The sequence below is a fragment of the Engystomops pustulosus genome, chromosome 1, assembly GCF_040894005.1.
Source record: "Engystomops pustulosus chromosome 1, aEngPut4.maternal, whole genome shotgun sequence".
Classification (NCBI taxonomy): Eukaryota; Metazoa; Chordata; class Amphibia; order Anura; family Leptodactylidae; genus Engystomops; species Engystomops pustulosus.
In genome coordinates this window covers 242484750-242556838 of record NC_092411.1, presented here as the reverse complement: position 1 = coordinate 242556838, position 72089 = coordinate 242484750, and the positions used below count along the sequence as shown (strand labels likewise).

Genomic DNA, 72089 nt, shown 5'->3' with positions numbered 1-72089 from the left:
GCTTCTTGAAGCCTACAGTAGCGTTCTATATATTTGATTTCTGGTTGATCTGCTGGTGACTGTAGTTTCTGCAGTGCATGTACTTGCCAATTCTGAGCAATTTGTAGTGGGACTTGCGACCGCTGTGTTCTGCGCTTAGTGGCGCACATATCCATAGCAAAGGCCGAAGTGGCAAAATTCAGTAGGGGTTGGATTTCTATTAGGCAATAACTCAGTGTCATCTCATCTGGCATAGTACTGTGCTTCCTTTGATACTTGGCTAGAAAATAGCCATAGGAGAATACAAACAGCTTCTTGAAGCCTACAGTAGCGTTCTATATATTTGATTTCTGGTTGATCTGCTGGTGACTGTAGTTTCTGCAGTGCATGTACTTGCCAATTCTGAGCAATTTGTAGTGGGACTTGCGACCGCTGTGTTCTGCGCTTAGTGGCGCACATATCCATAGCAAAGGCTGAAGTGGCAAAATTCAGTAGGGGTTGGATTTCTATAAGGCAATAACTCAGTGTCATCTCATCTGGCATAGTACTGTGCTTCCTTTGATACTTGGCTAGAAAATAGCCATAGGAGAATACAAACAGCTTCTTGAAGCCTACAGTAGCGTTCTATATATTTGATTTCTGGTTGATCTGCTGGTGACTGTAGTTTCTGCAGTGCATGTACTTGCCAATTCTGAGCAATTTGTAGTGGGACTTGCGACCGCTGTGTTCTGCGCTTAGTGGCGCACATATCCATAGCAAAGGCCGAAGTGGCAAAATTCAGTAGGGGTTGGATTTCTATTAGGCAATAACTCAGTGTCATCTCATCTGGCATAGTACTGTGCTTCCTTTGATACTTGGCTAGAAAATAGCCATAGGAGAATACAAACAGCTTCTTGAAGCCTACAGTAGCGTTCTATATATTTGATTTCTGGTTGATCTGCTGGTGACTGTAGTTTCTGCAGTGCATGTACTTGCCAATTCTGAGCAATTTGTAGTGAGACTTGCGACCGCTGTGTTCTGCGCTTAGTGGCGCACATATCCATAGCAAAGGCTGAAGTGGCAAAATTCAGTAGGGGTTGGATTTCTATTAGGCAATAACTCAGTGTCATCTCATCTGGCATAGTACTGTGCTTCCTTTGATACTTGGCTAGAAAATAGCCATAGGAGAATACAAACAGCTTCTTGAAGCCTACAGTAGCGTTCTATATATTTGATTTCTGGTTGATCTGCTGGTGACTGTAGTTTCTGCAGTGCATGTACTTGCCAATTCTGAGCAATTTGTAGTGGGACTTGCGACCGCTGTGTTCTGCGCTTAGTGGCGCACATATCCATAGCAAAGGCCGAAGTGGCAAAATTCAGTAGGGGTTGGATTTCTATTAGGCAATAACTCAGTGTCATCTCATCTGGCATAGTACTGTGCTTCCTTTGATACTTGGCTAGAAAATAGCCATAGGAGAATACAAACAGCTTCTTGAAGCCTGCAGTAGCGTTCTATATATTTGATTTCTGGTTGATCTGCTGGTGACTGTAGTTTCTGCAGTGCATGTACTTGCCAATTCTGAGCAATTTGTAGTGAGACTTGCGACCGCTGTGTTCTGCGCTTAGTGGCGCACATATCCATAGCAAAGGCTGAAGTGGCAAAATTCAGTAGGGGTTGGATTTCTATTAGGCAATAACTCAGTGTCATCTCATCTGGCATAGTACTGTGCTTCCTTTGATACTTGGCTAGAAAATAGCCATAGGAGAATACAAACAGCTTCTTGAAGCCTACAGTAGCGTTCTATATATTTGATTTCTGGTTGATCTGCTGGTGACTGTAGTTTCTGCAGTGCATGTACTTGCCAATTCTGAGCAATTTGTAGTGGGACTTGCGACCGCTGTGTTCTGCGCTTAGTGGCGCACATATCCATAGCAAAGGCCGAAGTGGCAAAATTCAGTAGGGGTTGGATTTCTATTAGGCAATAACTCAGTGTCATCTCATCTGGCATAGTACTGTGCTTCCTTTGATACTTGGCTAGAAAATAGCCATAGGAGAATACAAACAGCTTCTTGAAGCCTACAGTAGCGTTCTATATATTTGATTTCTGGTTGATCTGCTGGTGACTGTAGTTTCTGCAGTGCATGTACTTGCCAATTCTGAGCAATTTGTAGTGGGACTTGCGACCGCTGTGTTCTGCGCTTAGTGGCGCACATATCCATAGCAAAGGCCGAAGTGGCAAAATTCAGTAGGGGTTGGATTTCTATTAGGCAATAACTCAGTGTCATCTCATCTGGCATAGTACTGTGCTTCCTTTGATACTTGGCTAGAAAATAGCCATAGGAGAATACAAACAGCTTCTTGAAGCCTACAGTAGCGTTCTATATATTTGATTTCTGGTTGATCTGCTGGTGACTGTAGTTTCTGCAGTGCATGTACTTGCCAATTCTGAGCAATTTGTAGTGGGACTTGCGACCGCTGTGTTCTGCGCTTAGTGGCGCACATATCCATAGCAAAGGCTGAAGTGGCAAAATTCAGTAGGGGTTGGATTTCTATTAGGCAATAACTCAGTGTCATCTCATCTGGCATAGTACTGTGCTTCCTTTGATACTTGGCTAGAAAATAGCCATAGCAATAGGATAGCATTGTTTGGTTTTAAAAACTCAAAAAAAACCAAAAAACACAAAAAAAAAAAAAAAAACACAAAAAAAAACAAAAAAAAGTAAAAAAAAAAATAAAGTTATAACTCTCATTTTAAAAATGTTTAACCCGAGGGCTAGGGGTAGAGGACGAGGGCGGGGACGTGGGCGTCCAACTACTGCAGGGGTCAGAGGCCGTGGTCCTGGGCGGGGTGAGACACCACCTGCTGATGAGGGAGCAGGGGAACGCCGCAGAGCTACACTCCCTAGGTTCATGTCTGAAGTTACTGGGACTCGTGGTAGAGCACTGTTGAGGCCAGAACAGTGCGAACAGGTGATGTCGTGGATTGCTGACAATGCTTCGAGCAATTTGTCCACCACCAGTCAGTCTTCCACGCAGTCCACCCATGTCACCGAAATCGCCACTCCTCCAGCTCCTGCACCTCAGCCTCCTCCCCCCCAGTCTGCCCCCTCCCAGGAAAATTTGGCATTTGAACCGGCATACTCTGAGGAACTGTTTTCTGGACCCTTCCCACAGTCACAAACCACTTGTCCGGTTGCTGCTGAGCAATTTTCCGATGCCCAGGTTTTCCACCAGTCACAGTCTGTGGGTGATGATGACCTTCTTGACGTAGTGGAAGTGTGTAAAGAGGTGTCCGACGATGAGGAGACACGGTTGTCAGACAGTGGGGAAGTTGTTGTCAGGGCAGGAAGTCCGAGGGGGGAGCAGACTGAGGGATCGGAGGATGATGAGGTGACAGACCCAAGCTGGGTTGAGAGGCCGGGTGAACACAGTGCTTCTGAGACGGAGGAGAGTCCTCGACCTGAACAGGTTGGAAGAGGCAGTGGTGGGGCCAGACGGAGAGGCAGGGCCAGAGCTGGTGCATCAGTGCCACTGTCAACTAGTGAAGCTCCCGTGGTGAGGGCTCTTGCGGCGAGGGCTAGATCTTCAGAAGTGTGGAGGTTCTTTAAGGAAACACCGGATGACCGACGGACTGTGGTGTGCAACATTTGCCAAACCAGGCTCAGCAGGGGTTCCACCACTACTAGCTTAACTACCACCAGTATGCGCAGGCATATGAATGCTAAGCACCCCACTCAGTGGCAACAAGCCCGTTCACCTCCGGCCGTGCACACCACTGCTCCTTCCCCTGTGTCAGCTGCTAGTCAGCCCCCTGCCCAGGACCCTGGCACAAAAACCCCATCGTCGCCTCCACGATCCTCCACAGCATCCACCAGCGTTCAGCTCTCCATACCCCAGACGCTGGAGCGGAAACGCAAATATAGTGCAACCCACCCGCACGCCCAAGCCCTTAATGTGCACATCTCCAGATTGCTTAGCCTGGAGATGCTGCCCTATAGGCTAGTAGAGACCGAGGCCTTTCGCAACCTCATGGCGGCGGCCGCCCCTCGGTATTCGGTCCCCAGCCGCCACTACTTTTCCCGATGTGCCGTCCCAGCCCTGCACCAGCACGTGTCAGACAACATCATCCGTGCCCTGACCAACGCCGTTTCTGACAAGGTCCACCTGACCACGGACACGTGGACGAGTGCTGCCGGGCAGGGCCACTATATATCGCTGACGGCACATTGGGTTAACTTGGTGGAGGCTGGGACCGAGTCTGACCCTGGGGCTGCTCATATACTGCCGACGCCGAGGATTGCGGGGCCTACCTCGGTCCAGGTGTTTCAGGCCTACTATGCCTCCTCCTCCTCCCACCCCTCCTCCACCTCCTCCTCCGAACTACCATCCGTGGGCACGGCGCCATCAGTCGGTAGCTCTAGGCACAGCAGCAGTGCCGTCGCTAAGCGACAGCAGGCGGTGCTCAAACTGCTGAGCCTAGGCGACAAAAGGCACACCGCCCAAGAGCTATTACAGGGCATCACGGCGCAGACTGATCTGTGGCTGGCACCGCTGAACCTCAAGCCGGGAATGGTTGTGTGTGACAACGGCCGTAACCTGGTGGCGGCTCTGCAACTCGGCAGACTGACACATGTGCCATGCCTGGCCCATGTGTTAAATCTGATAGTGCAGCGTTTCCTCAAGACATACCCCAATCTGTCTGATTTGCTCACGAAGGTGCGCCGCATCTGTGCGCATTTCAGGAAGTCCAGCCCAGATGCTGCCACTCTCAGGGCAGCGCAGCGCCGCCTCCAACTGCCCGCTCACCGACTGTTGTGCGACGTGCCCACGAGGTGGAATTCAACACTGACCATGTTATCCAGAGTTTACCAGCAGCGCAGAGCGATTGTAGACTGCCAGATGTCAACTTCCACCAGAACTGGTAGTCAGGTCAGTCAGCTTCCTCAAGTCTACAATGAGGAGTGGACGTGGATGTCTGATATCTGTCAGGTGCTGAGTAACTTTGAGGAGTCAACACAGATGGTCAGTGGCGATGCCGCCATCATCAGCCTCACCATCCCGCTGCTTGGCCTGTTGAAAAACTCTCTGGTCAGCATGAAGTCGGAAGCTTTGCGCTCGTCACAAGAGACGGGGGAAGAATATTCCCTTGTTGATAGCCAAAGCACCCTGAGGTCTGTTTCTCAGCGCATATCGGAGGAGGTGGAGGTGGAGGAGGATGAGGAGGAAGAGGAGGAGAATGTTGGCGAGACACAAGAGGGGACCATTGTTGAGTCCTTCACTGTTCAGCGTGTATGGGCAGAAGAAGAGGAGTTGGAGGAGTTGGAGGAGGAGGAAATGGACAGTCAGGCCAGTGAGGGGAGTGAATTCTTACGCGTTGGTACTCTGGCGCATATGGCAGATTTCATGCTATGCTGCCTATCCCGTGACCCTCGCGTTCAAAGAATTTATTCCAGCACCGATTACTGGGTGTTCACTCTCCTGGACCCACGGTACAAGCAAAATCTTCCCACTCTCATCCCTGGAGAGGAAAGGAGTGTGAGAATGCATGAATACCAGCAGGCCCTGGTGCACAAGCTGAAACAGTATTTCCCTTCTGACAGCGCTAGCGGCAGAGTGCGTAGTTCTGCGGGACAAGTAGCGAGGGAGAGTAGGCGAGCAGGCAGCTTGTCCAGCACTGGCAAGGGTACGCTTTACAAGGCTTTTGCCAGCTTTATGTCACCCCAGCAAGACACTGTCACCTGTCCCCAGTCTCGGCAGAGTAGGGCTGATCTTTACAGAAAGATGGTGAGGGAGTACGTAGCTGACCATACCATCGTCCTAAATGATCACACAGCTCCCTACAACTACTGGGTTTCAAAGCTGGACATGTGGCACGAACTGGCGCTGTACGCCTTGGAGGTTCTTGCCTGCCCTGCCGCTAGCGTCTTGTCCGAGCGGGTTTTCAGTGCAGCTGGTGGCATCATCACCGATAAGCGTACACGCCTGTCGACTGACAGCGCTGACAGGCTGACGCTTATTAAAATGAATAAAGGCTGGATTTCTCAGAATTTCCAATCTCCACCAGGTGAAGGAAGCTCAACCTGAATAATTGATCCACTCCTCCTCCTCCTCCTCATTTTCCTCCTTCTCCTCCTCTTTGTACAGTAAAGCAGAGGAAAATGGCTATTTTTTGACAGGGCCCACTGGCTCTTGCTATAGTACTTCATGCATTTAATTTTTCTGGAGGGCCACCTACCCGGTCCTCTGTTTGAAACAATTTTTGTGAGTGCCACATACAGGCACTCAATCTATTCCATTTTTCTGGAGGGCCACCTACCCGGTCCTCTGTTTTAAAAAATTTTTGGGACTGCCACATACAGGCACTCAATCTATTCCATTTTACTGGAGGGCCACCTACCTGCTCCTCTGGTTTGAAACATTTTTGGGACTGCCACATACAGGCACTCAATCTATTCCATTTTACTGCAGGGCCACCTACCTGCTCCTCTGGTTTGAAACATTTTTGGGACTGCCACATACAGGCACTCAATCTATTCCATTTTACTGGAGGGCCACCTACCTGCTCCTCTGGTTTGAAACATTTTTGGGACTGCCACATACAGGCACTCAATCTATTCCATTTTACTGCAGGGCCACCTACCTGCTCCTCTGGTTTGAACAATTTTTGGGACTGCCACATACAGGCACTCAATCTATTCCATTTTACTGCAGGGCCACCTACCTGCTCCTCTGGTTTGAACAATTTTTGGGACTGCCACATACAGGCACTCAATCTATTCCATTTTACTGCAGGGCCACCTACCTGCTCCTCTGGTTTGAAAAATGTTTGGGACTGCCACATACAGGCACTATCCAAATTAAATTGTCTCCATAGCAGCCTCCACACGTTGTCTCCATTGCTACCTCCAAAAGTCGTCCATATAGCTGCCTCCATACATCGTCCCTTTATCAAACGAGGTGTGTCAGGCAGAAATTTGGGTTGTTTTCATGGATTCCACATCAAAGTTGTTAACTTTGTCGCCACCCTGCTGTGTAATCCCCAAAATATACTGGCAAACTTTTACCATTTAGGGATATTATTTCAGCGCTTCTTGCGCATCTGTTTACATTCCCCTCACCCGGCATATCCTAAACTTATAAGAACGCTACTACACTTGATTTTATACAAAAGGTTCTTAGAAGTGCTGTTTGGGGAGTAGCCTAGAGACAGGGGCTTGGATTGGCGAAAGCTCGCCTGGCAGCGGAACGCCAGCTCCATGCGCATCATGCGCTTCTTGCGCATCTGTTTACATTCCCCTCACCCGCCATATCCCAAACTTATGAGAACGCTACTACACTTAACTTGGTGCAGGCTGGGACCGAGTCTGACCCTGGGGCTGGTCATATACTGCCGACGCAGAGAATTGCGGGGCCTACCTCGGTCCAGGTCTCAAAGGCCTACTATACCTCCTCCCACCCCTCCTCCACCTCCTCCTCCTCCGAATTACCATCCGTGGGCATGGCGCCATCAGTCGGTAGCTCTAGGCACAGCAGCAGTGCCGTTGCTAAGCGACAGCAGGCGGTGCTGAAACTGCTGAGCCTAGGCGATAAAAGGCACACCGCCCAAGAGCTATTACAGGGCATTCCACATCAAAGTTGTTAACTTTGTCGCCACCCTGCTGTGTAATCCCCAAAATATACTTGCAAACTTTTACCATTTAGGGATATTATTTCAGCGCTTCTTGCGCATCTGTTTACATTCCCCTCACCCGGCATATCCTAAACTTATAAGAACGCTACTACACTTGATCTTATACAAAAGGTTCTTAGAAGTGCTGTTTGGGGAGTAGCCTAGAGACAGGGGCTTGAATTGGCGAAAGCTCGCCTGGCAGCGGAGCGCCAGCTCCATGCGCATCATGCGCTTCTTGCGCATCTGTTTACATTCCCCTCACCCGGCATATCCTAAACTTATAAGAACGCTACTACACTTGATCTTATACAAAAGGTTCTTAGAAGTGCTGTTTGGGGAGTAGCCTAGAGACAGGGGCTTGAATTGGCGAAAGCTCGCCTGGCAGCGGAGCGCCAGCTCCATGCGCATCATGCGCTTCTTGCGCATCTGTTTACATTCCCCTCACCCGGCATATCCTAAACTTATAAGAACGCTACTACACTTGATCTTATACAAAAGGTTCTTAGAAGTGCTGTTTGGGGAGTAGCCTAGAGACAGGGGCTTGAATTGGCGAAAGCTCGCCTGGCAGCGGAGCGCCAGCTCCATGCGCATCATGCGCTTCTTGCGCATCTGTTTACATTCCCCTCACCCGGCATATCCTAAACTTATAAGAACGCTACTACACTTGATCTTATACAAAAGGTTCTTAGAAGTGCTGTTTGGGGAGTAGCCTAGAGACAGGGGCTTGCATTGGCGAAAGCTCGCCTGGCAGCGGAGCGCCAGCTCCATGCGCATCATGCGCTTCTTGCGCATCTGTTTACATTCCCCTCACCCGCCATATCCCAAACTTATAAGAACGCTACTACACTTAACTTGGTGCAGGCTGGGACCGAGTCTGACCCTGGGGCTGGTCATATACTGCCGACGCAGAGAATTGCGGGGCCTACCTCGGTCCAGGTCTCAAAGGCCTACTATACCTCCTCCCACCCCTCCTCCACCTCCTCCTCCTCCGAATTACCATCCGTGGGCATGGCGCCATCAGTCGGTAGCTCTAGGCACAGCAGCAGTGCCGTCGCTAAGCGACAGCAGGCGGTGCTGAAACTGCTGAGCCTAGGCGATAAAAGGCACACCGCCCAAGAGCTATTACAGGGCATTCCACATCAAAGTTGTTAACTTTGTCGCCACCCTGCTGTGTAATCCCCAAAATATACTTGCAAACTTTTACCATTTAGGGATATTATTTCAGCGCTTCTTGCGCATCTGTTTACATTCCCCTCACCCGGCATATCCTAAACTTATAAGAACGCTACTACACTTGATCTTATACAAAAGGTTCTTAGAAGTGCTGTTTGGGGAGTAGCCTAGAGACAGGGGCTTGGATTGGCGAAAGCTCGCCTGGCAGCGGAGCGCCAGCTCCATGCCAAGATCCAACTAACATAGTTTTAACTGCAGCACCTTTAATCTACTACTAGTTCACTGCCTCCATACATGGTCCCCTTATCAAACGAGCTGTGTCAGGCAGAATTTTGGGTTGTTTTCATGGCTTCCATGTTAACTTTGTCGCCACCCTGCTGTGTAATCCACAAAATATACTGGCAAACTTTTATCATGTACCGATATTATTTGAGCGCTTCTTGCTCACCTCCTTTGGTTCCTCTCTGCTACCCATTGGTTTGAAGCCTGAGTCCATTTAGGGTATGTTGCCATGCCTGCCGCTGCTGCCGCTGCCTCTGCATGCCGTCCCCTATAGTGTCAGGGTCAATTATTGGATGTTTTAGATGCTATCTAGCTTCATTCTGTCACTCTGTCATGGCCATGCTGTTGCCCATAATTTTGGCATAATGGTGCGATTATGCAGCCTCAGAGGCATCCATGCATGCTGCCCCTGCTGTTTCCTGTCCATTTCCGTGGTGTTTCCATCCTTTTCTGAGGTTCCCAGGTGTTTGGCCAAGCTTCCCTGTGCAGAGCCTTGGTCCCCTTGAAAAATGCTCGAGTCTCCCATTGACTTCAATGGGGTTCGTTATTCGAGACGAGCACTCGAGCATCGGGAAAAGTTCGTCTCGAATAACGAGTACCCGAGCATTTTAGTGTTCGCTCATCTCTACTCCCTACAACTACTGGGTTTCAAAGCTGGACATGTGGCACGAACTGGCGCTGTACGCCTTGGAGGTTCTTGCCTGCCCTGCCGCTAGCGTGTTGTCCGAGCGGGTTTTCAGTGCAGCTGGTGGCATCATCACCGATAAGCGTACACGCCTGTCGACTGACAGCGATGACAGGCTGACGCTTATCAAGATGAATAAAGCCTGGATTTCTCCTAATTTCCAATCTCCACCAGGTGAAGGAAGCTCAACCTGAATAATTTATCCACTCCTCCTCCTCCTCATTTTCCTCCTTCTCCTCCTATTTGTACAGTAAAGCAGAGGAAACTGGCTATTTTTTGACAGGGCCCACTGGCTCTAGCTATAGTACTTTATGCATTTAATTTTTATGGAGGGCCACCGACCCGGTCCTCTGTTTTAAACAATTTTTGGGAGTGCCACATACAGGCACTCAATCTATTCAATTTTTCTGGAGGGCCACCTACCTGCTCCTCTGGTTTGAAAACTTTTTTGGACTGCCACATACAGGCACTCAATCTATTCAATTTTTCTGGAGGGCCACCTACCTGCTCCTCTGGTTTGAAAACTTTTTTGGACTGCCACATACAGGCACTCAATCTATTCCATTTTTCTGGAGGGCCACCTACCTGCTCCTCTGGTTTGAAAACTTTTTTGGACTGCCACATACAGGCACTCAATCTATTAAATTTTTCTGGAGGGCCACCTACCTGCTCCTCTGGTTTGAAAACTTTTTTGGACTGCCACATACAGGCACTCAATCTATTCCATTTTTCTGGAGGGCCACCTAACTGCTCCTCTGGTTTGAAAACTTTTTTGGACTGCCACATACAGGCACTCAATCTATTCAATTTTTCTGGAGGGCCACCTACCTGCTCCTCTGGTTTGAAAACTTTTTTGGACTGCCACATACAGGCACTCAATCTATTCCATTTTTATGGAGGGCCACCTACCTGCTCCTCTGGTTTGAAAACTTTTTTGGACTGCCACATACAGGCACTATCCAAATTGAATTTTCTCCATAGCAGCCTCCACACCTTGTCTCCATTGCTACCTCCAAAAGTCGTCCATATAGCTGCCTCCATACATCGTCCCTTTATCAAACGAGGTGTGTCAGGCCGAAATTTGGGTTGTTTTCATGGATTCCACATCAAAGTTGTTAACTTTGTCGCCACCCTGCTGTGTTATCCACAAAATACACTGGCAAACTTTTACCATTTACGGATATTATTTCAGCGCTTCTTGCGCATCTGTTTACATTCCCCTCACCCGCCATATCCTAAACTTATAAGAACGCTACTACACTTGATCTTATACAAAAGGTTCTTAGAAGTGCTGTTTGGGGAGTAGCCGTGAGACAGGGGCTTGGATTGGCGAAAGCTCGCCTGGCAGCGGAGCGCCAGCTCCATGCCAAGAACCAACTAACATAGTTTTAACTGCAGCACCTTTAATCTACTACTAGTTCACTGCCTCCATACATGGTCCCCTTATCAAACGAGCTGTGTCAGGCAGAATTTTGGATTGTTTTCATGGCTTCCATGTTAACTTTGTCGCCACCCTGCTGTGTAATCCACAAAATATACTGGCAAACTTTTATCATGTACCGATATTATTTGAGCGCTTCTTGCTCACCTCCTTTGGTTCCTCTCTGCCACCCATTGGTTTGAAGCCTGAGTCCATTTAGGGTATGTCGCCATGCCACTCTCTAGCCTGCCGCTGCTGCCGCTGCCTCTGCATGCCGTCCCCTATAGTGTCAGGGTCAATTATTGCATGTTTTAGATGCTATCTAGCCTCATTCTGTCACTCTGTCATGGTCATGCTGTTGCCCATACTTTTGGCATAATGGTGCGATTAAGCAGCCTCAGAGGCATCCATGCATGCTGCCCCTGCTGTTTCCTGTCCATTTCCGTGGTGTTTCCATCCTTTTCTGAGGTTTCCAGGTGTTTGGCCAAGCTTCCCTGTGCAGAGCCTTGGTCCCCTTGAAAAATGCTCGAGTCTCCCATTGACTTCAATGGGGCTCGTTACTCGAAACGAGCGCTCGAGCATCGGGAAAAGTTCGTCTCGAATAACGAGTACCCAAGCATTTTAGTGCTCGCTCATCTCTATTGACAGTTTTTCTCCACTTTTTCCAATTATCTTAATAGATTAAGAGGTTGTAAGCAGCCAAACGCATGAAAAACGGTTAAAAAACGGTCAAAAACGCATGCGTTTTTAAAGGGATTGAAAACGCATGCATAAAAAAGCACTAACTACCTGGGATATCTAGGACCCCAGCCAAAAAATCCAGGGTCCATGTCCCAAATCTTTTGACATAGCGATGCCCCCGGTAGAGCAACTCAGGTCTTCAGTATAAGGAAAAGGAAAGCTTTTATTTCTGAAAGTAATATTGTCCACTGGGTTTTTGAACATATTTGAGGAAGAGGGCCTGTAATATGTTTTTTGACTATAGTACATTTATTTATTAACTGTAGATATTTGTAAAAGTATGTTTTTAGAGAGGTTGTGTTGGGAGCATTTAGGGTTTTAAGGTCATCATCCAGCATGATTTATCGGGCGCAACATGTGGATTCTAACTCTGTTCTATTCACCAACACTTTGTTAAAGGGGTTGTCCACTTTCAGCAAAATAATTGCTATTGTTCGTGTAATGAAAAGTTATACAGTTTTCCAATATACCTCCTATATCAATTCCTCATGGTTGTATAGATCTCTGCTTGCTGTCATTCTATGGAAAGCTTTATTGTTTACTTCCAGTCAGTGTCGGACTGGAGTACCTTGGGCACACCAGAGAAAATCTTTTTCGGGGCCCGCCATTCATTAAAATAGAAAGAATACTACAGAACCCAAGACACGTTGGGGCAGATTTATCAGAAGGATTCAACATTAGACAGCGTAAACGAAGACGGACAGATTTATACTGCACGAGGTATCATCCTGCCTCATGATGTATGAATCTGGATGATAAATATGTTGTAGTATAAGTCATTTTAGTATAAATTTGCACATTCTATTAGTTGGTTTAGATTACATCAAAAAATAAGCCTGATTTTTAGGCAATTTTGATACTGGTCCTGAGGAACAGCCCATTTGGTCATATTTGTTGCAAAACTGTCTAAAAACTGCACTGCAAAATTCAGTAAATAAATTCAGCACTCTAGCAAAGCTCAGTACACACATACAGAACCATACAAAATACAACATTTGTACATTGCCAACGACAACCTTGGTCATAACAACACAGGGGACATTACTGTGCTGGAAGCCCCAGGCAGGGAAGATAAGGTTAGTGTATCTACCAACCTTTAGATGAGAGAGACCTAAGAGCAAAATCTAGAGCGTGCTAAACAGTGACTATATAGTAGTCAGATACAAGGTATACACAGGGGCAATACTCTCATGCTCCATGAAATAAAAATTCTAAGACACATTTTTCTCCAAATCCTGGATTGAGCATCTGAGCATCTCCATATATATATATGCATAATGTGACAACTGGGTAGCTCCATGTATGGCTGTGTACTGCAACTGTAGCTCCATGTATGGCTGTGTACTGCAACTGTAGCTCCATGTATGGCTGTGTACTGCGGTTGTAGCTTCATGTATGGCTGTGTACTGTGGCTGTAGCTCCATGTATGGCTGTGTACTGCGGCTGTAGCTCCATGTATGGCTGTGTACTGCGGCTGTAGCTCCATGTATGGCTGTATACTGTGGCTGTAGCTCCATGTATGGCTGTGTACTGTGGCTGTAGCTCCATGTACGGCTGTGTACTGCGGCTGTAGCTCCATGTATGGCTGTGTACTGTGCCTGTAGCTCCATGTATGGCTGTGTATTGTGGCTGTAGCTCCATGTATGGCTGTGTACTGAGGCTGTAGCTCCATGTATGGCTGTGTACTGCGGCTGTAGCTCCGTGTATGGCTGTGTGCTGTGTACTGTAGCTACATGTATGGCTGTGTTCTGCGGCCTTAGCTCCATGTGTGGCTGTGTACTGCTGCTGTAGCTCCATGTATGGCTGTGTACTGTGTCAGTAGCTCCATGTATGGCTGTGTGCTGTGTACTGTAGCTCCATGTATGGCTGTGTACTGTGGCTGTAGTTCCATGTATGGCTGTGTACTGTGGCTGTAGCTCCATGTATGGCTGTGTGCTGTGTACTGTAGCTCCATGTATGGCTGTGTACTGGGGCTGTAGCTCCATGTATGACTGTGTACTGCGGCTGTAGCTTTATGTATGGCTGTGTACTGTGGCTGTATCTCCATGTATGGCTGTGTACTGCGGCTGTAGCCTCATGTATGGCTGTGTACTGTGGCTGTAGCTCCTTGTATGGCTGTGTACTGCGGCTGTAGCTCCATGTATGGCTGTGTACTGCAGTTGTAGCTCCATGTATAGCTGTGTACTGCAGTTGTAGCTCCATGTATAGCTGTGTACTGCAGCTGTAGCTCCATGTATGGCTGTGTACAGCATCCATTACAGGGCCCCCCCCATCCCCCTCCCCCCACAGCATCCATTACAGTGCCCCTCATCCCCCCACAGCATCCATTACAGGGCCCCCATCCCCCTCCCCCAACAGCATCCATTACAGGGCCCCCCCCATCCCCTTTCACCCACAGCATCCATCACAGGGCCCCCTCCTTCCGCTCAGCATCCATTCAAGGGTCCCCTGCCGCGTTCAGCTTACATTACATGGGTCCTTATGCTTACCTCCTCATGAAAGGCTGCTGACTGTCCCGCTCCAATGGTACAACCTGCCTTCCTATGCGTTTCCCAGTGTGCACACTGACGCTGCGTGCGCGTACATTGACACCACACGCACGTGTACAGTGCTGCCCCCGCTGCACACACTGACACCAGTGGAAGCAGACTGACACAGCCGCGCACACTGACGGCGGCGGCACGCACACGCGGACTAACGCATCGGGAGTACACTGTGAACTGGTGCTGGCGGAAACAGCGTCCGCCAGCGCCTGATCACAGACACTCTTTAAGTGTATAAGTGTCGGGACTCGGGGCCCACCGGAGGTTTCTTCGGTACTCCGCTGGGCCAGTCCGACGCTGCTTCCAGTGGATAGAAATCTGTCATTGGTGTTGTGATGTCACACAGGTGCACGGCTTGCTAGTATCACAGAGAGTAATCAGGTCCGTGACCATGAACAGATTTATATACAGTGGAAGTAAACATAGAAACATAGAATGAAACAAAGAATGAAAACAAACAGAAGATCTAGAAAACTGTGAGGAATTGATACAGAATGTGTATTGGAAAATTGTATAACATTTCATTACACAAATCATGTCAGTAATTTGCTGAAAGTGGACAATCCCTTCAATTCCCCTCATCGTAATGTATGTAGGCCTTTATTATTCTGACTTGTAAACAAACAGAAAACTAAGTACAAGGTGGCAATAGGCATAAAATATTACGTAAAGGGTTTGTGAAATCCAATAATTTCATGAGTGGTTGGCACTTGTAAATAGAAGCAGGGACCCATTAAATTAGCTTCTTCTGGCTCAAGTCAATTATATAATGTCTCATCTACTGATGCCTCTTCAGCCATAATATATCTTACTATGTTTCTGAATGTTTTATATTTTCTAAACTTGTATAAATGTTATTGCTTCATTAAAATCGAAATAAAAAATCTAATAAAAAAGCAGCTTTTATTCAATATGGGCAACTGGACTTATTATACTAGGTGTTAAATTCTTAACCAGAAATGGTAGGCGCTTCCCAGATATGTGTTATAATATCCACTGATATGAGGCCACAGATATGTCAGGCCCTGGTGAATGAGCCTCCTGCGTTGGGATACTGTGTGAGAAATCTGTACAGTATATGGCACCTCCCTGGCAGGTTTTAGGCTGCAGAAAGTACAATACTGTGACTAATGTGTTTTCTTTTCCTGTCTCTCAGGGTGAAAGCTTTACCTTCCAAGCCTCATAGCCGGAGAGGCCCAATTACAAGTCGCTCCTCTTTTTGTTTATCATAGCAACCACCCGCCCCTTTACTCCCGTCTCAGCTGCTCCAAGCCATTGAGTCAAGACATAAACAGGCAGCTTTCTCCTTTCTTCCAGGATCACAGATATGACATTTTCTTTCCTTGAATATCCACTTTACTCATTTCCAGAATTTTTCAATCTTTGGACCAGAGACTTCAATATAGAAGATTGCTAGTAAAATAAGACAAAGGCAGATGATCCAAACCAGAACATTACTTTTCTTACTCCAGTGAAAGCTATTTTATGGCATCATATTTTTTCTGTCTTTGCTTCCTAGAGACCTAGATTTTCGGCATATCTCCGGGATGCACAATATTTTATTGACCCTTCTTTTTTCTTCTGATAAACAGGATTTGATTTACAAACATTAATCATATTATAAATCTTGGACTATAAAGACATGAAGGTTGCCGTCTTGGATTTGGGAACTGTATTTGCTAAATTTTTCAAATCATCTGTATCTCCTATAAGTCCTGGGGCCACCACCAACCCCTTTTCCCAAGGATCTAATGCAGTGAGCTCTTCAGTAGCACCAGTCACTTCCCTGGCTGGAAAAACACCAATCCTACTGCTTTCTGCACCACCATCTCCTCTTCATATCCTTAGTACACCCACTGCATCAACATCTTCTCTGTCACGTGTCCCATCTGGAAAAGCTTTGACCTTGAATCTTCCCTCAAATGGGATTTCTGCACCCAGTAGTCCTCCTCATTCAGTAAAGCCTCAACCCCCAAACTTAGTATCTAGCAGTGTGGTGCAACCTAAACAGGTCAATGAGGAGTCATGGACAAATCCACACCCTACATCATCATCTCCACCACCAACAACAATTCTTGTTCGATCAGCACCAACAAATATCAACACTATAACACCGGCAATGCCATCTAACCACTCTAGTTGGTCACCAAGATTTCTTCAAGAGACGTCTCTCTCCAGCTGGAACACCAAATCTATGCTTTTTACCCTGCCTGATATTGGAGAGGAAAGCACAGATTATGAAGACAATCTTCACAGTCATGGGTGAGTTTTATTACTGAAATCTAGAAGTTTTGATAACCACTGCATGGTGTATACACAGTTGAAGGAAGTTGACCTCATGTAGATGCAACACCTTCTCATGAATAACTGCACAGAAGAAGATTGGGTCCAGCACTGATCCAAAAATAAAAGAATTACAATAATTTTTAATTTGTAAGAGAACTTCTCAAGATATCTTTTTATATTCCAATGCTGGGATTAAGAACCAGTTTGGTTAAAGACATACAACATATGTAATATTCCAATGGATGTTCTGTTAGGCTTTTAAAATTGGAATCTAAATTTTTTTTTTTACTTTTTGGATGCGTGCTGGACCCTACTTCCTTATAGTGACTGAAATAAAAAGCTTAAAGGTATTGTCCATAGGTTAAAAAATATGTCTGCTTTCTTGCAAAAACAACTCCAGGGTATTGTGTGGTTCTGCAACCAATCTACTTTAATTTCTATACAGTTGAGCTGTAATAACGGCACAAACCCTGGTCCGGTGTGGCGCTGTTTCTGTAAGAAAGCAGCCATGTTTTTTCACTTCTGGACAGGGTTAATCCAATGTTTTAAATTTAGCTCCCATGAAAAGTGCAAATGAGTCCTCCAATGCAAATACGGAACAGGTAATTATCTCTTTCACACAGCAGTATTTTTGGTCAGTATTTTAGCATAAATATAATCTAAAATAATAAAATATAAAATAATATAAAAAGTATCAGCGCTCATGCCCAGTTTGACATGATATACAATGGCTTTATTTAACAGCGGAGATGTGTGAATTACGGAGTACTCATGCATACAGGTGGCTTCAGGTGGTTGCATGCTATTCTATGTGCACATTGTATCTTTCAGCAGCACCTACTGTTTCAATGCAGTCCTTGTAATAGTTCAGCACAATGCATCCAAAGGTGATGATAGCTGATCTAACAGTTAAATGACAGGGCTCTTTGTGTGGTCTAACAATCAATTTGGTTGGCTATTATGCTTTTTTTTGTGCACAACTAAATTAGAACTATAGTAAAGGGTGACGTTTGGCAACACATTGCAACTTCTCCAAATAAGTGACTGCTATTGTAACACATAGGAATGCAGCAACTAAAAATCTAATCATGATATACAGTATCAGTGTGAAAATCAGGAAATTATCCAATCTGATGAAAAGGTGTTCTACTACTACTACTACTACTACTACTACTACTACTACAATGGGAAGATGATTTCTGGTTCACCTGCGTGTGCATGACTAGCTGAGTCTGGTATAATGTAAAAATGTATTATTAGGGTAATTGACAAATTAGAACTGAAATCTGAATATTGCTGATAGATGTTTATGTCAATGAAACAGATGATTACATATTACTACATCAGACTCTATAATAATAATAGGTTGTTTATATAGCACCATCATATTCTGCAGAGTTTTACAGATCATGCGATACATAAAATTAGACATTGCAGAGTAATACAATTAGCATTAGTTCAAGCAATAGGAGTGAGAATCCTGCACCCAAGAGCTTACAATCTAGGGGGGAAAACCGGTGTAACAAGATATAATTCACTGTTATCTATTATGAAATTTTCTCAACAATATTATCAACTGGTCTCATTTATATGGATTCCTTGCTATCCTTCCATATGAGAAGTGCCGAAATGCAGAGACTCGCAGAGAAAAAAAAAAGACAAAACCTGTAAAATAATTTTAAAAAAACCATTTGTGAGTTATGTTATGATAACAATGCACAATTGCATTGTCTATAGACTACTACCAGAGGAAGAACATAGAGTCCCTGCCTTGGATGACAGGTGACATAATATTACTAAGGAAAGCAACACTGTTCTGGTTTACAATGTATTATTATTTTCTTTATGACCTATAGGTTTTCCATATTTTTCCAATGTAAAATATGTTTTGAAGTGAAGAGACACAATGGTGTATGGAAGCAATAGAAAGAAAATTATATGTAAATTACCAGCAAAACCAAGGACACCATTTGTTTTCAAAATTCTTGCCAATCTGCTTTGTACTGATAAGAGGCTCATAATACAGATAACTACTGATAGTTGTCCATGGTTTGGTAGGTATCTTCATACCAAATGGGCAGAGCTAAGCAATGCACAGTTGTGTCCAAAATTAAATAGGCCTACTCTATGTGATTATTACTATTTAGTTATCATGTTCTTTCTACAATGTATATTGTATTGTATTCTTTCTACAATGTATATCTTCTACATCAGAATATATGGCACATTTACTAAGAAAGTCGGAAACGTCACTAAAAGTGCTCTGCCCGTGAATAATGCTCAGAGCGACAGATTCATTAAGAAAGTGCCCAAGAAATCATGAATCTGTCCCTTCCCTGCACAGGCCTGACAGAGTTCAACAACTTTTTTGTGGTGCACCTTTAACATAGGGCGTGCGACAGACTTTTCATGTTAAATCTGGTGCACAATCCGACTGAGTGCCGGAACACCCCCTAATTTGTGCCGCATGGTGGCTAGCTCAGTTGCGTCATAAAATGGCCTCGTGCAAGACAGTTGTGGCGTGGACACTTCTTAAATACCTGTGCAAGGCGTTAATACCAAAAAAAACGTGCAAAGTGTGACAGAAAACTGGCGCAAATCCCTTAGTAAATGTGCCCCATAGTGTTGTATAACATCACTGATACATGAACACAAATACCGCATTTTGGCAAGTAGTAAATGTATAAGAGGGCGTTCATATTCTTCACTTGTGAGGCTGTCTTCTCCTTTCTGCGCCCTGTTCGCTCTGGCTCCCAGCATGCATTGCCAGTGTTTTGTTCTGCAGGGCTGAAAAGAATGTCTGATGCTTGTTATTTATAGCCCGAATACAGGGAGACGCGACCGCTGAACCTGACAGACCGTACAATGAGACTGCACTCAGCTTCTTGTCTCATGAGAACATTGCTGAGTATATCTCAAGTACATGACTAAGGTGTTGACGCCGAACAGAGAGAAGTTCAGGGGCGTAACTAGGAGAAGCAGGGCTCCATAGCAGACTTCTGAATGGAGCCCTCCTCCCCCCTTTAAAAAAAAATATTTGTATACTCACACAATCACATATAAGGGTGGCGAGGATTACAGGCTGACAGACAGGACCCTAAACTGAGCCCCCCAAACTGTTGCCTGCCTACTTAGTGGCCCCAGCCTTAGTGCTGGTCAGTAACTGGAGGCCGATCCACAGTGCAGACGTGAAAAAAAGACTGACAAACAAGCAACACAGAAATAGAGGTCAGGGGTCACAATGAGATAGCAAGTATAGTACAGAAACTGAGTCCAAAGGGGGTAGTCAATAGTACAAAGTCCAGATCAGAAAACCAGAGTAAGCAATAGAAAACAATAGCACAAGCACGGGCAAGAAATGAGCTGAGATATGACTGAGCAAGCATATAAAGCTGATCCTGGACGCACCTCCAGCAGCAGCTGTCCATCGGGCTAGTAACCCTTGCTAGACAGAGTTGAACTGCAGAGAGCAGGGTGCGCCTCAATAAACACAAAGCACAGCAAAGGCTAAGTCACAGTTCACACAAACGAAACAAAAACTGGAAATAACGCCACCTAATCTGCCAACTGCGGATAGAGGGATATTTTGAAATGGATGTTACATATATACACACATTTATATACTCATACATCACATACACACCATATACACAAATACAGCATAAACATAAATATAGTTTACACACCAGATAAAGATACATACAGCATATACACACATACATACTGTACCATATACACCCATGCAGCATATGCACCTCACATATACACACATACAGCAGCAAATACACACATACATACAATAGCATATACAGACATACAATATATACACACATACAGATTATATATACCTAATACACACCTGCTATGGCTGCTACCCCTCTAGTTACGCCCCTGGTGAAGTTTCTTCTGGGGTCTTCTCTATTACTTGACCCTGTTTGGTAATTCCTGAAACTGTGCTAAAACCCACATTTTGTCCAGTCTTCATTTGGTACCTCTGTTGACTTTTCGCCAGGTTTGTTCTAAATGGATTGAGCTGAAGAACAGAATGAGGACATCAGGAACATTACAGAATTTGCTAAATATAGTAACTATAGATGCCTAGTGAATAGTCAGATTTTATGTTATAGATGGAGGGGTCGCTTTAATATCTGATAATCCATTGACTGAAAACATCAAAACTTACGCTAGCGCACAGGGGGGCGGGCCTCGGCCCAATCGCATGCGTTCCATAACCAGGACCTGGTGTCTTGAATTTAAACAATACAAGACACCAGGGCCTGGTTACCAATCGCAAGCGTTTCCCTCAAAACGCATAGGTGATCAGACAGAGGTCCGCCCCTGTGTGCTAGATTAGCGTTATGAATGCAACGCTAGCCGAATGTGTGACTGCGGCCTTAGTCTCTTGTACTTACCCCTTTAACATGTTATCATTAGATTTCTTGGCCAGGCTTATTACTACTTGTAGTCTCTACACTCCCGATTGACCCTATGATTGTTGCCAATGAGGAAATTACACAATAAGAAAATCTTTTACTCTGTAAATATGAATGTGTGTATAGGATTCTTAGGAACAATTAGTTATGCACCAAGAATAGCAGTCAAGCATTCAGCCCACAGTTCCCCAAAGTCTATTGTAACACCCCCAAGAAATAAAAAAAGCCCAAATCAATGTTTTGTTCTGCATGACCTGATCTAAAATATATGCGGAGGCACTGGAAGCCTCTTAGTATATCTGGTGTATTCTGCGCTGAAGATCAAGTCTGGCACGTTGTGACCAGTCTTGATAAATTTCCTCATCCCAAATGGTACCATAAAATGTTATCAATAAAAAAAATCAAAACAATGAAAGGCTTAATGTAGCATTATACGTAGAAGTATTATACATTTTCTGTGTCAGAATCTTGTGATAAAAAGAAAAGCAAAGAAAAGACAGAAAAATAATATTTTTGGTTTTAGGCTGCATTGGACAAACATTTCCAAATTTGTAATTAAGAGCAATTACAAAAATGATGTGTCTGTCATATTTGATGAAATGTAATCTAATATATAAAGCTGAGTGTATGTGTGTGTGTATGTATGTCCGCTAAAGGAATCTGCACCGTTGCGGTTTTGAGCCAAAATTTTCACCCAGTACTTTCCAGAATCCACTTATTTACCACCATATACAGGAGCCATTGTCTGCAGCTGCTGCTGCTGCAGTGGCAGTTGGAAGCTGCGTTGTGATTGGTTGCTATTCTTCCACAGGTTATTAATATGAGCTCAGAGACAGTCACTGAAAGAGACGGTTGAAGGAAGTTACTGAAAGAGGCTGTCGAAGGCATTCACTGAAATAGACTGTTGGAGGCAGTGTCTCGAAGAGACAGTCAGTGGCAGTCATTCAAAGAGACGGTCAGTGACAGTCCCTGAAAGAGACGGTCAGTGATAGCCACTAAAAGAGACGGTCAGAGGCAGTCACTGAAAGAGATGGTCAAAGTTCATCACTGAAGGATATGGTCAGAGACAGTCACTTAAAGAAATGGTCAGACAGTCACTGAAAAAGATGGTCAGAGACAGAGAAAATCAGAGACAGAGGTGGTCAATGAAAGTCACTGAATGAATGTCTGTGACAGTCACTCAATGAGACGGTCTGTGACAGTCACTCAATGAGACGGTCAGTGACAGTCACTCAAAGAGACGGTCAGTGACAGTCACTCAAAGAGACGGTCAGTGACAGTCACTCAAAGAGACGGTCAGTGACAGTTACTCGAAGAGACGTTCGGTGACAGTCACTCAAAGAGACGGTCAGTGACAGTCACTCAAAGAGACGGTGAGTGACAGTTACTCGAAGAGACGGTCAGTGGCAGTCACTCAAAGAGACGGTCAGTGACAGTCACTCAAAGAGACGGTCAGTGACAGTCACTCAAAGAGAAGGTCAGTGACAGTCACTCAAAGAGACGGTGAGTGACAGTTACTCGAAGAGACGTTCGGTGACAGTCACTCAAAGAGACGGTCGGTGACAGTCACTCAAAGAGACGGTCAGTCACAGTCACTCAAAGAGACGGTCAGTGACAGGGACAGTCAGAGACAGTCAGAAACAGTCAGTCAGAGACAGAGAGAGAGAGAGAGAGACAGTCAGAGAGAGACAATTAGAGAGAGAGATAGATACATTCTATTTTGTTATAGGTAAGGGCAGTTATTTTCTATCCCGGGCAGCACTGGGATCTACAGCTAATTTAAAATATAATGCAAAGCACTTCATAGCCTTTAACTGGTTGATTACTACAGGAAGAACCAACCATGTAAAGTGTATGGATGTCCCCCAACTATTCCATATTGCAGATAATAAAGAAGAGAATGATTGAGCACTTGGATTTCAAATACCCAGTCCTTTTGTTCTGATTGTTAATACACTGTTGTCAGAGATTTCAGCAGCAGGACATTCCCCTTTCCCCACTGATAACATGTAAATGCTTGTCTGAGATTTCTCCTGACAACGACACAAAGCTTAATACCAGCTTTAGATTACTTCCAGGTCTAATCATAAGACTGTTATAATACACAAAAAAACAAATAAATTTGGTCTATTTTTTCCCTTCTTTTTTTTACATGTAACTTTACATTTAGTTTATGGCTTCAGATAATTCTTTTGAGATCCTGACAAACAACTAAAGGGATACTACCAGTTCCCGCACAATCCCAAGCACTTCCAGACATACCATTCCTGTTTCCTAGCAATTTTATCGTCAAGCAAATATTCTCCAGGGTCTCCATCACTGTTTATTTACGTGTAGTAGGAATTATCTAGATTGCCCACAGGACTGTTTTGGTCAATCACTAGCCTCAGTGGGTTTTGTCCCAAATACTAAAAAAACCCAAAAAAACAAAGACCAGCAGTGGTGCTGCTGGAGCGTTAGGATAATTAACCTCTTTGTGACTGTTCTGTTTTGGACCATAATGGCCAATTTTGCGTTTGTTTCATTGTATACCAAAACACATTGTGGGAGCTAAATCAGGGCTTCTGTGCCAGAAAACTGCCCTAGAGGCTTTTTTATAATCACATTTGTTTGCAACCCTCCAGCGATTGCGATAATTATCACCTTTACAGCATTTCCGGGGTGTGAATGGGTATTAAGAGGGTGCGCCTGGTGGGGGAGTTGACAGCCTCTGTTGGTATACAGTGGCCAGCGGTACTGTAGCAGGCTTGTGGCTGTGGATGGCAACATAGGCCTCTGAATACAAACAAAGGCTGGTAGTTATAGGTGGTGCTGCAGGTGAGCAGAAGTGCAAACAGAGGTGAGTATTAGAGGTGTATTTTTTCTCCAGCCCCCGCAGCCATATATAATTTTTTAAATTCCCATAATACCTCTTTGAAATCTATTGTTATCATTGTATACATCATACCCTTTATAAAGGTCATCTGTAAGCAGGGTCGGCTCCAGGTTTCAGTAGGCTCTTGGCCAACAGAGCCTCAGTAGGCCCCTTTGCAGTGAACTCAATGGCGACAATAAAAATTCAGAAAGTAAAAGATTCGCCTGTTCCCTAAAATATTCCCTAACAGCCCCTCATGGTCATGGTGGATTCCTTATGTGCAGCCTTTTGTGGGCCCGCCCCCGCAGCTCTGCACCCGGCATTTGCCTTGGTATGCCCAGTTCTGGCACCAGCCCTGTCTGTAAGAAATGAGTGTAATAATAGCTGCTTTCTTTCTAGCTGACCTCAGGTTGGGGCCATTTTCATTTGTCAAGTCCCTAGTCTCATAGATAGTACTCTAGTTGGCCGTCTATAGCCTGAATTTATCTATGCACTGGCCAAAATCCCCCTACTTTCATATCCTGTCTGTTATAGTCCTGCTGGGTATTTCAGTGCAGTAGAGACTTTTATGAGTTTGCCTTAAATGATTTTATAATGTTGAAACTATCATGTATTTTCTGTAGTCAGGTCACAGCCTGTAGAGTTAGAAAATATAGTTTGCTTACATGGAGATAGAATATAATGTTACATGCTTCTGATGAACATCTGATCTACTCCACATCGTAAGATTTCAAAGAGTGAAATGAAGAATATACGGAGGAGCTACCTAAAGGTCTTGGTCCTGAATATTTAATTATTTTTCTTCTTCGAAATGGAAACAACTAAGCTAATTAAAAAGGGGTTAAAGTTGCGGTATAGCCTTTCCTTCAGGTGTATTGTATCTTATTCCTTCTTCAGTGTCTTTTACTTTTCTGGCAACACAATACAGGCTTTTGCAGCATGAATAAAAGATTGGTCTGGCATAGGGCGCACAAAAAGAAAATTAGTGCACGCTAATGATCTGGCAAAAGTAAAACAAAAACCAAGAGTTACGATGTTGATGTTTCTATGCATATATTTTCATATATTAATTGAGACTATAAAATATTTAGAAAATTATAGGGAATATAATTAATAACAGGCTGTCCCATGATAATAGACAACCCCCCTTGTACTAAAGTGGATTAGAGGAGGTTGTCCATTTTATATTTTTATTGGCTCCCACCCATACAACATATGCTTACCTCTCTCTAGCGTTTTGGGCTACAGGTCAGCATTGATAGTAGGCACAACATTATATTGAGGTCCTGGAGAGCAGTAAGTATATGTTCTAAGTCAGTAAGTAGTAAGTACTTGGCTACATGACTTTATGGGGGATATTTATCATATTTGCACAGCGCAATACCTCGAGAGGCTTCAGCCTCTTGATGTATCGGGCAAGTTGCTGAAATAAATGACGAGTGTGCCGGCGCAGGGAAAGCAATTCCCCTCTCCGGCCCACTGGCGGATTGGGGCAAATAATCGCAAGTGCTAGCAATAAGCTAGCATTAGTGATTATTTCAGGGCCTATTCACCTAATAAATATGCCCCTATGTCTTGTCTGTCCAATGCCTCTCACACTAACACTGAGTGGCAGTCTGACTGACTCTTACTGCAGCTCCAGTGATGAGATGTCACAGCCACCTGACTGCAACACTCTCTAGTAGCTTTGGTTTTGTGATACACCCCCAACCCATTGCGTTTTTCTGCATTATAGCTATCACATTCAACCCACTGCACTATAGTACGGGCAGGGTTCTCACAACTACTGCTATCCCTGTACTCCGTTCTCTTTCCTGACTACCTTGTCTCATGCCTGACTGCACTGCCGGGTTCCTGCAAAAAGTACCTTAAACTTAAACCCAAGTAATGGTGGGAACTCAACCCTTTATAAACCTTCCTAAATCTCCTCACATCCCCAAAGATAGCCAACATTTTCTGTTTCCACCATAAAGGTTAGCAAAGCCCTTAAATCCAAGAGATGGATCCTAGAACCCTTCTACAATCTGACCATGCAATCTTTGAAAACCCAAACTAATAGACATCAACCATGACAGTGAAAATAGTTTCTGAAAGACAAAACACACAAGAACACAAGCTGATTCCACCATCATCAGCAGTTTTGGTTCAGTTTTGCCTAATCCATGGAAGCATGCTGCTGCCTGCAGAGACAAATTAGCGCTGCCACAAGGATGGCGAGTAATGATTCAGGAGACAGGTACTCACATAGAACGAACATCTGTACCCTCAGCAGTGCAGCAGGAAGGAGAAGAGGAGTCTGGAGAAGTGAGGACTTTTATTTTTTTTTCGTCTGATCTGGATTGTAGTCAACACCCTCAGTGCCCCACTAATGTACTATTTGTCTGCCCCGGTGGTGTCCAATGTTAAAGGAAACCTACCAATTGAAGTGGTAGGTGTAAGATGCATATACCGAGCACCAGCTCAGGGTGAGCTGGTGCCGGTGCTTACTTTCATTAGTGTCCTAAACTGCTGTATCGCGGTTTAAACACTTTTTATTCTTTACAGCCGAAGGAGCTTCGGCGCACAGCTCCTTCGGCTGTAAAAAATAAAAAGCTGGTCCTCGGTATATGCATTTTACACCTACCACTTCAAGTAGTAGGTTTCCTTTAAAGAGCTGCTCTGGGGGGTGTGCACTATTAAATGCCTTCTAAGAAGGTACACCCACGTAGGAATCTCAAACAACTTGACATCGGAAAACTCTTAGAGACTCTCTTACCTCTCTCTTCCATATCCTCATGCAAAGAGGTAGAAACTGCTGCCACCTTCTTTGTAACACCATCCTCATCTCAGCCCTGGACTCTACAGCAACGCTCACGCTCATTACAACTAAGCAATCCAATTGGCAACCCTGGAACACCAACCTCACAAAACAATCACAAAACCTCACAAAACACAAAGGGCCACATTTACTTGCCCGGTCACCGAAGTTCAACTAGAGTGCATTGTCTGACTATAATGCACTGTGCAGCGATTCACTAAGATTGTGCGCCCAAAGTCATGCATGTATCTCTTCCCCGCTCAGGTCCAATAGAGTTCACCATGTTTTTAGTGGTGCATCTTGTGCTTGGACTTGCAACACAATTTAACAATTAAATCCTGTGGTCAGTCCGAATCAGTCGGACTGTCCGAGAGCATGCCCCATGTCGCATGGAACCCTGCGCAGCTGAGCCACCCTTAGTAAATGAGCCCCAAAGTCTTCACCTACAAATCTGCACTTCTGCTTAACAGGATTACTTCTTATATCTTCCCTATTTTACAACTCCAGACAATTATTTTATATTTTTAATTCCAATTACACCCTCCAGCGCCTCCACCAACCTTTCTCATCTCTGCTTAGGACTTTGCCTCACACTTCAAAAACAAAATGGACAGCGTCAGGGAAAGTTTCCATCCCTGAAACCCACCCAGAATAGCAAACTTCTCTTCCTTCACTGATGAGAAAGTATCTCCCATGCTGTCAAACTCATATTTCACTACTTGTGTGCTTGGCCCAATTTCATCACATCTTATCCCCAACCTAACCACTATGCTTATCCCAGCTCTAACTAATCTTTTTAACCTTTCACTATCCACTAATATTGCTCCATCTTCCTTTAAACATAAAACTGTCACACCCGTCTTCTCCGGACCCAACTACTGCTGAGCTATCCCACTACTTCCATTTGCTTCAAAACTCCTGGAACATCTGGAAATATTCTCCTACTTTTTCTCCAACTTACTCTTCGACAAACTACAGTTTTGTTTCCAACCCGACCACTCCACTGAGACTACCTTGCAAATATGTTTTCTAAGGTAGGAAATGTAAAACAATGCCTCCTTTTGCTACCTTGAAGGACAGCCCCCTCAACACCAAGTCAAACCAGTATATCTATTTCAGAAGGACACAGTTTTGGTTGGGTCTATTCTAATCCAGAAGGACACTTGGTTGGGTCTCTTCTATTCCAGATGGACACTTGGTTGGGTCTCTTCAGTACAGTGTAGAAAACTGGTTTGGCTTAGTGAGAGGCTATTGACGAGGGTCAGGAATTAAAAGTTCTTCTTATGGAGAGTCTACCAATTAAGGCCACCTTATATGCATGTGGAGACTATGGAAATGTCTCCTTTTGCTACCTTGAAAGGCAGCCCCCTCAATACCAAGCATTACTTACAATAGCCTCACACTTAGCCAAACCAGTTGCCTACACTGTACTTAAGAGACCAAACCAGGTTGAAACAGTGCTTTCTACAGTTGGGGGTCAGTTCCTTTTGGAATAGATATACATCATGTAAGCCATGATTGGTTTTGAGGGGGCTGCCTTTCCAGGTAGGAGGTATTGTTTTCCATTTTGGATGGAAAAAAGTATGGAGGTTGCAGTACTTTTCCTCTGTTGCATGAAGAACGGATACCTACCAAACTGATTGTAACGGATGACATAAAATTTCCATTGATGTCAATGTGATTTTTAACTTATACATTAAACCTCCATTATTTACCTTTTTTTAAGGAACAAGGTAAGGTGCAGAGGTTTGAACTGCAGTGTGAAATTAGCCTAAGCCGCCAACTGTATAAAACTGGGCTGGTGGTCCACTTCTCAATTATAGTGTTGTTGCTAACAAATGCATTATTAGATTTATTTTGTATTACTCTTCTTAAAAATATTGCAAAGTAACCTGGAAAGAATATGCCGATTATCCACACCAACCAGTTTTAATAATCCTCTGATCACCCGCAGGCTGTGTATCCAGCCCATTGTGTTGTATACAATTACATGGTCCAGTACTTAATTACTATAATAAAGGATTTATTAAAATTTTTGTGTGCACAAATAATCTTATAATATGTACTGGCAGAAACAAATGCAATAGACAGTAATAAGTCTTTTCATATTTTCAAATTACAGGTTGCCATAAGCATTACAAGTAGTTGTCCAAGATCTCCCAAAGATCTTTTTATACCTAGGTCTGTGACAGGACAAGGGGGCATCCTCTATGCCTAGAGGAAAGGCGATGCTACCATTACCATAGACAGTGGGCATCCTACCATTACCATAGGCAGGGTCATCCTCTACACCTAGAGGAGAGGCGGTTCTACCATCACCATAGACAGGGGCATCATATGCACCTAGAGGAGAGACGGTTCTACCATCACCATAGACAGGGGGCATCCTCTACACCTAGAGGAGAGGCGCTTCTACCATCACCATAGACAGTGGACATCTGCTACACCTAGAGGAGAGGCAGCTCTACCATCACTATAGACAGGGGGCATCCTCTACACCTAGAGGAGAAGAGGTTCTTCCATCACCACAGACAGGGGGCATCCTCTACACCTAGAGGAGAGGCGGTTGCGCCATTACTATAGACAGGGGCATCCTCTACACCAAGAGGAGAGGAGGTTCTACCATCACCATAGACAGGGGGCATCCTCTACACCTAGAGGAGAGGCGGCTCTACCATCACTATAGACAGGGGGCATCCTCTACACCTAGAGGAGAAGAGGTTCTTCCATCACCACAGACAGGGGGCATCCTCTACACCTAGAGGAGAGGCGCTTCTACCATCACTATAGACAGGGGCATCCTCTACACCTAGAGGAGAGGCGGTTCTACCATCACCATAGACTGGGGGCATCCTCTACACCTAAAGGAGAGGAGGTTCTACCATCACCATAGATAGGGGCATCCTCTACACCTAGAGGAGAGGCGGTTCTACCATCACCATAGACAGGGGCATCATATGCACCTAGAGGAGAGACGGTTCTACCATCACCATAGACAGGGGGCATCCTCTACACCTAGAGGAGAGGCGCTTCTACCATCACCATAGACAGTGGACATCTGCTACACCTAGAGGAGAGGCAGCTCTACCATCACTATAGACAGGGGGCATCCTCTACACCTAGAGGAGAAGAGGTTCTTCCATCACCACAGACAGGGGGCATCCTCTACACCTAGAGGAGAGGCGGTTGCGCCATTACTATAGACAGGGGCATCCTCTACACCAAGAGGAGAGGAGGTTCTACCATCACCATAGACAGGGGGCATCCTCTACACCTAGAGGAGAGGCGGCTCTACCATCACTATAGACAGGGGGCATCCTCTACACCTAGAGGAGAAGAGGTTCTTCCATCACCACAGACAGGGGGCATCCTCTACACCTAGAGGAGAGGCGCTTCTACCATCACTATAGACAGGGGCATCCTCTACACCTAGAGGAGAGGCGGTTCTACCATCACCATAGACTGGGGGCATCCTCTACACCTAAAGGAGAGGAGGTTCTACCATCACCATAGATAGGGGCATCCTCTACACCTAGAGGAGAGGAGGTTCTTCCATCACCATAGACAGGGGGCATCCTCTACACCTAGAGGAGAGGCGGCTCTACCATCACTATAGACAGGGGCATCCTCTACACCTAAAGGAGAGGAGGTTCTACCATCACTATAGACAGGGGCATTCTCTACACCTAGAGGAGAGGCAGTTCTACCATCACTATAGGCAGGGGCATCCTCTACACCTAAAGCAGAGGCAGTTCTACCATTACCATAGACAAGGTCATCACGTACGCCTAGAGGAGAGGCGGTTCTACCATCACCATAGACAGGGTCATCCTCTACACCTAAAGGAGAGAGGGTTCTACCATCACTATAGACAGAGGCATCCTGTACACCTAGAGGAGAGGCGGTTCCGTCATCACTATAGACAGGGGCATCCTCTACACCTAGAGGAGAGGCAGTTCTACCATCACCATAGACAGGGGGCATCCTCTACACCTAAAGGAGAGAGGGTTCTACCATCACCATAGACAGGAGGCATCCTCTACACCTAAAGGAGAGAGGGTTCTACCATCACTATAGACAGAGGCATCCTCTACACCTAGAGGAGAGGCGGTTGCGCCATTACTATAGACAGGGGCATCCTCTACACCAAGAGGAGAGGAGGTTCTACCATCACCATAGACAGGGGGCATCCTCTACACCTAGAGGAGAGGCGGCTCTACCATCACTATAGACAGGGGGCATCCTCTACACCTAGAGGAGAAGAGGTTCTTCCATTACCACAGACAGGGGGCATCCTCTACACCTAGAGGAGAGGCGCTTCTACCATCACTATAGACAGGGGCATCCTCTACACCCAGAGGAGAGGCGGTTCTACCATCACCATAGACTGGGGGCATCCTCTACACCTAAAGGAGAGGAGGTTCTACCATCACCATAGATAGGGGCATCCTCTACACCTAGAGGAGAGGAGGTTCTTCCATCACCATAGACAGGGGGCATCCTCTACACCTAGAGGAGAGGCGGCTCTACCATCACTATAGACAGGGGCATCCTCTACACCTAGAGGAGAGGAGGTTCTACCATCACTATAGACAGGGGCATTCTCTACACCTAGAGGAGAGGCAGTTCTACCATCACTATAGGCAGGGGCATCCTCTACACCTAAAGCAGAGGCAGTTCTACCATTACCATAGACAAGGTCATCACGTACGCCTAGAGGAGAGGCGGTTCTACCATCACCATAGACAGGGTCATCCTCTACACCTAAAGGAGAGAGGGTTCTACCATCACTATAGACAGAGGAATCCTATACATCTAGAGGAGAGGCGGTTCCGTCATCACTATAGACAGGGGCATCCTCTACACCTAGAGGAGAGGCAGTTCTACTATCACCATAGACAGGGGGCATCCTCTACACCTAAAGGAGAGGCGGTTCTACCATCACCATAGACAGAGGGCATCCTGTACACCTAGCGGAGAGGTGGTTCTACCATCACCATAGACAGGGGCATTCTCTACACCTAGAGAAGAGGCGGTTCTACCATCGCCTTAGACAGGAATTCTTTTCTGTACGAGCAGTGAGACTATGGAAGTCTCTGCCACAGGAGGTTTTTATGGTGGACTCTATGTACATGTTCAAGAGAGGCCTGGATGCCTTTCTGGAGAGCAAAAATATCACGAGTTATGGTGAAAAATTCTTTAATTCTTAAAGGTTGGACTTGATGGACTTCCGTCTTTTTCCAGCCTTATATACTATGATACTATGAACTTTAAGTCATTGCTGCTTTAAAGGGGACCCATCATTTTAGTCTTTTAATCATTATTCTTCATTCAAGCAGAATTGTCTTTAAATTGGATAAGCTTCATGATATGTATGGCCACATAAAGGACATAAGTAGATATTTAGATTTGTAGATTACTTATTTGGTCAAACTTTGAAATCAAATATACCACATCAGGGTAAATAATGGATAACAATGAACACTGGAATGAAATAGCTGCATATTTAAAAAATATTTCATATTTTATTAAATATAAGTCCACAAACAACAGACACATATTTATGTAGTGCAAAAACCAGGTAGTGGTCTAGGTCAGGCTTCTACTGTAAATTCCAGAGGAAAAAAACACTTTGAGACACAATAACAAAGACTGTTTGACCATTTTTCCCCTTTTTCCACAAGTCCTACAAATTGGTGTGGCATTCGGAAAAGGGGTGGACAGGCAGTTGTGCACAGTTTAGACCAGCAAAAGGCAGCTCTAAAATAGAATTTGACAGTCTTAAATGGCACCAGAATTGATACAGTCTGATACTTCGAGCAGATTCTGAGGAAATATATTTATTAAATGTTTTGTGATGCTACATAGATACAGTAGATTGTATCATATGATAAAGTCACCTAATATGGTGTGAGTGTGCAGACATGTCATGTACAGTGAATTCTCAAACTTCCTCCCGCATTCCAGAGAACAATATCCCTTTGTTTCCACTACAGTCTGATATTTGCAGAGTGGTTACTGCAATCCCTTCTCCAATATAATCAACAGCAACAGTCTTGTTGTGCAAAGCTTTGATAAACAGTGTTATCTCGTTCCCTTGGATGGCATACAGTCTTTCAAAATCATGTATCTCAGGAAGAATAGAGAGACTCCAACATATGGGTGTTGACCTGATAATAGTATAATATTAACTATCTTATAGCGTCTTTGTTGGTATCTGAACATACAACACAGCAATTAAAACAAATAGTATTACCCCTGCTTAGATGGGCTGGGTTTCAGCCTGGGGAGTGGTGGGGTTATTCAATCCAGCTTCAATGAAGTTCAGTGAAGAAAAGATAAAAAAAGGAAACAGTAATCCCAAACTAGATCAGTAAAAATCATTAAAAACGTAAAATAATAAAAATAACCTCACTGGTTTAAATATCCAAAATAGTGCCAGTGGGGGTGGAAGGGACAAGAGTATGAGAGGAGGCGGGGATAAGTAAATACATTTCTTAGGCATAATATAAACATCAATTAAAAGTAGTCGCAGTGTCAACATATCCCCCAAAGGTATATATATACAGGTAGTCCCTGTTTATGTGTAGAATAGGCTCTGTAGTTTTGTTATTTATTTAAGTTTGTATTTATTTAATTTTTCCATATCCCAATGCATTGGCTGTATTGCTGATCACATGACCCAGTCACATGGTCAGAAGACACCAGAAGACCAGGAGTACGGCCAAAAAGCCAGAGGTCATGACTGCTGGTCACATGATCAGTCACACGGCAAAATACATGTGACTTGAAGTTTATACTTAGAAGTTGCCATATGGTGGGTATTTAGAATTTGATAATCAATAAAAGAACAGAATAGCTCAGATATCAGATAACTTTAGGTAGGAACAAGGCAGGTTGTAAAGTATAATGAACAGCTACACAAATACTAAGGGAAAAATGAAGCAAATTGTCTCTACCAATACATGGGGGCACATTCACTTACCCGGTCCCTCAGAGTTCACAGAAAGTGCATTGTACGAGGACAATGCACTGTGCCATGATTCACTAAGATTGTGCGACCGATATCCTGCATGTGTCGCTTCCCACCCTCAGGTCCGCCGGAGTTCACCATCTTTTTCCCATGGCATATAAGTGCATTGGATGCGACAAAATTTTAATCTTAAATCCCGGGGTCAGTCTGAATCATTTGGATTGTCTAACGGCTCGCCCCCTGATTTCTGTTGCATAAAAACAGCCGGTGCCGCTGCGCCAAATCTGATCGTGTGCAACACAATCCCCTGCTAAATCCCTGTTACAGCCACGCAAACCCTGAAAATGTCGGGAAGTTTGACGGAAATGAGGTTTGCGGACCCTTAGTAAATAAGCCCCATGATGTAAATATCCCACATAATTAGAAAAAACTCTGTAACCAGTTAACAATGACCAAAATATACATATTGTTGTATATTTTGGTAATTGTTCCCTGAATTCATAATGAAAAATTTAAAGCATAATTGAATCTTTGAACCTTTTTTAGTTTTATTTCATGATAACAGTAAAAATTATAATAATAAAGAAATCAGCTTTTTGTCCCTGTTGTCAGCTGTTTCTTTGTCCTGTAGTGAGCAGTGTATCTCTACAATAGACAGCATGGAGATAAGCAAATCAGAGATCAATAATAAAATAATAATAATAATAGATTATTTTGACCAGTATAAAAGTAGTTCTTAAGCTGTCTGTTCTGGCCACATTAAGTATTACTACCAATAATGGGGAATTGGGTATAGCCGGCACCACAAACATCCCATACACAATTCTTGAAGGTCAATTTTCTGAGGTATCTCATAAAGCATACAGGATGTAAGATCACCAGTGAAACCTATATATGTTTCCTTTTATATATAATAAAGGAAAAAAGGAATAACTCCACCATGTAATATAATATAGGCAATATACTTATGAGTCTATCACTCTGACTACAGGGGAGTGTAGTGTAAGTAACCAGCTCCAGTTATCTACACCCCAGCTAGACTTGTCTGAACTGCAGAGCCACCTGCTGTCTATTTGACTGAAATGCATTAAAATCTTTCCAGCATCTTTTTATTAACTACACAGCACATCAGCCCTTTTCAGTTTTTGCACTTTTCTGAAAGTTTTCACTTTTTTAATACTTCTGTGTACAGATGTTTTTTGGCCCAACCATGTTCATAGAATTTTAAGGCGTTTTGTTGAAATTTATATCAGTGGCTAAAAAGCAGCCATTCACAAATTACGAGGTTTATTTTTTTATTGTAGCATTCACCGTATGGGATAATTATCTATTATTATTATCGATTCACAACTGGCTGTAATGATTATGATTTTGTTGTTTTGTTTTTAATTTGCATTTACATTCTAGAGAAAAAGGGGTAAGTTGAATATTTTTTTTACTATTTTGTTTTGTTGAATATCCTGATACAATAGTAACATTCTGGTTGATGTCACACATTGAAGCTACTATTCAACAACCACAACCCCGGCCTTTGGCTGTATAATAATGTAGGTTAAATTTGAAATGTTATACTTAACCCTGGAAGCAGAGCGTAACTAGAAGAGGCTATGCCCCATAGCAGACTATGCCCCATGTATACATATTTGTATACACACATGTTCATACAATCACACAGATTTATACTTATACAGTACAGACCAAAAGTTTGGACGCCTTTTCATTCAAAGAGTGTTTTGTTTTTTTCATGACTATAAAAACTTAAGGCATCAAAACTATAAATTATCACATGTGGAATTATATACCTAACAAAAACGTGTGAAACAACTGAAAATGTGTCTTATATTCTAGGTTCTGCAAAGTAGCCACCTTTTGCTTTGATTACTGCTTTGCACACTCTTGGCTGACGAGGCGCAGAGGCCCTGATAAATATGCCCCATAGGGTTCATTCACACGTAGCCGTATCCCCGGCCAACATACAGCCGTGGCTGGAGAGGAGGAGGGATGAGCGCTCCTCAACAATCCCCTCTTCATAGAGAAGTGAGCAGCCGGCACCATAACACATATTTCCCCGTGCATGGTCGCGGTGTGGTGAGATGATCTGTGTTCAACGCATTGTGACCGGGCGCAATAGACGTCAATGGGGACCGATATCCAGCCCCATTATGTATACATTAATACAATCATGCATACAGACTATACACATAATGGGGGATATTTATCATACGCTGGCGCTCGCTCACCAGGGCTTGGCGTAGAAAAAAACGCAGGCGGCGACTTTTCACCTAGGAAAAGTCGCCGGCAGCAGCGAGTGCGCAGGCGCGGGGACAGTAACGCCCCGCGCCGGCCCACTCCCGTCCGGCTGCGCCCCCCGCTCGGCCGGCCGCGCCCCCCCTTCACGCCCCACTGGCTAGCATTTGCGATTATTTCAGGGCCTCTGCCCGGCGGTGCGCAGAGGTCCTGATAAATATGCCCCAATGTGTATAAACATCATATACACACATGGAAGGTTATTTATCATACGCTCCGCCAAGCATCCGGCGCAGCCAGATACATCAATAAGCTCCAGCCTCTTGATGTATCTGGAAGGGGCCTGCGTAGACATGGGGAGAGGAACACCCGCCTACTTCCCACCGGACAAGCCCACCACCCAGCCTACTGCACACCACCCCCTTCATGCCCCTCCATGGCCCCATGCCGTGAAGTTGGCTTCTACACCACTGGCCAGGTCTCTGTGCCACATCAGTGGCGTAGAAGCCCTGAGATAATCACAAATTCTATCTTATTGCTAGCAGTTGGGATGATTTTCCCCAATCTTCCACCTTCGCGCCAGTGGGTTGCGCAGGGGCGTGAAAGGGGGCGTGGCTGGCTAAGTGGAGGGCGTGGCCAGCCTACAGGAGGTGAATTTTCACATGGCAGGCAGAGCGTATCATCGTATGATAAATAACCCCCATAGAGCAGATACAAAGCACGTACACAAATACAGCATATTCACACATACACCATTTATAGGCACACATACAACATATACACAGCGTACACACACATACAGGAGATACACAGCATATGCAAACATACAGCATATACATACAGTATACACACACCATGCACACACAGCATATACCAGGTGCATAACTAGGAGAGACAGGGCCCCATGGCAGACTCCTGAAAGGGGCCCCCACACATACTCGTATGCTCACACATTTACATGGAATGTAAGCTCTTGTGAGCAGGGCCCTCACTCCTATCGTTCCATATGACTGTTATTACTCTGTAATGTAATATTATATTTGTATATGCCCCCTATGATTTGTAAAGTGCTATAGAATATGATGGTGCTATATAAATAAAGATTATTATTATTTATAAACTCAGGCATACATTTAAGCACTAATATATGCATTTACACACTGACACAGATCCTACAGTCTCAGTAGCTGTTGACCACATGAGGAACTAGATGGCAGGAATTAGAGATGAGACATCCCTAGTCCTATTGTTTTGCTGTCCCCTTCCTCTCCTTCGACATTTCTTATTTGATCAGCAAATTCATGCTGTATACTGTAGAAGATGTGCAGTATTCTTCAGTGTGTCAGGTTTGATGCCGGGGCCCCTGACACTGCGGAGCCGATAGCAGCTGCTTTGCCACGGCAGTCACAGCGCAGCCGTGTTTGTTAGCGCTATCGGAGGTTTCTGATAAATCTAGCAGTGTAACACTGCTGGGACTGTTGTAGAACTAGGAGCTGCTTATTTTAGTAAGCAGCTCCTAGTGCCGTTTTTAAGGTTGACGGGTTCTCTTTAAGACCACTCCTTTTGGCCATGACTCACAAAACACTTTCCCAAAAACTTGTATACCCCATGTTCATAGCGTGCGTGTGTGTGTGTGTGGGGGGGCTCATCATCCTACAGAGTCACAGGAACACATCATCACATAACAATTGCAGATAGATGGCAGCAATTAGGATACTGTGAGTGAAGAACGGGCCCAGAATCTTTGTCAGAACAGAATCCCAGGGACATTATTCATAGATCCAGGTGATGTGACTGTGGTAATATGCTTATATTTGTTATCCATGGACTCCTTCCCTCTAAAATAAACTTTTAACATTTTGCTAATGGGCCTGAGGGGCTACCCTAACCCATCTGTGATATTGCTTTACAGACTATTACACTGTCTCTCCCTCCCTCCTGCTTTCTCAGCACTGAAAATACAGCAAGAAGTGTTCACTGAACAAGTCCTGAGGAAGCTGGGGGGGGGGGAGGTGTAATAGACTATTAAGCCAGATTATAGAAAGGCTACAGTAGACCCTCAGGCTTATTAGCATAATTTTAAAAGTTCATTTTACAAATAATGAGGATAACTAATATAAGAAGACTATTACAGTCATGGTGTCTGGGTCTATGAGTAAAAGTTCCTCGGTTATAATGCTTGTTTTTGATGTTAGATTTCCTTTAACAGTACAGTATAGAACTTAACAGTCTCAGAAATGTGGGTGCTGTTGCAATTGTAGTGGCACCCATCTGTCAAATTCAGCACCATAATTAGGATTGTTCTTTATATGATAATATAGCAACTGAATCATGAGCGGGTGATTGTTGTGCATAGATAATTGCTGCCCAAAGGTGGTTCTGCTCACCCTCTCCTGTGATAGACACCAGCAAGGTCATTTTTTATGCCACCACAACGAACCTATTTGGAAATTTACAAACCGTTTGCCGATTGTCCCATGGCAGATGGGGGGTCTGCTAGGGAATGGAGTTCAGAAAGTCACATGCACCTCTTCCCATTTGAAAATATCAACTTGCTTCCAATGTGGCTGTTTTGATGACCCCCATAGATGTGCCTTCTCACTTTAGTCCACCATTTAGAGTTAGCTCACAACATATAGTAATGCTGGCCACTTCTGACTACAGACCAAGCATGGACTTTTTTTGAAAAAAAATGTGAAGTTTAGGTAAATGCAATTTTTTCAGTGTACTGTACATCAGCCAGTTTATAAGAACATCCCTTTCAGTGTTCTGGATGACCTTGAGTCTTGTTTTTCTGAAAGCGCATAGAGCACAGGATATCCCTGTTTGCTTGCTTAGCATCTGTGCCTTTCCCCCAGGGGCTGCTATGGGACATTGCAGCAATTAGTTCCTTCTGTACATATGTCTCCAGACACTCTCTGTATTGTCACTGCTGTAATTGAGGGTTACCCAGCATTTCAAGAAAACTGCATTATATGTTCAGCAAAAAATCTGCCACACTACAACAATAATATTAATGACAACTGTTATATGTGATACAAAATAATATCAAGACATGACAGTAGCCCCATCGCTGTGCATACGAAAGTATTAGTCCTGGACTATTTTCTGTGACCATGTGACCATGTAGTGGTGTATTAGATACTGGATCTAAACAGGAACTCTGCAAAACATATACGTGATGACATTAGATACTCTCATGTCTTCTCTTCTTAGTCTTCTTTTTTCTTTATTTCTCCATTCAAGAATTCCAACCAGTACTACCATGGAGGTAATTGTAAATTATGACCCCAGAACCAAAATCTACAAAAAGATACATATAAATCAGATCAACCTCAGCCAAGTAAATGGTAAGAGTAGCTATACTGTCAACGATGCAGCCATGGCTCAGTTCTCATCCAAATATGTTCAGTTAATCCTATTACAGAAATGGGAGTGTGAAGATCAAAAGCCTCTTATACCATCTGCTCAAGTCAAGGTCCTACAGTGAATGAGCAGTGATGGAGGAAGACTTCTAAACTCTATTTGTTTAAAAGGATGCAGGACTATAGGGCAGCCCATGGGGTGATAACGTGTACATCGTAGCCCTCAGACCCAAGCTGTTTGTACTGATGAATTACAGATGAACATGTGTCCTCATCCATTATGATCTGTACGTGCTTTTGGCTTCAAAAACTTAAATTGAAAACCTGAAAGATTGAAACACAGCCTTATGCCACTTGTACACTGGTGAGACAAATGTCTGCTAAACTGATACAACATTTTGAGTTCAGTTCAGCAGGTCTAGGTTCAGACCAATGAATCTAGCGGACACAAGGAGCGACTTTGTTTGACCAAACTCGCTCATGTACATCTGGCCTTTTGGAGAGGGCCATGGGCCCTGGGCTGTATGAATATTGTGGGCCATTACAAGTCTAATTAGTTAATGCTTTTTACTTCCTTCATATGGTACTAGAATCAAGCCACTTGGGAAAGGAGGGAGTTCTCTTCTGTCACACTTCTAGTTCTGCAGCTTGAAAACCTATGGAGGGCCTTCAACAGTCCTAGAAGAACCCTTGTACACATGTGCCCTTAAGGGCTTATGCATTTCACGGCTGGAGGTCCTTCTCTTTATCACCTCATGGTGCGGTGAGACACAATGGCCACAATGGCACCATGACTGAGGCCTAAAGCTATCCTCACACATAGCATAATTTCTGTAACATGTATCCCAGTGGTAATTCTGCAGCCAGTGTGCAAGCGAGCCAGGATTTGACTGGTGCCTTAATCCAGATTGCGGATGAGATCCACTAAGAGATCATCTGCTAGCTCATAAAGAGCATGCCCATGCATTGTATGCAGGTCATACAGGCATGTGGAGGTCACACACCATACTGATCCTCATATTCATCTTAAGGCATTTCCACTGAAGTTGGATCAGCCTGAAATTTGATTTCCCACTTCCAAATCCAGACCTCCCTGGGATATTCATTTCATTTATAATTCTTATGTGTTAGTATTCCAACACATTCCCTTATGTAATGGAGTATTTCATTTATTGAGATGTAGGATGTGGTTTTAATGTTCCCTTTATTTTTTTTTGAGCAGTATAAATTTTCCCCTGAAAATAAGACCTAGCAGCATTGCTACAGCTCCCTGGACACCATAAATTACCATTAGCAGATCTTTTAGATACTGCAAGAGGTTGTGGGTGACATGGGTGATGAATTCATAGGATAAAATAATTTCCAATGCGCTTTAAGCAGCTACCTGAAAAAGTGCTAATAAGAAGAGTTCATTTAAGGAACTCACTAACCATGAGAGATTGGGGTCAATGATTTTAAAAGAAATGAATCATGACATTCAGGATTTGGAGAGTTATGATGATGTTTAATAAAATGATAATATGACTGTCTTCTCATAAATGTTGCTTTTTGTTTATACATTTCTAAATTCAGGGTTTCGACTGGTTTAAGGATGTTACAGAAATTGTTGACTGTATTTAAATTAAAAAAAGCTGCTTTTTGTTCATAATTACCAGAATCAGTAAATGTAAGATAGAAATTAATGTTGATTTTTGTTCAACAATAAATGTAAATATTTGTTCATGGGAAAAATAAGACATCCCCTGAAAATAAATCCTAGTGCCTCTTTAAGAGCAAAAATTTATATAAGACATTGGGGATCATTTACTTAGAGTTGTGGTGCGCACTTTTGTCGGACTGTTCACATTATTCATGGCTAAACTGGCTTGCACAGGTATTTAAGAAGTGTCTGCGCTGAGATTGTGGTGCACGTGACCCTTTTTTGGCACAACTGCGCTGACTTCCATGCGACACAGATTAGGGGGGGGGGCGCGTCTTCGGGCGGTCGCATGCCCCATGTTAAAGGTGCACCACAAAAAAGATGGTGAACTCTGTTGGACCTGAACGGGGAAGCAACACATGCATGATTTCTGGTGCACAATCTTAGTGAATTGCATGCAGCATTCGTTATACATGGACAAAATGGGGCAGATTTATCAAGTGTCTGAAAGTCAGAATATTTCTAGTTGCCCATGGCAACCAATCACAGCTCCCCTTTAAAATATTCATGAGCACTGGTAAAATGAATAATCCTCTGCCTCTACGTTCATCCACTCCACATTTAGGAAAAAAAGATGTAGTACCTTTCCAACCAGAGATTTTTGGTACTCACGGGGACAGTCCTTGGTCCATACCCAATGTCCTCAGCGTTGCATGCCTAGGGCCTAGGGCATGCAACGCTGAGGACATTGGGTATGGACTAAGGACTGTCCCCCTGAGTACCAAAAATCTCTGGTTGGAAAGGTACTGCATCTTTTTTTCCTAAATGTGGAGTGGATGAGCGTAGAGGCGGAGGATTAATCAATTTTGTACTAACATTTACTGGTTATTTTTTTGGATCTTTTTAACCTGTATCCTCCTTGCGCCGTTTTTTTCCATTCTTTTTTGCGAGTAAGGGTAAACTGAATATCGTTCTTCTAACTGGCAAAATGAAAGCTGAGCTGTTATTGGTTGCCATGGGCAACTGGAAATATTCTGACTTTCAGATCTTGATAAATCTGCCCCAATGTACTTTTAGTGAATTCGGTTGAACTTGTAAGTAAATCTGCCACATTATCCTTTCCAGTGTTATATATTATTATATGTTGCCATATATCTGTGAATTGTTAGACAGTGTCATCGATATTTAAAATGTTATCACTGTAACTCTTTCTTATTGTTACACCGCATCATTGGTGTATATTGTTATAGATAGTATATATTATCACTGTAACACTTTCTCATTGTTATATTTATTTGTATATAATTTTTACCACTTTATTGAGGGACACAATGTATATAAAGCTAGAACCTCCTCCCTAAGCCATTCGCAGCAGCGCGGCAGTGTGTGTATACACTCTCCTAGACTAGAATACCCTCCTGGTCTATTATTTACAGATTGAGGGTGGGATTAACTCATTCCCTGGTGGCTCCAGCACAAATCTGTGTGAATGGGAGGAGGGGGTGATGGTGGTGGGGCTTGAATGCTCTGACAAAGCATCAGTACAGGTGAAGGAGTAGGCAGCACCTCCTGGTGACATCATGACTATGGGGGGAGATCCAGAGGGCCATTTCTCTATAACTGCACATCCCAGGCGACATTAACCCTTTCCCTCCTACAGCACTGGTTCCGGGAGTGGCAGTCTGTGCTCTCATCACTTCATAGAGAGAAATGAATGCTGCCTTCCATTGTGTCTGGGTAGGGAGCTGTCTGTATCAATGCCCACAGCTGCCCATTCCTCATCCTCCTGCAGAGTGAGGCGGCAGCAGCAGCTGCACAATCTCAGCCCTGACATCCAGCTTGTGGTCATTGGGTAAGTGACAGCATGTATTGCCCTGTGTCCTGGGACTGAACCCTATTATATTGCTGCATTGGATTACTATACATTATTATCTGGTTAGAGTCAGAGTCACTTTGTATATCAATCCTCGCTATAGAAATGTCACCTAAATCCTGAACTTTGGATATATATAGATATCTCTTGCTGCATATGACTTTGTGCTGCAGGTGTTTTACATAGAACATGAATGTGATTTATATACGGTACATCCATGCTTTATGGGACCTAAAGCAAAGGGATCCAGAATCCATCATGTACATCTACAAGGATGTGATCACCAGTGTCAGCAATATAGATCTGTATGGGTGTATTCACACATTGGGGAATGACTATACAGTTACTGCACCATGACCGCACTGCAGCTAAATCTCTAACTACACTTCATGTATTTTCTTCAGAGGATTAACTAGAATTGCAATTGATTAGCTGTAGTAAAGTCCTCTGCAATGTACACCATACAAGTGTAAATTACTAAGAATATTAGATGAGAGTTCGGAGTTTCATGATCTGTGATATCTGAATATAGGATGCCTTTCCATATTATTATTGGAAATAGACAATTGTTAATAGTGCAGAATAATTCTAGCCCTTGTAAATTCACATGCCATTTAAAATCTGTAAAGGCCATCAATCTGATCCAGTGGTGGTGATTTATCTTTAACTTTTTATGTGTAGCATTGTTTTGGCACAGTTATGGTGCAGTTACAGTTTTGGACTCTATGGACTCTAGGGCTTGTCAGCAGTCACTGCAGCCCTCAGATAATCTAAGGAGGATAGCAAAGAAACAGCTGGATTTAGGTAACAAAGATAATATGCAAAGTTGTTTTACATCGCAGGAGCTATTGATTTGTGGGGAAAAAAAACCTCTACAGTAACTCCTAAAGTAAAGCTACTATGAGGAATCTACTAATAGAAGTAGATCTGATGGTAGATTCATCCTGCCTTCATTTCTAATTTAATAATCCTGGAACCTAACTTGTTAAACGTGAACCCCATGGCCTACTGTATTTACTACATTTTCAACCAAAAAATAGTGGAGATTATAGCTAAAATCTATGCTAAGTCAGACCTGGTCAAAAGAAATCGAGAAAAGAAATCATTTAAAGAATCTTTTTCAGCCTTAGCTAATAAGGTGCCCTGCAGGAGGCCAACGTTTTACATATATATAGATCTCTATTCCTAGTAGAGAAAAAAAGTTGTATTAGTATCTTCAGTATGTGAAAAAAAAGTCCTGCATCAGATGTGGTGAAAAAGATAGCAAATGGAAGCAGGAATATGCACCAGGGGATGCTCTAAATTGGGTTAGAGGCAGTGGCCAATGAACCAATAGACACTCAAAATTCACCTGGCTATGGTGCAGGGTAGAAGTCTTCACCAGGACAGTGAATTGGTGCCCCAACATCGGCGCCAAGAAGATACTGTCTGGTGTCTAGGTCTCAGTAGAACACCTGCGAGAGCGCTGGGCAGTTCATTGGCCACTACCTCCAACCCAACTTAGACCATCCCCTGGTGACCATAGACCATATTCCTGCTTCCATTGGCTATCTTTTTCATCACCTGATGCAGGACTTAAATGGTCTATTTTTTCCCCTGATGAACCCATCTGCATGGGTGAAACATGTCATGTAGGGATCTTGACCAAGATATCCACTGCACTTGTCTTATTTAGGGACTTTGACCAAAATATTCACTGCACTTGTCTTATATACTCTGTGGGGACTTGACTAAGACTCTTACCACATTTGTCTCACTGATTTTATGACATTGTTTGTATGAGCCTGACCCAGACCCTCCCTTCCCCCCTTATTGTCTCAGGGTCAGTAGGCCAATGGTAGGGATAGGTTCCAGTCAGGGTGGCAGTCGTTTAGGGCTGCGGCCCCGAGTTGAGGCCTTTTAGGGCACTATTCGCTACCTTTAACAGTGGTCCACCCATCCCTCATGTAACTTTACCACACAGCCCATCTTACCTTTTACCCTTCACCTACAAGTGAGGCCCAATTGGAGGACAACAGCATACTCTTGTCAACAAGAGAACATGGTCCCCAAGGCCTCTCTCTGTGTCATGAAGATGTACACTAACATGAGCTTCTGCTCACACGTACAGGTATGTGGCTTTTATTGTGTACCTTCACATAGATCATAAGGGTTTGGGTCGTCCCTCTGTACGTCCCATGGTAGAATGCACAGTTGGCAACTAGTTGTCGGCTTGTTTTCAATGATACATTTGTTAGTTATCTATTGACTATACACTATTCACATATTTTTTATCGAGATTGACTTGATTAAAAGTTACGTTTTATATGTTTCTCATCCACCATTTGTACTCCTCACAATTTTTTTTCTGGCATAGTGAATATACTCTCTTTTAGCATTTCTGAAGAGTATGAAATTTCCAGTAATAGTACTGATCTTTTCAGCATATAACAAGCAGCTGTGAATTCCGTCTGTTTCTTTTAAAGTATGGCACATGGCTGCATAGTATTACCATTTAATACATCGGTGCTCATGGCATTTTAATGGACCGTATGTACGTTAAACAATATAGCATAATAACATCTCTGAATAGTATCTCTGAAAAATGGATGCCATCTCTGAGCAATAATCAACAATCTGCAGATTAAAACTTGCACCCAAACTTTGTTTTGACTGCAAGATTTAATACAGAATATGGATTAGATTTTGTATAAACCCTTTGCCTCATTCACACGACTGTATAATGGGACTGTGAGCTAGACATTTTATTATGGCTAAATCACTGCTATATTACTCCGCACTGGGCCAGCTCACAACATGGTCCACGTGGTGCCTGCTCCGCGAAACATAGAGCAGGTCCTGTTCCTCCCATCTCTGCAGTCCAGGCGGTCCTTCCTATCGATATCGGTGGTATCAGTGGTGCTCACACATGAATGTCAGACGGGCCACAAACAGGGAATCATGTTCCCCTTCTTGTAACCCACAAAGTGCACATCATCATGTGCATGAGGCTGAAGATATACCTGGACACCGTTCTTTGTGATGTTAAGCAAAGAAGAAGTGTGCTTCAGGTGTCCCTTGAAATGCATCCACAGGTGTGCCTCTAATTAACTTAGATATTGCCAAGGATGTCAAAAGCTTCGAAATAAATGAATTCATCATATGGGCTCTTCCAAACAATGGCAATCCGTCAATTACTGCAGTGACAAGCTTTGAGGATTGGCGTCTGCAGGAATACACTGGACTCAGCGAGTGTTTCCTGAGGAATACAATGGACTCATAACTATGTGCTGTGAGCTTGGTTTTAGAGAATAGTAAAATCTAGTACTTTTAATAAAATTTGGTTTACATTTTTATTTTGCTATACTATCCAGTCATTATTATAACTTGGCTGTAATGTCATATTAAAGCTTGATGTCACATGATCATTGCTTTTCCATACTCAATATAATACGGCCTTTCATATTCATGTGATTATTTAACAGGGCTCTACTCCAGAACCTGATGTGGAATGTCACTTTTTTCAGGGTGACTTAGTATTTTTTAAATTATATAGACACAAATTATTATTCACTGGGAGCTGTTGACTGGTGAATATCTACGTACAGTATTACATCTGTCTAAAAGGGAGATAGAAAAAAGGAGTTTAATATACAAATCCTGACATTATTTTTTTTCAAAATTGAGTCAGATCATTAAATTGGAGGGAGTATTTATGTCAGAGGAGTAATCTTTTTTTTTTCTAAAAAATACACACAAATGTTCTCCCAGAGTGGTTTCTATAGAAACTGCTGATGCCATTAATGACGGCATAGGGTTTCATGAAGCAGGGGAGTACAGGAGGGATGCTGAGTTCATTGGCTTTTCTGTGGAAGGAGCCCACCGCTTGTGTATTCACTTCTAAACTAAACTCCACAGCTGAATACAATTCTGTGATGGGAAGGACCTTCTATTACCCCAGGATTCCCAATGCTGTTGTGTAGATTGTGCATTTTAGCAGCTATTTCATTCTTCTCATTGGTGGAAATTTGTGTATGCTCCCACAGAAATCCCTTTAATTGATCATAAAACTGTGATATCCATTTGGTTACATGTCTTCCCTGTACTAGACATCGGAACTGTTTAGTCTTCATGTTTAGATCTGTTTATAAAACACAACTAATTGGACACATTCACATTGTGCATAGAGCATTTTCTATGATTATTATTGTCACTATATATAAACATATAGGGGCACATTTACTTACCCGTCCTGTCGCAATCCCCGAGGTGCGCTGTCCAATGAGGATTCGGAGGTGCCGTGATTCACTAAGATCGTGAGTCCAATTTCCTGCATGTCCGCCGGAGTTCACCTTCTTCTTCTCGGTGCATGTAAGTGCATGGCTAGCGACACAATTTTGAATGTTAAATCCCACGCATTGTCCGAATCCGTCGGATTATCTGAAGAATCGCTCCCCCAATTTGTGTTGTGTGAAAGCTGGCACCGAAGCACCAAAAAGCCCTTCTAAATGCGGTGCACATCGGAAATCGGCGGAAATGAGCCCCATAAAGTGAATACACTATATAAAATGTGTAAATGATAAAGAGATCATCCTGTGCTAACTCTTCTGATTTTATGCCCTATAATGTATTCTTTGAATAGAGTAATGCTTTCCAGTAATTTGACTTTATTGGTCCCTCATTTTAAAATCTCAGTGTGCACTTACACTCAAAGAAGTCTCTCCTTGCCATGTAATTGATGGCTCCTCAGAAGACCCAGCTCCTATATTATAATATTATATACTTCTGTATGCATTACATGACCAGAACATACATTTATCTACTTGACCTGCTAGTAGTTACTAGCACCAAATGGAGGTCGTGAGGATGATGGAATATTGATATTGAAAGTGATTTGAAAGAATTTCAACTTTATTTAAACTTTATTTTAGTCATATGTAAATTAACTGCAGAGGCTACTGGGGCGTGGAGTAGCCTTAGCTCCCAGTGCCTGGCCAGGCTAGTACACACCCCAGTTTCCTCTGCAGTTAATTTACATATTACTAAAATAAAGTTTTGAACAAGTTAGGTTAGGTTGTTTTTAAGAAAAAGGGCTTTAAAAATTATGCAAATGAGCCTGAGGGGCTCCAGGCTCCATTAACTCCTATGCTTGGTTTACAATCCTTCATCTGGTGATGGATGTCCTTTTAAGAACAAACCAAAAGAACCTATTTTGTATGTGCCCCAGGGACTGGGCCATAAAACTAGCTGACTTTCTAGCAAGAAGCTTATGGAAACAATAAGTTTATGGAATAGTGATGGCCACAACTACAGCCCCTGTATCCACAAGCTCACAAGAGTACATGGTAAAATGACTGCAGCTGAATGGACTTTAGACATTTTGTTACATTTTTAAGAACACAGCAGCTCTAAACAGTTAATAATTCTTCGCCCGAACAACCTGGCTAAATTGATAAGCTTCTTGTAACGTTAATAATTGAGCCAGGTGTATTCAGTGCTGCCATTTATGTGCAGTAAATGTCTGCAATTCGCTGGCTAAACAGTAGCTATACTAATAGTAATATTTTGGTTATACATGTGAGCACTAAAATAAACTTGCTCTGCCAGTCAAGCTTTGACGCACTTAGAATTGATTGTATCACGGCTTATACATAATAGCAATCATGCATGAGGGACTCCAGCACTACACAGTACAGCTGGGAATGTGACATTGAGGGTCAAATGAAGAGTCACGTGGATCACCTCTGATGGATGACAATTTCAGCTTTGTGGTTAACAATATTTTTATTCTTTTATTTTGTTTTAGGAAGGGATTATCTAGAGGAAACACAGACCTGCGGCTCTCAGACAAAGGAGGAGACCCTCTACCAGTCCATTTTACACTACCCGTACAGGAAGCCATCCATAACTACACCTGGTACAGTATGCACTTTATTTTATTAGTTTAATGAGAAAACTTCTTTCACAGAAAAAACTAATATCTCAAAAAAAAAATTTTATTTGGAAAGAAAGAACTGTTTCATGTACAATAATCAGTATAAGCCGACCCGAGTATAAGCCGAGACCCCTAATTTTACCACCAAAAACTGGGAAAACATATTGGGGCAGATTTATCAAGCTGTCTGAAAGTCAGAATATTTCTAGTTGCCCATGGCAACCAATCACAGCTCCCCTTTAAAATATTCATGAGCACTGGTAAGACGAAAGCCGAGCTGTGATTGGTTGCCATGGGCAACTGGAAATATTCTGACTTTCAGACACTTGATAAATCTGCCCCATTGACTCGAGTATAAGCCGAGGGTGGAAAATGCATTGGTCACAGACCCCCCCAGTATATAGCCAACCAGCCCCCTATAGTATACAGCCAGTCCAGCCTGCCCCCAGTAGTATACAGCCAGTCCAGCCTGCCCCCACTAGTATACAGCACTGCCCCCAGTAGTATACAGCACTGCCCCCAGTAGTATGCAGCACTGCCCCCAGTAGTATGCAGCACTGCCCCCAGTAGTATGCAGCACTGCCCCCAGTAGTATACAAACTGCCCCCAGTAGTATACAGCACTGCCCCCAGTAGTATACAGCACTGCCCCCAGTAGTATACAGCACCCTAGCCTGCCCCGTGTGGTATACAGCCTTCCCCCAGTAGTATACAGCCCAGCCCAGCCTTCCCCCGGTAGTATACTCCTGACCCCAGTAGTATACAGCTTGCCCCAGCATTAAAAAAAATAATAAACGTATATACTCACCCTCCGGTGGCCCCGATGTTGCGCATTTTTCCCACGATGTCCGCGCGGCTCGTCTTCAGGGTTCCGCACCCGTCTTCTTTCTTCTGCCGGGCACCGCCATTGCTCTCTCTCTTGGCCGGCGCCTAGTAAGACGCGCCGCTGCTGACGTCATACTAGGTGCCGCCCTATGGCGGCGCCCTGCAGAAGAAAGAAGACGGGCGCGGAAGCCTGAAGACGAGCCGCACGGACATCGGGGGAGCAGCGCTGCACATCGGGGCCACCGGAGGGTGAGTATATACGTTTATTATTTTTTAAGTATTTTTAACTTCCTATATGACTCGTGTATAAGCCGAGGGGACGTTTTTCAGCACATTTTTTGTGCTGAAAAACTCGGCTTATACACGAGTATATACGGTAATTGTTTTGTTGCTGTTAAAGGAAATCTACCATCAAAATCCATCATGATAAACCAAGGACACTTAATCATAGATCCCGGCAGTGTGACTCTGGTAATCTTCTTATATTTGTTATCTATGGCCTCTTTTCTTCTAAAATCTACTTTTTAAATGATGCTAATAAGCCTGAAAGGCTATTGGGGCAGTTCACAGTTTCAGCCCACAGTGGGAGGGGGAAAGTTCTTTGTAACAGCCTATGAATCGGCAGAACAGAGAAGCTCTGGAAACTGCCTCACTAGCCTTTCAGGTTCATCAGTATAATTTTAGAAGTTGATTTTAGAAGAAAGAATGCTATAGATAACAAATATAAAAAGATTACCATAGTCATGATGCCTGGATCTATGCCCCTGGTGCCATTTCTTTTAATGGTCAAATTTTTTAAGGTTTACATCCTCTAAATAGCTTTAGAGAAAAAATAGTACATCGACATTTAGTGCACACACCATTGATAAACCACCCATGATAATTGTCCCTTTTAGTTTACCGGAGTGTAAGTACAGGTACATGGTGTAGTCATGATGTGGGTGAGATGTGTTATGTAATCACAGTGTGCCCACAGACTTGCAATTACTACAGTATTCCATTAATTCTTTACAAACTGAGCATTCCAAGTTTATGGCTAAATTAATGGAATAATGGGGCACATTTACTATGGGCTTTGCACCAATTTTCTGGTGGATGTTCTTTTAGGTGGAAACTGCTTGCACAGGTATTTAAGAAGTGTTTGCACCACAAATGGGTCACCATGCTCCATAAATTAGGGGGTGTTCCGGCGCTCAGTTGGACCATGCGCCACAAAAAAGATGGTGAACTCTATCAGGCCAGTGCAGGGAAGTGACAGATTCATGATTTCTGGCGCACATTCTTAATGAATCTGCCGCACCCAGCAGTATACACAGGCAGGGCACTTTTCATGCAGTTTCCTACATTCTTAGTAAATGGGCCCCAATGTGTTACTTGTAAATTGTCATTGTTTGACATACAGTTTTATATTATAGGATTCACAATAACTTACATTATTTAGTATAAAGAAACATTCATTTTGATGATGCATTTTTATCAGACATCATTATTAGATCAAAGAGATAGACTCCCGACATTAAATCAATCAGCTCTACGTAGTGTGCTGTGGCTCTGAATAGTTGCCTCTCGGCTTCCAGTAAAGTGACTATGCTGTGATGAAGCAAAGCTACCCATGTTAACAGCTCATGTGCTGAGAGTTGACCATCAACTTATGTCATACTGATTTCCTTTTCAGAGGATAGGTCACAAAAATATCAGATTTTATTTATATTGCTCCAATACGTTCTACAGCACAAATCAAAGAGTATGTGAACTGAGAAAAGCAGACATTACTGTAACAAACTACAAAACTACAAAAATAACAAAGTAAAATTTCGTTGGGTGTTGTCTGACGGTTGAGTGACCGCTATTTGTATATAGACACCACACCAGGGAAAGCTTCATTCATTGATGTAACCAGTAGCTTCAGTAGGTTTCCTTATTAGTAGATATAACGTATTTTATGTAGTAAATTCTGGTGTGATGAAGTCATTTTACTTTGTATTACAGTGAATCGGTGTCATCTCTGTCATCCAGTGGGCAAACAACTCCAACAGACCTAAACCATTCCTGGTCAGGAATACAAAGCTATACTACTGGACTGTCCACGGAAAGGAGCTCGGTCTACTCCTGGAGAGATGATGTATGATTCTTCTCAGTATTTAGTCTGTAGGGTGTAGTAGTCCTAAAATGTATTAGACCCGTAACATTTAGCATTTTCGCATTAAATGTTTGTATCTGGCTGTTTTATTAAAGTTGACTAAAATAAAGAATTCTAGGAGTCACTGAAGACAAGAATGTTAAGAGGAAACTAAAACCACCCAGTAATATCTAATAATGTATCGTGTGATATTATTTATATAATTACACATTCTGTGATGCTGCCATTTGTTCATCTTTTTTTTCCGTGTATTATAGTGTAGGTGGACATGTTTTCATATATCTTTTTCTTTGTGCTGTAGTAGATTACTGTATGATGCAGAGCTTCAGTGCTCTGCCCCCCCCCCCCCGCCTTGCTCTGCACTAGATCTCTGTACAAGCAGTAACACTGATTCTTTATGCCGATTGGCTGAGCTGTTTGTGCACGTTCATGTGAGTGACCTGAGTGCTATTGACATCATTGCCCTTAGCTGTCACAACCAGGAAGTATCCGCCTACTTCAGGAAAAGCTGAGAGTATTTTACAAATAGCCTCATATATCTATTAGCCCTATATCTCAGGCTAGGAAGAAGCCAGCAGCAGGATACAGGTACTGTTGGAATTGTTATCACAGGCTGTCCTAAAACGATTTTTTGTCAAAAACTTTACAGTTACACTTTAATACATGAGGCACAATTTTTTTGGGCACGAATTACAACAGAATATTGAAAAATCAGCCCAATATTTTGAAACAGCATGCTTTGAGCATGTCAAATTTTTGCCATTTTCTCCTCTATATGCTCTATTGGACACAAGAGAAGTGTGAAGCGAAGTTTTAGAATTACGGTATGTTTACAATGGCAGAAAGTTTGCCAGGGCCAAATTTTATATAAAACTTCTGAAGAAGTTTTAGATTCTTATTTACTGTTTACTAAAGGTCGATAGATTTTGTCATTCTTAGATATAAGGTATTAAATTTCTGCAGATGATAGAATACACTATGAAGTTTATACTGCAAATGCATTTTTTGACAAACTGCAGCTGCTTAAATGATTTTGCAATAATTGACTCTGCATTTGGATTGTTAAGTAGAATAACAAAGTGAGACATTTGTCATGAATACGATGCTATTCACACATGTGCCTGATGCTGAGGTCTGCAATCATTCTCCTATTCTCTATGTGGCAGGAGTTTGATAAAGCCAACACACAGAGGGTACATCAGCTATTCTGGGATGTGGATGAAATGCTTTTTGAAGGAAACGTTACTTCTCAAAACAAGAACCTGCAAACAGAATGCAAAGACTGGACCAAGAGATCACTTCATCTTAGGTAACCCATGGAAGAATAATAGTATTGTTCTCTCTTAGTGAATTCTGACTTGTTTCTTTCATGGTTAATATATTCACTATATATATATAACTCCTGTCCTCCAATATGATATAAGTAACAGAGCTCTCAACTACAGTTTGGTGTCTTATTGTGTGTGGCCAAGGGACTTTGGCCCTGTAGGCTATGGCCCCAGCAGGCTCATATGATTTCTACGCCTTCATCCATGATAAGTCATCCTTTGAATCCTTTTGTTGGACATGATTTTAAATAAGCTTATGATTTTTCTTCAATGCTCGGTTTATACCGTGTGTTTTTCTTTCATTTATAAAAATACATCATATTCCATGACATACAGTACATTAAATGTAATAATCCAACATTTGCCACCATGTAGGCATTTAGTAAAACTTTCAGATATAGAATAGTTTACCTTGACTACAAGTTAAAGAGTCTACCATCAACTGTTGGCACTACCCTACACAGCCTTCCTCACTGATCCCCAGTCTACCTTTATAATCCTGTTTGACTTTGCAGTCATTCCAAAAGTCGATTTTGTAATAATAAGAGGTACAAGCTGGAAAATGTGCATGTACTGGCTGATGGTTGCATTGAGAAGCCACAGGATTTTGACAAGACCCCAAGTGCAGAACAAGATGTGTGACATAGTTGTGCTCTAATGGCAGCTGTGCACCACCCAGGGCTGTTATGTTTGAGGCTGTGATTGACAACCTGCTCTGTTAGAGCTGGGTGTGTGTTCTGTGGAAAACTGTGTGGTTTCATCATGTGGTTTCATCAGTTATATTTATAACTTGATACTTGTTTCTTGGACTATTCTTTGCCTTATGATTTTGTACTTCACTGCCATCTTTGTTTTGATTCCACTTGTTTCTATCTGTCTGTCTCTCTCTGTTCATTTGTCTTCCATTCTGTGCACATACCCAAAGTGAGTACAGTCATCCAGTTGTCCCCCACAGGTTAGTGCAGTGCGATTAAGTTGGAAGAGAAAGGGGTCATAGGTTAGCTTGGGTCTGCATCTATTTCTATGTCTTGACAATTACCTTGTCAATTTAACTAGTGAAACTTTACTGCATCTACATTGACTCATATATTTTGTATCCTTGGATATATTTTATATTCATAAAGTCTCAACAGTATTAAGAATACGTAAAGCTCTAATCAATATTCTGTTTTCCCTAAATGCATTTTAGAATTTTGGGAAAACAACTTATATTTCCAAAGGATGAAGGTTTTCAGCACTTCCAAGGCAGAAATTCAAGTTCCTCATCTTCAAGTTTATCAGGTTCCCAAAGTATTACTGAGAGTTCGAGCTCCCTGAGGCAGTAAGTTGAGCAGTCTTCTTACTTTTCTCTGGCTTCTACCTTGGGGACAGGACACTTGGGATTGCAGTCAAGCATCATACATCTTCTACCTGTAGCATTGTAGCTAAGGACTATATAATGCAATGTAGTACAATTAGATCTGTATTTTTGTCTACGTTTCCTTCTCTAGTCTATTGTCATAGAGTTGCTTCTATCTCTCTCCAAGTTGATGGAGGATACAAATATAGGACTTCAAAACAATAAAACCCTTTATGGATTCATGAAACATATGAAATTACTGGTTCATCAGCAGGATAATGGAGATAGGCACTAAAGGAAAAATGTAGATAAGGTCATCTACAGGACAAAGCCGACCCATAAACTGAATTAAATTTTTTTAACTTCACCTTTTTTGACTAAAAGGGGTTTCACAATCAAAAATGAAAATGCCTTATATTGTAAATATGTGTTATCCCTAGTGGTCTGAATTCTAGGACCCCACCATGGTACTAGAGTGCTTTATTTACATGGGCGGCCCATCTGGTCACCTCTAAAGGAATGTCACAATACTCATCTGTTGTTTTACTTTAGGAGTGAATGATGCAATGGTTACGTAAGCATACCCCTGCATCAATAACATGAGGTGCTCTTGGTTGCTCTCCTTCACAGGGACTCTCTGATGCTGTGTACTGCACTTACTGAGATGTGGCAGCTGTTATAACCTTGTAATATTATTCCATTGCTCATACAAAGCAACGATAAATGCTACACACATATTTCAGGGGACACCGGCATCAACAAGCAGCAATAAAAAACCTTAAGGCTAAACTTTTGTCAATCAAGATCTAGAATAAAAGAATATGAAAATAATAATCCAGAAGAATGATGATCTAGCACTCAAACCATGTAAACTTCAATTAAAACTTAATATTTAGCATTCAAACCAGTACCTGGTAATGCCCTTCCTGCTAGACGACCTTCACGTTTCAAACATCACATCTACAATGACCAGTGGTGCTGTACATACCCACAATTGTTTAGATTGTTGTCACACCTCGACAAGCCCTCTTTTTATCATTTGTTTTCTTTCAGACTCTGTGTATCTGGATCACGACTTGTCCCTACAGTATCACCATTACAAAGAACTGATGAATCTACATCTAGCACCAGTTCCTTTGGGTCGGAATCATCAGTTTATTCGTTCTTGGAGGAAGAGATCTATGATGTGGAAGGGACTATTGAAGAGTACCTTGCCTATGACAACAGAGAGCAGTAAATAGCATATTTAACTATATCACTGAAATCATGATATGGCTAATTTAAAAGATGACATATTAAATAATTTTTATATAACAAATAAAAGATTACATCAATCTAAGGCTTCGGCAGTAGGAATTTTTAAGGTTTTAAGGATTGTAAACTTAAGTCTTCTTCAACTATTAGTGATGATGAGGGTTTGGATCAAAAGAAAACTCAACTTCACCAAAAGAGGACTAAGCGTGGCATTCCTCCAGTCTCCCCCAATGACTGCATCAAGGACACAGTCGCTGCTGAAGTTTTTGATGATACTTGGAGGACTATTGTAGAATCCATGCAAGAACTCCTGATTAAAAAATGGGAAGTTGCCTCAGGTGAGCTACAAACTCCACTTGCTCTTAGAATTAAACAATTGGTTGAATATATATTTTTATTAAATTAATTTTTTTTTCAAACCTAAAATTATTCTAAAAATACAATCATTATTTCAAACATAAATTACAAATGGAAAGTTGTAACTTTGATATCTGTTGGACTTGGATATTATTTTATAGACATGTCTTGTACTACAGATTGTCTAATGGCTCTTCACATTGAATTTCAACTAAAGTCAAATTTCCAATTTTAGAGGAAATAAAACAAGAAGGAAGGATCTATAAATCTGCAAACCACTTTCTTCAGCTTCCAGTTCCACGGATAACATCCGGAAGAACTGGCATTCCTCCATCCCGTGGTTCTGAAGCACGGAGTATTTCATTTGGTGCTTATGTTTTTACACCCCAGGTATAAACATTGATAGTTTAGAAATGTATCCCATAGTCCGATCCTACCCACAACCTTAATATACAACCATACCTAAAATTATATTATGTAATTTATATTATTTCTGTTCTTTTTCTGTCTTGCAGACAAGTCGTAATTTTAGCAGTGACTTGAATGGAGTAATGACGATACAAGCTAAACCTCTACAGCACCGCCATGCTGGACTGGTAGAGAAGACACAGTATGTATTGTTTATTCTATGTTACTGTCACTAGTTAAGTTTAACTTGCAGTCCATTTGCGTGAAGATACAGATTTTACATATTGTATGTTTTTATCACTATGGAGAGTTGTGAACATATGAATATGTTTTTGTTTGAGTTTGGACCAAACCTACAGTTTTCATGCACATGCATAAGTATTGGCCAGTTATAACAATAAAGACTAATATTATGTAGGCAACCATCATCCTGTCAAAACAGCTTTGAGCCATGAAAACCAGTTGTTCTACGGTATATAAGGTTTAATATTGGTCAGGACCAGACAAGCCTTACTTTCATCAGTGAGCTTTGGGTGCCACTAGTTATATTTATTTGGACCACTGCAGTGGCTATTGACCAATTCAACACTGCTCAAGTCCCTACCGCACTTTATTTCCCAGCCTGCACAGGAAATGCCCACTCAGCAATTATCTCTGGTGTGGCCCTTGAGTCACTAGTCACTGGTGCGGCCCATGAGTTGGGTCAAGTTGTCAAGATGAGTCCAGAATCACTGTGGCCCTTGAGTCACTAGTCACTGGTGTCCCTTGAGTTGGGTCAAGTTGTCAAGATGGGACCAGAATGTAGACACCATAGGGACAGTGTTGAGGTACATAAATAGGAAAGCATATAAACTATGTGTATATGTCAAGTCCCTAAATCATAACTGCACTAAAAACATTTTCTTCAATAATCCATTAGAAATCCTATTTAAAATTAATTATTTTCTGTCATTGTAAGTGAACAAGAAGATAAAAGTTTAACCGTTATGCCAAGAGTATCAAACTCTGCACGAAATCGACTTGGAAGATCGAGTGACAACAGTATTTTTTCCTCCTCACGGATAATACAAACTCCTTCTAGGAAAACGCCCTCTCAGCGAAGACTGCCTGCACTTACATTAGATCCGATGAGGTCTAAAACTCCCAATGTTTACAGTGATGAAGTTCTCCGGGGCACAAAGCTGTAAGTATGTGCTGCAACGTGACATATTTATAGAGAGTATTTTGTCTACTAGGGCATCATATAGCACCATTTATAGCTAACATTGGTGAGGGATTACATGCTAGAGGGCACATGGCCAATTTTTACATAAGGCTAAGAAAATATAGTGTAGCAGCTTGGTGTAGACTTCATCAGTTACTGAACACAGAGAGCAGATCTAACAAAGATGACCTGATAGCAAGGTTCTAACCTGACAACCTGTGAACTTTCTGTGAAAACTGGAACATGGTTATAAAACAGAATTAAGCTTAGGCAAATATTGCTGGTGCCCCTTCTGCACCCAGAACCAGAGAAAAACAACAAAGGAAACCTCTGCATTAATACAGTCCAGAGCAGTTTCTAGGTAATTTGTTGTAAAGGGGGCGAATCTCAAAAAAATTGCCCCTGCAGATTATTAGAATATATACAACGTGTCACAATTTTTTGCATAAGCAGCCCCCCACAAATGAAAAATATTACAGAAATGCATTTACATTTAGATTATGGTGTATGCCGCACTATCGCCTCTAAGTTAGACATTGCTCTTCCTGAATTCATCCTAACATATACAGTTCCCCCCTTTAATTAAAATTGTGCCTGCCATTAATTATTTTAATAGCAATTTACATATGTGCCTCACCAGAACAAAACTTAGTACATAAATACAGTACAGTACTAGAACCAAGCTTCGTACAGAAACACAGCACTCTGTGATTCCTGGTCCCTAGATACATATATACAGTATCCAAAATGATTTTATATATAAACAAAGCTCTCTAATGTACATGTATACAGGACCCCCATAATGAAGTAATAAATGCAGCCCCCCTTTTCATTCATACTGTGCACACTTTAGTAAATATGGATAGATACTGTGCCCCCTGTATTAGCTATATACTGTGCCCCGTCTATTACATACCATCCATATTAGATGTATATACTGTGCCCCTGTATTAGCTATATGCTGTGCCCCCTCTATTACATACCATCCATATTAGATGTATATACTGTGCCCCTGTATTAGCTATATGCTGTGCCCCCTCTATTACATACCATCCATATTAGATGTATATACTGTGCCCCTGTATTAGCTATATACTGTGCCCCTTCTATTACATACCATCCATATTAGATGTATTTACTGTGCCCCTGTATTAGCTATATACTGTGCCCCTTCTATTACATACCATCCACAATAGATGTATATACTGTGCCCATCTCTATCTAATATATAAAGCTGAGAATATGTGTGTGTGTATATCCGCTAAAGGAATCTGCTCCATCGCGTTTACAAACACCAAATTTTGCACAGTCACTCCACAGGACTCACTGGGAGTAGGTTTTGAGTCTAAATTATCCCCCAATGCTTTCCAAAATACATTTATTAATCATTATATACAGGAGCCATTGCCTGCTGCTGTGGCAGTTAGAAGGTGAGCCGTGATTAGTTTCCATTTTGCCACAGTTCATTAACATAAGCTCTGAGCTTTCATTGGTTACTATAGGCAATGAGTATAAGACAGCTTGTGGTGAGGTATGTGAGTTAATATGGACAGAGAGAGGTACGGAAAAAATATGCAAAGTTTTCCAGGATGGGATAAAGAAAATCATGCCCCCTTTAGCTCTCTTTTAGCTCCTTTTTTAGCTTTCTTGACATCAAGCATGACCTACAAAAGGCCTAATGACATGATGCGGGATTAAAACCAAATCAGTATATCTACAGGCAGATAAACACAGACAGAGAGAGAGAGACAGACAGAGACAGACAGACAGAGAGAGACAGTCAGAGACAGTCAGAGACAGTCAGAGACAGAGACAGTCAGAGACAGAAAGCAAAGTACTCACTCTCCTGCACCCCACGGATTGTCTTTCCCCTCTTCTTTAGCAGTAGCAAGAACCAGCTCTGTGAGTTTGGCTGGCATAGTGTGCGTGATGGAGGAGTGTACAGAGCAGGTTTGCGGTACTGCTGAAGAAGAGGAGAAGACAAGCCATGGGGGCGCCGGATGGTGAGTACTTATTTTTTATTTTTCCCCCAACCTGCCCGGTAAAATAAACGGGCCTGATACCATCTAGTAGGTAATTTGAGATTTGCTTCTATGAGATTGGGCCTCAAATCAGTCTCCATGGCTCCATATCATATGTTGGACTATTGAGAGGCATTACTGTGGTCTGTCAGGGGATGTACTGGCACCCTGGTGAGGTATCCCACCAACCATGATTTCTGAGAAAAAACATTTTGGAGGTTCTTATTTTGTAGAATGGTTGTAAAGTAAATTTCTGACTTTCTTTACCTTTTTACAGATACACCGGACTTGAGAGGCTTTCTTCACCTTCCATCCAAACCAGCAGAAATAAATTACCACCAATTCACTCAGTAGAAACAGTGGAACACCAAATATCAGTGCCTGGATCTCGACATTCTGCTGTAATATAAAATGTTCTATTCCTCACAAATTTTTATTTAATAGAAAAGGCTTAAAGGGGTATTCCCACAAAGACAAGTTTCTTATATGTACTCAGGATAACAAAATAATACAATTCTCTAATTCACTGTTATTAACAAAAATACAGCATTTCACTGATAGAAGTCCTACCTGTCTCTATCAGTCCTGGTGTACACAATTTCAGTTGCTCCTAGACACAACCCTGTCACTTCTGACTTAGGGTCGGGCAGCCATATTGTATTCCTTTTGACACTGTGCACACTGTGTCTCTCTCTGCCTGTAGCTACACCTCTGCAGTCCTAGCATGGGGCTTACAGACACTCACTGATTCACTTCCTGCCAGCACCACATCGTGAGCAGAGAGAAGTTGCAAGCTACTAATTCCAGGCAGATAAGTGATCCGGGGGAAGGGGGTGATAGGCACATATCTGTGAGAACAGAGATGTAGCAGTGCTGACTGTGTAAAAGTCTGTCATGCCTCTGTGTAATAGGTTTCTCATGCATCTCATCATCTCTCATCTCCTTCTATGTGTCAGATACTAGTACAATGTCACCTGATATTGTAACCACATTGTCACCCCACTGAACTAGATGGATCATAATGTGTTTGCTTAGAAAGTCCCTGCCAACACCCTGTAATTTTGCACTGACCATCCTTGTGATAGGAGCTAAAACAGCAATAAAAATTGTAAAGTAAGGGGTTAAAATGATCTTTATTGTGTTAACATCACTAGGGGATTGAGATGTGAGAATTTTCTTTTGTGGGAAAACCCCTTTAACTGTAAAATGTTTTATTGAATAGAAAATGGCTTCCCAAGGCTGTGTTCTAGTATTATAACATTATCATTATGGAAATGTGCAGAGGTTTTGAGGAAACTATTTATCCATTAAGGTCAAAATACCAGTATTAATTGGCTGTATATGTCACAGATACATTAATTGATTTCAATTGTTGTCTATGATATTCTTAATCATAGTTGCCTTAGAGGCACATTATATCTATTTTATTATATTATTATTTTATTATTATTACCTATCTGGCTAATTGATGTGCCTAGCAATTAGCCATGGCTGTGATTCAATGGCAATTAGACATGGCTAGTTTCTAGGGGCATTAATTAGCCAGATTGGTTGTTTTCACCAATCCTGCATTATGATCAGGTCATGCGGCAGAACTCAACCATCGGGTCCGCTCACCTTTAACCATAGGTGCACACAGAGATATTGATCAACCCAACTCACTCATGGGCAATAAGATTTAGATAGCAAATAAATAACCACTTGTTCTGCTGAGAACTATTGACACCCAATACACATGCATGCAAAGCTCCATGTGTTCCAATGCAGTTTGAAGAATAAGACATTGTCAGACTCTTCAGACAGAGGGAAGGTTATTTCCCTTGAGTTTTAACCCCTTAAGGATGCAGCCTGTTTGCAGGTTAAGGCTCGCAACTTTTTTTTGAAATTTGACCTGCGTCTCTTTATATGGTTATAACTTTTGAACACTGTTACTTATCAAAGCGATTCTGAGATTGTTTTTTCCCCACATGTTGTACTTCATTTTAGTGGTAAATTTTGGCTGATACGTTTTGCGTTTATTTACAAAAAAAAGAAAAAAATGATGATTTTTTAGAAAAATTTGCCATTTTCGAAATTCAAAATCACCGCGTTTTCAGGCAGATCAATTTACCACCTAAATAACTTGCAGAATAACATTTCCCATTTGTCTACTTTACATTTTCATAATTTTTGAAATGTTTGGATAATTTATTTTGATGTCACGCGGCTTACAAATCGAATAGCGATTTTCCGTATTTTCGGAATTGACTATTTTGGGGATAAATACTGTTTGAAATCAAATTTTACATATTTAGCAACAAAACCCCCTATATAACCAACCCATTTTTAAATCTGCACCCCTCAAACTATCAGAAACAGCATTTACAAAGATTGTTAACCCCTTGAGATCTTCATAGTAATTGAATCAAAATGGCGGTGAAATTTAGAATGGTCAAATTTTGTCGGTTATACGTTCATCTAGCCCTAAAATTTACACATTTCCAAAAGATAAAAAGAGAAAACTCACCATAAAATTTGTTCTACAATTTCTCCTGAGTGCAGCGACCCCCCACATGTGGCTGTGACTTGTTTTATGGGGGCACAGCAAGGCGCAGAAGGGAAGGAGCACCCTGCAGCTGCCAGGATTTTAGTTTTCTGGTTGCCCCCTTTTGAAGGCTATAACATTTTCGCTTTTCCGTTATTTGGGCCATGTGACGGCATTTTTTTTGCGGGACGAGATGCTTTTTCCAGTGTTACCATTTTGGGGTTGGTATCACCTATTGTTGAAAATTTTGGAACTTTTTTTGAGGTCATGAGTAGAAAAGCATCAATTCTGTACTGGATTTTTTACTTTTTTTTTTTTGTGTTCACCGTATAGCCTAATAATCCTGTTATCTTTATTCTATGGGTCGATACGATTACGGGGATACCAGACATGAATATTTTTTCTTATGTTTTACTAAATTTGCCAAATAAAACCCTAATGTGGGGAAAAATCTATCATTTTTGAATCGCCGTCTTCCAAGTGGCATAACATTGTTACGTTTTTGGCTACAGAGCTGGTTGATGGCTTGTTTTTTGCGGGACATGTTGTTCTTTGCAACAATATCATTCAGGAGTACATATGTTTTGTTGATCACTTTTTATTGCATTTTTAGTGGGATATAATAGGTAAAAATCATAATTTTTGGCGGGTTTTTAACATTTTTTTTTACGGCGTTCATCATATGGGTTCAATAGTTATTTAGTTTTATTCTATGGATTGTTACGGACGCGGTGATACTATATATGTGGGGTTTGTGTTATGATTTAGACTTTTTTGAGTGTTATATGTCTCTTTATGTGTTTTGGGGTTTATGGGCATTTTTAGTGATTTATAAAGGTATTTTTTATTGAAAAACATTTTTTTTACATTTTTTTACATGATCCACCATGGGATATGAACAAGCAATCATCTGATTGCTTGTTCTTGATAATACTCTGCAATACTAATGTATTGCAGGGTATTATCAGTGCCAGCCTATGCAGATGCATAGGCTGACACTTTGCCTTTAAGATGACGTCACAGACGCCATCTTAAAGGTAAACCCTCCAGGCTTCTCTGGGGTCCCGATCGGACCCCAGAGGTGCCAAAACAGCGATCGCCCCCCCCGAAAACGGTGCGGGGGGGCCGATCGTGGGGTAAAGACCCCCAGAAGGCATGTTAAATGCCGCGGTCGCGTTGACCGCGGCATTTAACGGGTTAAACACCCGTGATCGGAGCCCACTCCGACCGCGGGTGTTAGCCGGGGATGTCAACGGTAGATTACTGTTGAAATCCCGCGGCTAACGATGCTGGTTCGGCTGCTATACAGCGCTGAACCGGCATCGTCTCTGCGCAGTAGCTGTACTGCGCTGAGCGCTATTCGCGGGACTCAGCGCAGTACAGCTACGGCGCAGAGCGCTAAGGGGTTAAAGGTTTAGTATTTTAAAAATCAGCACGGTCAACCCTTTTTCCTTTGACATTTGCCAACGGGCAGAAACCACCTACTGTACACAATTTTTTTTTAGATGCCATTCATTTAATTTGCATGTCCACCTTTTGATCACACCATTACTGCTTCCTCTGTTTTATACATATGTAATAACATACATCTCTATATGTTGAGTGAAAGGATGAACTTTAAATGCTATAGAGCATAAAAAGTTGTTCTTCTCATACTACACATAGAGGAACAGTACGAAAGGACACATAAGTCATTGCCAAACTGTTTGTAAGCCTGCAGCATTGTAGTATTTTGGGGTCATACCATGTGCAGTGGCTCAGACCCCTTAAAATTTTACTCTTTGTTGCATAACAAAGTTATTTTTTGCTTATTAATGTACAATACGCAGCCCATCTTGATGGGGTCAGACATATAAATATTTTTGCTAATTTATGAAATAAAAAATACTGAAATATTACAATGCCATAAGTATTCAGACCCTTTGCTGTGATACTCATATTTAACTCACATGCTGTGAGAAGAATTTCTGCAGCACTTAAGGTTCCTAAGAGCACAGTGGCCTCCATAATCCTTAAATGGAAGAAGTTTGGGACGACCACAAATCTTCCTTGACCTGACCGTCCTGCCAAACTAAAAAATCATGGGAGAAGATAGGTGAAGAGGATCATCGTGTCTGAGCTCCCGAAATGCAGTAGGGAGATAGGAGAAATTTCTACAACGTCACCTATCACTGTAGCCATCACAAGTCGGGGCTTTATGGCAGAGGGTGCTGAGAGAAACCCCTCTTTAGTGCAAGACATATGAAAGCCGCATAAAGTTTGCAAAAAAACACATGAAGGACTCACAAACTATGAGAAATAAGATTGAACTTTTTGGTGCTAAGTCTAAGCAGTATGTGTGGAGAAAACCAGGTACTGCTCATCATCTGCCAAATACAATCCCAATAGTGACAAGTGGTGGTGGCAGCATAATGCTATGGGGGTGTTTTCGAGCTGCAGGGACAGGACAACTGGTTGCAATTGTAGGAATGATGAATGCGGCCAAGTACAGAGATATCCTGGATGAAAACCTCTTCCAGACTGCTCTGGACCTCAGACTGGATCTGCAAGTAAGAGCCAGATGATCCCCAAATCCAGGTGTGAAAAACTTCTTGCATCATTTCCTAGAAGGCTCATGGCTGTAGTATCTAAAAAGCTGCTTCTACTCAATACTGAGCAAAGGGGCTGAATACTTACCAGCATGTGATATTTCAGTTTTTCTTGTTTAATAAATAAGCAAAAAAAAATTATCTACATTTCTGTTTTTCTTCTGTCAAAATGAGGTGTAGAGTGCACATTAATGAACAAAAAAAAATGAACTATTTTGATCAATTTGCTGCAATAAAAAAAATAGTGAACAATTTAACGGGGTCTGAATATTTTCCATACCCACTTTAAAATAGTGAAAAATTAAATAATTGATAATGATTTATTTCCTATCCTACAGAATAGAGCCAAGCAGCCTCACAGTCGGGTATCTAGTGCAGTACCCGATACCACAGGACGCCGCCCCCTGCGTGAGAGAACAATAGTAATGGAACAGTTTTCAAGACCCAATACAACACATACCTTCAGGGTAAGTTTCAAAATTTAACATGGGAAGTGCAATTGTATTACTGGAACAATAGTATTCCATAGACCATATAGATGTAGGTCAGGAGGAATCAATATTATATTTTTCACAGTACTTCATGTTATTTTATGTAATTCTGACACTGGAAGTTACTCTGTAGAACACTTGTGAAATAAGAAACCACTTCTCACAAAGACAGAAACAGCAGGTGCCCAGCTGGCATTTGTATGTAGAACATGAGCCTGCGGCGCCACCTAAGGTCCGAAATATGCAGTGCACTGCAAACACTTCTCTGTTTATTTTGTGTACTGTGATTATTCCATTTTAAGAACTCACAGGGGGTCATTTATTTTTTCCTTCCGTTGGTGTTTTTGCCCTTTTGCTGCGTAATGGCTGTTTTGCGCCTATTTAGCGTTTATTTTTGGAATGTTACCCCTCCGTCCGCCATGTAACCATTGTGTTTTGTTGTGCCCTATTTGTCATTACACTGCGCCTTTTTACTTGATGTTTGTGCCTATACGGGCGCATATAATTACGCAATAACACTCCAGTCCTGACCATGCTTAGGAAAAGTAATGGTATGATTTGCACAACAAAATGGCGCATAATAAGGCACAAAAAACTAAGACAAATGAGGTGCAAAAAATAGACTCACAAAAGGCGCAAAAAGAGCTTGGAGAAGGAGGAAATAAGATAAATGACCCCCATATTATATTGTGCCCAAGCGCATGCTGCATACATCTGTGCATCCTATGTCTGTAATTTTGCTAAATATTTCACTGTAGAAATGGTGAGGAGCTTTTGAACAACAGAATCAGACACCAGGGTTGCTGACCATGTATAATTTTACATGATGGTGGTACAACCCATTTGATGTTACCTGCTAGTTTTAAGCTCTTATAACCCTGGTTTCTAATACTTTATCTACAAATCATCTGTGTAGCTTATAATATGTGTCATAATTATTACAAATTCTAGTCTAAATTTTGCTATATGTTATTTTTACACCAGTCGGAGACATCGCACAGAAGATCTTTCACTCCACTGGATTTTGCTAACAACACGTGGACAGGACATTCTTTCCTGACAAGTAAGAACCTATCTCATAGCTCAGACTTGAAGTTTTATCTTCACACTCTATAAAGGCGTTGACAACACATTTTAACTTTTTTTAGCCTCATACAATACTGAGCCTTCTATGGGAACTTGAAGAAACAAACAATAGAAATTAATCAGGGCTGGTTTTACAAATTCCATTGTTGATCCCTTTTCCATTGAAATCCCGCGTACCTTGAGCCAGTTTTTGGTATAATTATGATGATTTAGTTGGTCTTCGTAAAGCCATGCTCCATCCACTTAGACTTGCCTAGCTTAAAGGGGTATTCTCGTCTGGGCATTCACATTCAGTTTCATTAATCTGCCATATACAGGCAGTCCCCGGGTTACATACAAGATAGGGTCTGTAGGTTTGTTCTTAAGTTGCGTTTGTATGTAAGTTGGAACTGTATATTTTATCATTGTAATCCCAGCCAGAACTTTTTTGGTCTCTGTGACAATTGGATTTTAAAAATGTTGGGTTGTCATAAGAATCTGGATTAACACTAAAGCTTCATTACAGACACCTGTGATAACTGTTACAGCTGTTTATTGTAGCCTAGGACTAAAGTACAATAAATTACCAATATCCAGGGGTCCGTTTGTAACTAGGGGTCGTATGTAAGTCGAGTGTTCTTAAGTAAGGGACCACCTGTATAAACATTTTTTCAATAAGAAAAAAAATGTTCCTGTGTGAAGATGATTTCTCATAAATGTAGTGATTTTGTCGCTTAGAAACGAGATAGCTTCCTCGGATACGGCCACCTCTGTTGGAGTAATTGCACAAAGAAACAAAAGGTTTTGTATATAAAATGTCCGGGAGTTACTGCAGGTCCCACAGCCGTCCTGTGGTAATGATCGCTGAAGCCAGGAGGTCAGGCAGGACTCTATAGCCCAAGTCTGGACACTGCTGCCTAAATGTAAGGTGGTCGTATCTGGGACACAGTCTTGTTTCTAAGGGACAATATGGCTACATTTTTGAAAAATTATCTTCACACAGGAACATTTTTTAAAATAAAATCCAAAATAAAATCCAACAAATGGCTCATGAATTAAATGCCAAGATGGGAATACCCCTTTAATAAATGTGGCAGTGGTAACAAAAATTGTAAATTTGTCACAGGGGAATGCTGAATTCACACTCTCCAGACATAGCCATAATCTGATGATTGTTTCTGCAATAAATGCACAGTAGTAGTATGCTGGCATAAAGTCATCTTCTAGTGTCACGTAGTCCTTATACATGAGCCGAATGCTACTGATATGGAGCTGAGTTCAATTACTAGTGATATGGCTCTGGCCCGGTTCAAAGTTTTAAATACCTAATGACATCACTAGTCATTGCTTCACAACAGTATCAGCACATGCAAATGCCTAGAGAGCCTACGCAGGCTTCTTGGCTTAGATTTGGACTCCAATACATTATGAAAGAAATTCAATGCAATATGGCAACATCTAACTAAAACACACAAAAACAATTAACAACAAATATATTATATATCTCAATGAAAATCTGGTCATCTCACGACACATACATGGTGTACAAGGATCCATAGAGTTCACATTCTCATTGTCACCTTGTTGATGTATCCTCCCTTTAATGATATTTTGCACAGTTATTTATCAGTATGGACTTTATACCATTGCCCTTGTCCTCTATAGAGATGTGATAAGAGCTTCGTTTATTGATAGATCATTTCTCACAGACATGAAGTGTCCTTTCATAAATCCTTTCTAGGATTTATCATCAAGTTTCTGAGGTAAAACTGTTCTAGTTGCCCATGGAAGCCAATCAGAGCTCAGCTTTAATTTTATAATCAGCTGTGGGAAAACATAAGCTGAGCTATGATTGGATGCCATGGGCAACTAGAACAGTTCAGCTCTAAGAGACTTATGATAAATCTCCTCTTTGAGGGAACATAGTGATGGAAATGTATTAATGCTTTTGTGTCTGTTTTTTGACAGACAATCGCAGGTTTTTTTTTATTTTGTGGCTGTGTCGGCGCCACAAACACCTACATTTTCCGACCCTCACACTTTTTTTTTTGGTCTCTCATTCAGTTTTTGCAAACACTTTTCTAGCACTTCTAGTTTCCCAACACATATTTGGTGCACATTGAGACCAAAAAGGCAAGTCTATCAACTTCTAACCCGCTGATGCCAATATAGGCCATGCACCAAAATACAAAACAATTCGCCTGAAAACAGATCTAGTGCCACAAATGAATACATTCTCCCCAATGTTTCCAGTTGCTAGTGCCTCCTTCATAAATTTACAGATACAGACAGTCCCCGGTTACATACAAGATAGGGTCTGTAGGTTTGTTCTTAAGTTGAATTTGCATGTAAGTCGGAACAGTATACTTTATCAATTTTTTTTTTTTGTTCTCTTTGACAATTGGATTTTAAAAATGTTGGTTTAACACTAAAGCTTCTTTGCAGACACCTGTGATAACTGTTACAGCTGAGGATTGTAGCCTAGGACTAAAGTACAATAAATTACCAATATCCAGAGGTCCGTTTGTAACTAGGGGTTGTCTGTAAGTTGGGTGTTTTTAAGTAGGAGACTGCCTGTATAACACAGCTACAATATGCAGTTTTAACAACAATGTAAATTAATCCAGTGTCACTTAGGATTTGTTACTGTAAACAACTACTTTTTTGGTGTAAAGTGGCCAAATGTGAAACTGCAACATGTAGTATGTGTGTAATTCTTTATCAATACGTATAGCTCTATCTTCTGAGGGGGTAAGAAAGATGCAATTTCTCATAGGCCCATAAGTTGTTTTGTGTATACTCTTGGACCCTGCTCTATGGAGTTCACATGGAGTGAGGATGGTGTTATAGGGTCATGCTTCCCCTATGCTTTGTAGTGGGTGGTGAGTGTAAATTGCCAAATGCACATCACCAAGTACACAGTTCTCTTCCCATTACTTACCATACATTACCATGGGACCCTCTCACTTAGTCTCAAAAAATAGTTCAGAAATCAAGTGAACAATCTCTAAAACATAAACCATATTTAGTTTTCTCATGTTGTAATTTTTTTTTTTCCTTTGCAAAGGTTCACAGTATCAACCAAAATCGTTTCAGAGGAATCCACCAAATTCCAGGAGAAAACTTGCTGTGCCATCTTAAGAAGTTATAAAGGAAATGGGAAGCAATGAAGGACATTAGGCAATTTTTGTATGTTTTTAGGAATGTTCAGATGCAAGCTTATTCTTGTGTAAAACAGTAGCAGATTTTTACAGTGGATTTGAACTTTTAAAATTTACAGGAAGTCCAGGGTTATGTACTTAAGTTGAATTTGTATGTAAGTCGAAACTAATATATTTTATAATTGTAGCTCCAGACAAATTTTTTCACCTGAAGTCACAGTGGGCAGAGGGGTCTGTAATTAGGTATTGTTTAGGATGGATTTGATAACCAGTACTCAGTAGAAACTGTGTTGTAATGTATGTGTGACATGTGGAACTATAATTGGGAAAAAAAGACAAACTGTATGGGGGTTTGTTTGTGTCTATTAACATACTGTCCAGGCCAGATAGCCCTGCATTTTAAGTAACAATTCCGATAAATTTTTATTTTCCTGACCTGAAAAAGATGGGGGTTAATGCAAAACCCATCTTAAAGGGGGGATATTAGGGTAGTCTCTGGGGCAGGACTTAAATGCCTTGATAAGCACTTCTACAAAGTACTAAACTCAATGACGCACATATATTAAGCCCTGTCCACAAGAAAACTGGCAGAGAGGGCAGAGAGGACCCATTTATGTCTATTTTAGGGCTATTTTGCCCAGCACGCCCCTTTGGGACAGGAGACGAATGGGGACACTGTATGTAGTATAGTTTCTGCCAGTTATCTGGTGGAGGGTATAACTACAATCTTAACCAAATAAAACCTTTCCTAAACAGATCTGGCTTGTTGGAGAAGCAACCCTGATCTACAAATAGCTTAGTACATCAGGAATGCTGCAGGCAGATGTGGGGCGTGGGGGGTGGGGGGTATAGTAAGAATGGTGTAAAAACCCTTTAGTAATAAATAACGCCAACTCACTACCAGATAAACAGAGCTGTGTTTGCTAATGAAGAGACCACAACGCTTACCTGAGTGCCACATCCCCTTTAAACTGGTGATCAGTAGGGGTGCGTTATGTTTGACCTCCACAATCCATATTAACACCTTCTTTAGTATAAGCCATTTTTAAACTCAATTTTTTTAGAAACTGAATATACCACAAGCATGTTGTCTCCTGTCCTTACAGATAGTTACAGTCTTTAAAGGTCATACTGTATGCATACCAAAATACCCCTTAAGGTTTTCTTCACACAGACCTTTTTTGTAGTTATGTAGTGGGGTTTTTGTAGTAATTTTCTATGGGAAATAAGCCAGATGGAAGTGTCCAACTTGACATCCATATCAATGTGAACAGAAATTCGGCTTCTTAAAAGTTTCCTTCAATATGTCATGCATCATGGAATGTCAAGTATTGTTACATTTCTATCTGTGCTAGTAATAAAAAGGAAAGAAAATCACATGGAATGCACTTCAAAATGGTGTACAAGGCAGAAGAATGTGCACAGTATATTGTTATAGACATATACACAATCTATCATGATATAGAGTTGTGGGAAATAAATTTATAACCAGAAATATATTTTTTATCAGTATAATGATGTAATATATTCCAACACAACTTAATTGTGAAATGAAATTTGACATTCTCTAACCCATTCACATTTGCTAATCCTATGGAAAAAATCAAAGAACCAAACATTGAACTTGAATATTACCGTTGTCCTGGGTGGTAAGTGGCAGGTTTATGCTCAAATCATGGCCACTTTAATTTATGTATTTTGTAATGCGTTTGTAAGTGTGTGGGGAGGCAAGATATTAGGTAATTTACAACTATTAAAAGTTTTGCTCCGCTGTCTTAATATGTAAAGGGAAGCCTCCTGTCTTTTATCTCTGATCGCAGATGGAGGGTTATGTGATCTTTATCTGTCCATGAGAAATCACCCTGCCAGGACCTTATGATAGTATTCATGAATATAAGATCATGGTCTTGGCAGGGCAATTCCTCATGGACAAATAAAGGTCACATGACCCACCATCTGCAGCTATTTTATAGTTAGGATGATGAGGTATAAGACAAGAGGTGTTACAGAACTATTAATAGATGTATATTGGTAAATTACCTTATATCCTGCCCCCTACTTTTACGCACACATTACAAACTAGACAAGGTAAAATGACCAGCCCCGTTAAAGCATCTTGGGTGATTCCTATTTAGGGTGTAATTTCCTATTCTTCTAACAAATTAGGACTAATGAATCAGCAGTTTTACATAATGAATAAAGTCAGTACTGTATATTAGGTATACACACATATCTGTTATTGCCTACATTTTTTCAGTCATATTTTGTGAGTTGTAGTGATATCTTCCATATGCTTTTGGGTTAGAGCCATTAAAGCATTATAGCAGACAACCACTTGTAGTTCCCTAATATATTGTTACTATTGGTATTATTCCCTCAGCCATAACCAGCAGGACTGGACAGTTTTGCAAATATCCTATGTTTTACTATGTAGATCCACATAATCAATAAACTCTCCTTTAACTTAAAATATATTTCTTGAGCTCTACAAACCTTAAAGGGGTTTTCCCACCAAACAAGCTGATCAGTGGG

General features: G+C 42.1%; 1 protein-coding gene across 3 annotated transcripts; it reads left to right on the top strand.

Annotated features, from left to right (window-relative positions):
• The first annotated feature begins 15698 nt into the window (after window positions 1-15698).
• On the top strand, window positions 15699-71432 carry FAM149A (family with sequence similarity 149 member A). Of its 3 annotated transcripts, none has more exons than XM_072122625.1 (14): window positions 15699-16734; window positions 48725-48835; window positions 51667-51799; window positions 52984-53126; window positions 54335-54466; window positions 55538-55717; window positions 55889-56076; window positions 56331-56485; window positions 56611-56705; window positions 57585-57686; window positions 60006-60129; window positions 65179-65307; window positions 66316-66394; window positions 69464-71432. In XM_072122625.1, the coding sequence occupies exons 1-14, from the start codon at window positions 16115-16117 to the stop codon at window positions 69535-69537; spliced, it is 2265 nt and encodes a 754-aa protein (XP_071978726.1). In that variant the 5' UTR covers window positions 15699-16114; the 3' UTR covers window positions 69538-71432. The 3 variants fall into 3 exon arrangements, with proteins under 3 accessions (XP_071978726.1, XP_071978719.1, XP_071978734.1); XM_072122618.1 differs by having other exon boundaries at window positions 15701-16734; window positions 57462-57686; XM_072122633.1 differs by lacking the exon at window positions 15699-16734 and adding an exon at window positions 42462-42918 and having other exon boundaries at window positions 57462-57686.
• The last annotated feature ends 657 nt before the right edge of the window (window positions 71433-72089 follow it).

Excerpts from the sequence above, each read along its gene's own strand:
- FAM149A (XM_072122618.1), top strand. The coding sequence starts at position 16,115 with ATGAAGGTTGCCGTCTTGGATTTGGGAACTGTATTTGCTAAATTTTTC. Across the intron at positions 48,836-51,666 it reads GCCATCCATAACTACACCTG|TGAATCGGTGTCATCTCTGT; the intron begins GTACAGTATGCA and ends TTTGTATTACAG. Across the intron at positions 53,127-54,334 it reads AAGAGATCACTTCATCTTAG|AATTTTGGGAAAACAACTTA; the intron begins GTAACCCATGGA and ends AATGCATTTTAG.